Source organism: Teleopsis dalmanni, chromosome 1, assembly GCF_002237135.1.
Source record: "Teleopsis dalmanni isolate 2A chromosome 1, ASM223713v2, whole genome shotgun sequence".
Taxonomy (NCBI): Eukaryota; Metazoa; Arthropoda; class Insecta; order Diptera; family Diopsidae; genus Teleopsis; species Teleopsis dalmanni.
In genome coordinates this window covers 82,061,514-82,128,774 of record NC_051846.1, presented here as the reverse complement: position 1 = coordinate 82,128,774, position 67,261 = coordinate 82,061,514, and the positions used below count along the sequence as shown (strand labels likewise).

The 67,261-nt window shown below is 31.0% G+C and overlaps 8 protein-coding genes across 8 annotated transcripts; 6 read left to right on the top strand and 2 right to left on the bottom strand.

The window, feature by feature from the left end:
- Positions 1-3,289: 3,289 nt before the first annotated feature.
- Positions 3,290-4,203, top strand: LOC119672357 (pupal cuticle protein 36a-like). Its single transcript, XM_038083381.1, has 2 exons — positions 3,290-3,316; positions 3,370-4,203. Exons 1-2 carry the CDS (start codon positions 3,314-3,316, stop codon positions 4,072-4,074), a joined length of 708 nt encoding a protein of 235 aa, XP_037939309.1. The 5' UTR covers positions 3,290-3,313; the 3' UTR covers positions 4,075-4,203.
- Positions 4,204-23,336: 19,133 nt separating this feature from the next.
- LOC119668380 (SPRY domain-containing SOCS box protein 3) lies at positions 23,337-27,569 on the top strand. The gene is made up of 3 exons (XM_038077862.1): positions 23,337-24,122; positions 26,368-26,923; positions 26,986-27,569. The coding sequence occupies exons 1-3, from the start codon at positions 23,790-23,792 to the stop codon at positions 27,111-27,113; spliced, it is 1,017 nt and encodes a 338-aa protein (XP_037933790.1). The 5' UTR covers positions 23,337-23,789; the 3' UTR covers positions 27,114-27,569.
- A 3,179-nt stretch (positions 27,570-30,748) lies between these two features.
- On the bottom strand, positions 30,749-54,622 carry LOC119668377 (ATP-dependent helicase brm). The gene is made up of 7 exons (XM_038077858.1): positions 53,651-54,622; positions 53,508-53,590; positions 35,709-36,863; positions 34,781-35,641; positions 33,917-34,724; positions 33,060-33,848; positions 30,749-31,869 (listed from the first exon to the last, which is right to left on the bottom strand). The coding sequence occupies exons 1-7, from the start codon at positions 54,315-54,317 to the stop codon at positions 31,037-31,039; spliced, it is 5,196 nt and encodes a 1,731-aa protein (XP_037933786.1). The 5' UTR covers positions 54,318-54,622; the 3' UTR covers positions 30,749-31,036.
- On the top strand, positions 37,720-44,071 carry LOC119668379 (inositol monophosphatase 1-like). The gene is made up of 5 exons (XM_038077861.1): positions 37,720-37,735; positions 37,850-37,937; positions 41,183-41,722; positions 41,812-41,915; positions 43,641-44,071. Exons 3-5 carry the CDS (start codon positions 41,249-41,251, stop codon positions 43,909-43,911), a joined length of 849 nt encoding a protein of 282 aa, XP_037933789.1. The 5' UTR covers positions 37,720-37,735; positions 37,850-37,937; positions 41,183-41,248; the 3' UTR covers positions 43,912-44,071.
- Positions 51,763-53,506, top strand: LOC119668378 (inositol monophosphatase 2). Its single transcript, XM_038077860.1, has 3 exons — positions 51,763-52,356; positions 52,959-53,062; positions 53,138-53,506. Exons 1-3 carry the CDS (start codon positions 51,883-51,885, stop codon positions 53,406-53,408), a joined length of 849 nt encoding a protein of 282 aa, XP_037933788.1. The 5' UTR covers positions 51,763-51,882; the 3' UTR covers positions 53,409-53,506.
- A 335-nt stretch (positions 54,623-54,957) lies between the features above and the next one.
- LOC119668376 (ADP-ribosylation factor-like protein 1) lies at positions 54,958-55,994 on the top strand. The gene is made up of 4 exons (XM_038077857.1): positions 54,958-55,231; positions 55,306-55,522; positions 55,577-55,688; positions 55,743-55,994. Exons 1-4 carry the CDS (start codon positions 55,228-55,230, stop codon positions 55,950-55,952), a joined length of 543 nt encoding a protein of 180 aa, XP_037933785.1. The 5' UTR covers positions 54,958-55,227; the 3' UTR covers positions 55,953-55,994.
- A 368-nt stretch (positions 55,995-56,362) lies between these two features.
- On the bottom strand, positions 56,363-60,203 carry LOC119668375 (DNA polymerase delta catalytic subunit). The gene is made up of 6 exons (XM_038077856.1): positions 59,993-60,203; positions 58,915-59,941; positions 57,956-58,858; positions 57,409-57,862; positions 56,881-57,348; positions 56,363-56,788 (listed from the first exon to the last, which is right to left on the bottom strand). The coding sequence occupies exons 1-6, from the start codon at positions 60,076-60,078 to the stop codon at positions 56,418-56,420; spliced, it is 3,309 nt and encodes a 1,102-aa protein (XP_037933784.1). The 5' UTR covers positions 60,079-60,203; the 3' UTR covers positions 56,363-56,417.
- A 563-nt stretch (positions 60,204-60,766) lies between these two features.
- LOC119668374 (palmitoyltransferase Hip14) lies at positions 60,767-63,157 on the top strand. Its single transcript, XM_038077855.1, has 4 exons — positions 60,767-61,330; positions 61,390-62,064; positions 62,118-62,397; positions 62,460-63,157. Exons 1-4 carry the CDS (start codon positions 60,767-60,769, stop codon positions 62,849-62,851), a joined length of 1,911 nt encoding a protein of 636 aa, XP_037933783.1. The 3' UTR covers positions 62,852-63,157.
- Positions 63,158-67,261: the final 4,104 nt, after the last annotated feature.

The window sequence follows — 67,261 nt, the reverse complement described above, 5'->3', positions numbered from 1 at the left end:
ACAAAAGTCCATCGCTTTGGCAGAAAATTTAAGGTACACCTACCATCATGTTCGAAATGGAATAACGGAGGTCCACAGGTTGACCCAAGAAGTTTGGATTGGTACACAGATGGATCAAAAATGAATGGAGGCACTGGTGCTGGTGTATATAGACCCAACAGTAAAATTTCGGAGACAATGGTTACATGACAAAGTGTTTTTCAAGCCAAAATTCACGCAATCAATTCATGCATAAGATCCAATATCATCAAAAAATCAACTGGCTCAAGAATTTTTATTTACTCTGACAGCCAGGCTGCTCTTAAAGCTCTGTCTTCTTGGACTTTTAAATATAAACAATTTCTCGAGTATTACGAATTTTTACTGTTACTTGCAGCTCTGAATAAGGAAGATCTTTATTGGGTTCCGGATCACAGGGGAGTTTTGAGAAATGAACAAGCTGATGGGTTTGGCAGAACCGAGTCAATATTACTTTTACAAACCCTCAATCCCTTTGTGAGTTAAACTGAGCCAATACAAAACAAAAAACCAAGGAGAGAGAGAATCGTTTACGGCTGGTGTACTAGGATGATTTCCCAGGACGTAGACAAAGCAAAGCACTGATAAAACCGTACTCCTACAAAAACATTCTTAAATTTTTAGAATGTAATTTATTGTTGCTAACGGGTTTCATTACCGGTCATTATGGTGTGAAATATCACCTATATAAACTTCGATTATCTGCTAATTCGAAATTTAGATTATGCATATTCTTTGTGATTGTCCAGCTTTAACGGAATTTCTGTCACCAAAACAGATTAAGAGCTTTTCTCTAGGTTTAATTCTGGACTTCGTTCACAAATCTTTAAAGATCTTTGTGTAATTAAAAGTGAAATTTAGTAAAATAAAACTTTTTTAGTCGCAGTACCGGCTCTTCGGCAATTTCACGACAATAGTTAATAATAATATTTGGGCAAAAATTTAATTTGTAAAATGATTAAATGATGACTTCAACATTTTGTTTTCAAACTATAATAAACGCGGCGTAACTTCAATATAAACATATATTAGAAATACAAAATAAAATGGTGTGAATTGATGTAAATATTTTCTGTTTTGTTGGACTTAATCGTTAAAATTGACGAATTTTTAGGTATTAAATCCAACATAATTATAAGAGGATTTACAAATTTTTTAGATTGTTATCACTATCCTTATATTCCAGACCTTGTGATTCACCAACAAATTTCGTGCATTTTAATATTCTAAGGTACTTCTTACGTAACATTAGCCCATCCCCGCGGAAAAAGGGTTAGAATATTCCCAAGAGGCATGCTTGTCGAAGGAAGCGACCTAAATTCTGTCGCACCACCCGAGTATGAATGTTATTGAATAAAGTTTCATTTGCGAAGCCCAGTGTAGGTATAAGCCTAGTACCACGTAGGTATAAATCTGAGATATAAATCAAGACTAACTGCTTTAACTGTTTTGAATAATTGAAGTCAGCCCCTTCTATTGAAATAGGGGTGGCTTCAATAGTGGCTATGGTTAAAACATAAAATAACGTGAGTAAAATAACTGTATTCATTGCTTTCATTCGGTAGGAAGTTGCATTCTCCAACTCGAAGAATGACCCAAATAACAGTAAAGGTGCTAGGTAGGCCTTATATTCTTTAAGCATACAGCTTGAATTGGTACCGGCGGAATTCCTTGGAATTTCAATGAGTGCATTTATCGTCGTATTATACTAATATATATGTTAGAGCACCGAGTTATTTAACCTTAAGAATATAAATTCACAAAAAAAACTATAGACTCTATAAATAGTTTTCCGAAACTATAAATACGAGTTATCTCACAACTTTAAGTTAAAAGTACGACGAATTAAAAATACTGACTTTTTATTGTACAGACAAAAAGTGTAGTCTAAAACATAATATATAATGCTTTAAATATTGCTACCTACATTTTTCAAGTTTAATTTCCTATTATTGAAATGGTCATGTATTCTCCGAAGAAATATTAAGCGCGATGGAGTTTTTGGCTGTCAAAAATTAGGAGTCTGATTTTAAGATGAGCGTCATAATAATAATCACAAGCAATTGTATTGAATTAAAAATTCAATAAAAGCAAGCAAAACTTAATTTATTCTCGTTTTTGGTGATACAAATTAGCACTTTTTCTCATACGTAAGCTTAGAAAAAAAATATTTAGTGTTTGTTATTTTTACATAATATAGATACATTCAAAAGTATCTAGTGCTAAAATTGGATATTATATAAAAAACCTGATATATTCTTTTAATTTACAAGCTATTGAATGAACAAAGTTAGGTAAGCCTAATTTATAGTATGTTCCCATTGCCTTAGTTAAGGCAGTTTATTTGCTTAAAGTTGCTAATGAATTTTAATTGACCACACAGAGAGCTTTCTTGCTTGTTAACTTAGTTAAGAATAAATCAATGAAAATTAGACCAAAAATGCCCAATGTGACATTGCAGAATATGTTTCCTAAAAGGAAAATTATCAAAATTTGACATAATTGACACATGACATTTCTGTTAAAAGAACGAAACTAAATATTATTTGCTAACAATTGAAATGCTAACAAACAGAATCTCTCCTAAAAGTTGCACACAATTTTCTGACACATAAAAGCTCTTTCACATGCAATAATCAACTTATGCCAATGGAAAGCACCAAATCTTAATTAATTTGATTTACATAAATTGATTTAGCTGCAGTGGGAACATAGTATTAGATAAATTGGTAAAGAAAGAATTTTGAGTGCTGATAGGACCCAAATGTTTTAAGTAAAAACTTATTTTTTTAAGACTAAATACATCTGCGCAATAATATGAGGAGTCTGCATATTCATAAGGATGAAGTAAAGGTCCAAATATGCTTAAAAAATTCAAGAACTTGTATTTAGAAATTATCAATAATAGTATGCTAAATAATACTCTATTCATCTGAAGATATAGAAACTCGGCAAACAACTGAAATAAATTTATAAATGAGGATCCAGACAAAAAGCTTATCAAAAATTCCACTTCTACCATTTTTCACTTTCTTATTAAACACCCCTCGTACATATATTTTTTAGTTTATGCATAATTGTATTAAATATATTTAATTTCGATTTTATACACTTCACACTTTAAAGTGTACCTTAATTAAACTGATACATCCCCATTTTCTTTTAATAGTATTTTATTCAATTATTTAATATGCGAAATTTGTTAAAATAAATTTTAAAAAAATTTAAAATTATATAAAAACGGCATCCAAATAGTATTAAGAGTATATTTCTATTAGCAGTGCCGAAGAAGAAAATGGTTATAATTTCTTAATAAGAAATATTACAAAATTAAAAAATTTTACATTTCAGATCTTGCAGAAATTTTGTTTTGTCTTCTTACTCCATGCATTTGTGCATATAATTGAAGCAGCTCCATTTATTGGTGCCGGAATTGGAATCAGAGGTAGTCTTGGAGGGTGTGGACCAGGACTTGGACTTGGAGCATCTGCTGGAATCGGACTTGGGGGAATTGGGGGAGCAGCTGTAGCTGGGCTTGGAGGAACCGCTATGGCTGGGCTTGGTGGAAGCGCTGTAGCTGGACTTGGAGGTAGAGCTCTAGGGATTGGAGGAAGCGCTGTAGCTGGGCTTGGAGGTACTGCTTTAGGGCTTGGAGGAAGCGCTGTAGCTGGGCTTGGTGGTGCAGCTCTAGGAATTAGAGGTAGTGCTTCCATTGGATTACGGTCTCAAATTCCTGTTAGTAATTACCAGTCCGATTACAATCGACATTATGTACGCATACGCCAAGAAACTTTGAATGTGAGACACCAACAACCACCACCGTGTGGACCACCGCCCCCACCACCATGTGGGCCACCGCCCCCACCACCGTGTCCGCCACCACCACCACCGTGTCCACCACCACCACCACCACCACCCAGAACACATGTACAAACTGAAATACTAGAAACAAGATCACAAGTTCTCCCACCTATCAACGAAGGATGTAACCAAGGCCCCCCTGATGTGTTAGTTAATGTTCGACGAAGCAGTTTAGCAAGTAACTGTTCTAAATAAATATCAAATAATTTGCAGAGGATTTTCAAATTTTTTAAATTCGATTAAAAAAATTAATGAATTAATTAAAAGGAATTATTAACCATTTTCGAATAACGTTGAAACTGCATTAATTATGGCTTAAATATATTTCAATTAAATAAATATAATTTGAAAACTAATTCATGGTTCATGTGAAAACATCTAATTGAATAAGGTCCAAAATTTAATGACAAACGTGAATGGAGAGTTCATATATAGCTAGACATAGGCGCAAAAATATCAAAAAATATAAAATGCTTTCCTCGTTCAAAATTTTTTATTGCTTCTTTTTAAACATTAGTGCTATACCTTAACAATTAAACTTCATAAATTAAACTCTAAACTTTGCATCAAAAGTGTTTCACGTATTAAATATTTTTGACATTGTAACAAAAAGGATTAAACTTAAATGTGAAGATAATATGAAAAATTATTTTGCAGGAACAATGTTAAGTTTTATTTAACACCTCGTTACTTAAAAGTGCGTACTTCATGATATAATGTACTGCCTGACTCATTAACTATCATATAAATGATTACTAACCATTTTCAAATCAATGGCACCAGTTACTTATCCCACATACGAGCACTTTTGGAAGTGGTTCCATTCTCCACCTATGCTCAACCTAAAAGAACAAAGCCACATACATACATATGAACGAGAGAAATATATTATATTTAATGAGGTAGTCTTTAAGAACACTTTGGAAGAAATCTTATATTATTGAAGAGGTAAAATTTGCTTGCTACAAAATTGTTGTGATCTAACCGAATCGTTAGGTTCGAAAGTAGCAAGTTCTGGAATACTCAGCGGAAAATATAAAAATTCCCATTTCTCTACTATCGATACAGTTTTTATCTGGTACAGGAACGTACCAGTGGGTATTACCTTGAAAACTACTGTATTCGTGTCTGCTTTCATACTTGAAGCCAAACAATTGTTGTCTGCACATCTCTCTTGTAAGCGATTTAATATATTTTATCATTATGAATGACTGCCAATAATGAGCTGGACATTGGCAATTTCCTTTTAGTATTAATTTGCATTGCATCTAAAACTCAACATATTTTCTTTTTCCACTTCGAATTGTTGTAGTAAATCAATTACCATTCAATGTAAGAGTAACTTTTTCTCAATGTCCAAGTGAGTTTTCAAACATTCAAAATTGCTTTTCGACGTCTCGGGGTTTTAATTCCATATGGCTCATAATTTCTCCGCTTGTATCACGGCAAAAAATTTGGTAAGTTTTTTTCGTTTCATTATCACAATTCTTAATTAAGAAATGCCTAAAATTCATCATCTTCAAACTTTTTTGTCTAGCCAGGTCACTTTTTGTCTTTGATGTCCAAATGATCACTTTTTAAGTGATCTTTAAGTGATATTATAAATACTCCGTTTTCGATGTAGTGCCGGTGTAAGGACACACAAGCCGTCCATTAGAAAGTCAAGTTATAGACACATCATGCCTAAATATATATTCACCTAAATAAAAATGAATATAGTAAATATATATTTAGATATGATAGGTATTTGAAAATAGTTTACTATTTTTCGATTTTGTTAATATATTTAATTCTGGACTCAAGAAATCAATACCTCTCTAAATCATTTAAAGAAAATTCAGACATCCTTTACACTAATTTTTTACTTTTAGCATACTCATAACTATTCGAAGTCATTGACTTTAAAAAATGGCGTATTCAGGATTTAGTATTATCTTAATATTGTAATATTATGTTTATATATTATTATCTTTAGATTTCACTGTTAGAGATGGATATTTCCATTTAATTCTTCTAAATATACCATTTACTTTAAGAATTATTTTTTCGTTAATTTTTATCATTTACAGACAACATCCTCCTCTATCTGATTTTACTTTAACTAGGATGAATAAAAAAACTTAACACGTTATTAATTATTTCCTCTAAAATACATGATAATTTTTTCATTCATGAATTTCTTATGTCACTTTCAAACAATCCTTAGATTAAAATCAACATTGGGTAGGAATTCGAAACGTTTCTTCTTCGTCTTCTTTCTTAACATAATAGTGGTTCCTCAACAAATTTTTACCATCTGACTCGAACCGATGCTAAGTCTTTTCAATTACTCAAGCATAGCTTCATTAAATCTTCTTCAACAGCATCTAGCTACCTCTTTTTAGATCTGCCTCTTCTTCGGAATCCAATCACGTTTCTTACGAATGCTTATTTTGCTGATCGTTCTCTGTTCATATGTTGAACATGTCCTAGCCGTCTTAGTCATTGTGATTTTATGTATCGTATTACAATCTGCTTGTGGATTGAATTCTCTAATTCGTGCTTGTAGCAAATACGATATGTGTCATTATCTAGCCGTATTGGGCCAAAAGTCTATGGAGTTTTTGTTGTCTTGATAAGATTTTAGATTTAAAAAGTTTTATATGTGCGTAGTATATCTTATTTGCTGGTTGAATTCTATCTTGCAGCAAATTTATGTTCTCTAGAATTCAGTACCACTTCAAGGTATTTGAATTCTGTGACTGCTTCAAAGCTAATATTTGTCAATATTGAGCTAGTAACCAAACTCTGGATTTTAATCTCAGCATATATTTTGTTTTTTGATGAGCCCGATGTTCTCAAGTTTTCTGAACGACGATCTTAAAGCGCTGGGACTTGAGTGTATTCACCTTAGTACTGTGGCTTTTGCATATCACTTTCTTTTCATATTAAATTTAATTTATTTTACTAAATAATGTAAGGTTCGGGAAAGATATTTTAAATGGATATACTGGGTTGAAGCCTAATGCACTTTTCTCTTGTATTGATAGTACTTTGACTTTTTATAGAATTATTATCCTGTAATATATAAGAGTGTACTCCATTCCATTTTATGAATTATTCTCTTCAGAAGTAGTACTTGGTGTGTCATTCATGCATGTTCATTATTCTACATTAAATTTTAATTTATTACACTTCACACTATAAACTGTTGAAAACAAAAGAACTTATATAAAAAGCTATTTAACACTAATTTAAAAATTTATTTTGATCAAATTTATTTTGATGTAGTTCGCCGGCTGTGAAATGGTAAAGACTATTTTAATGTACAGTTAGAAAGATTTCAATTATAAAAAATTCTTTTTCAGAATGTAAGATTTATTTTAATTTTCTACATAATATCAATTTTGTTCAGAAGAGTTCCATCAATATCGTTTTATAATGACTCAGAATACAACAACCCATCAAAATTTAAGTGTTTAAATTCTACAAATGGGTTATCAAGTAGAGTTTCTAATGCACCAGAAAAACACAACAGATCACCCAAAACTATACCACCGGGAATGCCGTTATTTAATCACAAAATTTTGGAAGATGTGCTTCATTCCAACACTAAACTTTTATTGAAACAACATAAACTAATAAATGATTTGTATGCAACACTAAAATCTACTTTACCAGGCTATAAAAAACTCATTGATAGAAATAAACGTGAAAAATCTAGTATAAACGTACGAAAGTCCAGCATTCGTAAATCACGCTCCAGAAAAGTTGTTCGTAGAGCTACATATGTCCAAACCGGTATAAGCATGCTAGAACCAATAAATATTTCACAATACGGAGTTCGCATGCATAGAAAAAGTGATAAAAATCTTTGTAAAAGCATCCAAGAACCATTAAGTAATTTATCAGTACTGAGTGTCAATAAGTCACGATCCAAAAAATCCATTTACAAAAATAAAAAAAAACCTCGTTCATGTAGATCTAATTATATTAGCATACGTAAGAGTCTTTGTGGACCTTTACGCAGATGCGATCTTATGCGCTTACATAAGATTATTCATCGTCGTTTACGAACAAATAATCGTAGTCGTCGTGGAAGACCTTTACGTAAACGTTTACGTAAAAACAACCGTATTCGTCTAAGTAAGAATTGCCGTGGACGTTCAAGTAGATACGTTCAAAGACCACGTCAAAAAAATAGGAATTACAAAATTTACAAAAATCGTAATAATGGTGAGCGGTCACGTTTCCGTTTCTGCTACAGCTACCGTTGACATTCCCAGTGTTACTCACGTTCTCGGAGAAATGGGCGCCAAAAGTGATTTTTAAAATGGTTATACATTTTAGTCTTTTAACGTTTTTATATAAAGCATAATTATTAAGAATCATTGAATAATAAAAAGCTTATTACATTGTTCACACTGTATAAGATATATACATATATAACTATATATTAGTTTATTATGTATTTCTCTAATTTTTTCAAGCTATCATGTGTGTTTTTTCAATTGGCATTAATAAACTTTTACTTCGACGATATTTCAACAATATTCTATAGTCATCATGAGCTTTATGTTGGTTGGAACTTGTGAATTGAAACACATAACCAAATAAATAGTTAACATACATCCTCTCCTGTGCTGATTTCCGATACTTCCGATTTTTGATACTGTTTGTTTACATCGTGGCATGTTTGCGTATTGCTTAAATATATATCTTCAATTAATTTTAATTGTTCTAAAATATTTATACTTAATTATTATGATGGATCCGTGCCCATTACAATCAATTTAATTTTTTAAATTATGTTTGCCCATTACACCAATTTTTGTTTTTGTATATTTAAACTCTATACGAGCTCTATTTATGCTCGTATTTTATGCTCTATATATATATATGTGTTTTTTTACAACACGTATTCATACATCGGTCACAGAAATCTGGTCCAAAAGTTTGGAAATATACAACCTCGAATGGTTTAAAAAATAAGGATAGCTTGATTAATTTTATTCTATAAAGGATTTGTTGTATTTTGCAGGATTTCAAGGGCAAGTATTGATTCAAACTACAAAAATTTGTGAAAATAATCAAATTTTCGCAACCTATTTATTTCAGGTGGTTACCCGATGTGGCTATCTTTTACCTTGACTATGACCTTCAATCGGTTAAAAAATAAGTTGCATGCTTCACGACTGTGGTCAATGGCTTTTTTCAGCGCATCCATACGACATATTTTTTAGTTCTCACCTCACCATTGTGTAGATGAAAAGAAGTGTGGAACATGATTTTTTAACCATTCTTGCTTCACACGAGCTAAATGAGACAGTTCCGAATCTTGTTGGAAGGTCAATGATCTACAACCGAAATATTTACGTGTGCAAGGCTCTAAAGCAAGTTCTAAAACATTTTCACGATAGTGAATTGTATTGACTTTGACACCAAGCTCGATGAAAACAATTGGAGAGCATCCAGCGGCGATCACAACTACCCATGCAATTACTTAGGTATAATGAATAATTACTTCGGGTGGTCATTCGTACTGCCATTTGTAGAGTTTTCGGCAGTGCGTTCAGTTAAGTAAACACGATCATTTTGAGAGTTTGTGAACTGCTCAATGGGGAAATTTTTCTCATCAGAAAACACAATGTTTGGAAATTCGCTACGTTCGTGCAAGCGTAACAACACTTTTGCTCCTTCGAGTCTAAGTTTTTGTTGCTGTGGTGTAAGATCTTGTGCCATTTTGAACTTGTATGGCTTTACCTTCAGCTCATTTTGTAATATGCTTAGAATTCTTCGCTATTTTTGATATCTTCAGTACCTTGTTCAGTTGATTACCACTACGACTTGGATTTCGTTTAAGTCGAACGTTCATTTTAACGAACCATTTTAGGTGATATTGCTGTTTTTTCGTCCATTATAACAATTTATGGTACGATATACAAAATTTTATTTATTTTGAGGTGTTTGAACTCACAAAAAATATTTGGTTGTGAATTTTCAACAAAATATAGAGCAATCATAGATATAAATGTACATGAATGATGTACTTGTAGCAGTTTGAAATGGGAATAAATTCGATCTTAAACTGCATAACGCCATCATATTTTTGATTATCAAACCATGTGTCATAACATATTAAAATACATCCTAGTTACAGATCTATTAGTGTTATCAACACACTGTTCTCTGCTTCATAATTTATTGGACCTCTTTTTCTGTGAGTTCTCTTAGCTTGCTCTATTATAGTCAGAGGCGAGGCGTCGAATGGTTCAGAGTGTTCACTAAACACCTTAACAAAGCTTCCTTTTAGATTTTTTTTTATTAAGAAAATAATCTCGCTATTTTGCTACTTAACATTTTTTATAATAGCTTTTCCAAACATATTAACATAAACACAAAACGTATAATATAAACAAAACCACACATACATATGTTAGTTATACCCAACATTACTTAAAATTAATAAAGGAGAAAACACTTTCTTCTTAACATATACTAAGGTTCAGAATAAAAACTGAACCGCGCTGCTTACAAAGCATGCAAATTAAATAATACTCACATTGGGACTATGTTCAGTATTGAATAAATACAAAACATACAAACAAATATAAAAATAAAAGAGAAAACAAGCCCAGCAAAATATGTACGTAAAATAATCATAACTCTTAAATTAAAGCGTGAAGCGGTTCAATAAAAAAAGTGAACCTTCAATGTTATGCAAAGTAAATACAAAAGAGAAAAGAAATGACTGATCGAAAATCGCTTTACATTTGACGAAAGGTTCACTCGACCAAATTGAACCGCAAGTTCATACAAAGCGTGCAAATACAATCAAAGTCACGGTTGCCGTTTTATATGGGCAAATGGTTCAATAAAAAAATTGAACCGCTCATAGTAAATACAAAGTAAAAGAGTAAATGAACGCATGAGAGTTTCTTACTCTTATATAGGGGTTGGAAATAAACTAAAAACAAAGTCATTATTGCAATTTTAAACTAGCAAATGGTAAAAGTAAAGAAAAAAATTAAAGAAATTTAAAGTGAAAAATAATATTTAGAAATGAATTAATGTGTAATTAAAGATTTGATTCAAATATCTTTTTTTAAACGATCTTCTGAAAAAAAGGTGTTAATTCATAAAATGAATAGACCAACTCCAGATATGAAGAATTTGATACCTGTTGTAAAAATGTCGAAATCTGTGGTATGTCGCCGTTTTCCTACAGCTATTTACCATTAAAACCATTGGATCACAGGCTGCAAACATTTAAATAAATTGTTTTGTTGGTCTTGTACGCTATTTGCTTGTGGAAAGGACAAAACTCAGGAGTAGGGGGAATACGTTATAGTTGGAATTCTGTTTTGATCAAATTGTGAACACCTTGCCAAAAAGCTGACACCTCGCTACTGATTACAGTCTTATTTTTCTGTTTAGTTCTCGTTTTGTAGTTCTCGCTAAGCATTTCTTTTGTTCTATAGACATTACGCTAAAATTATTTTCGCTCAGGGACCGATTTAATTTTTTTTAAAGAATGTTGCGGTGAAACTAATATATATATTTCATTACTACTGAGTTATTATACTGGTTGTTCAGTTTAACTACCTCTAATGGTTGATCCACACTATTTTTGTTTCTTTTTTCTTGTCTTTGTCTACTGAGTTATCAAATATTTTCTTCTAGCTTAATACTTTATAATCTAAATTTTGTTATATTTTTCATTCGGACGGTATTGGTGTGCTTTCTAAAAGCTTTTTTCTAAGTGCTTTATCGCTTAGAGTTGCTTAAAAGTAACTACTTGTCTTATTTTCTTCAAAGAATTGCTTTCTTTTCAGTGTGATGTTATTTGACAAATTACTGTTTCGTACATATCTTACATCCTATTTTTTTATGTTTGGTTTATCACGATAAATAATGCCGATTTTTGTATTCGTTTAACATATTTGCTGAGTGGATTGATACCATTTCAGTTACATAGGATACTAGTAGTGAAGTTCTTGCAATTGTTGCATTATTTCAGAATAGATATACAGGCGGGCGTACTTCTTTGTTTACAATTTTATCTATTTTCTGATTTGTTTTTGAACTACATGATATATAGTAGGTATTTCCCCAAAAATTCGGTATCTCTATTTAATGTGTGGTCACCTCAAGACTCCAAAATTACATATACTAGCAAAGAGACACAAACATTTAAACCTACATCATCAACTTAATAATGATGTATATCAAACGAGATTTGAGAGATGCCACCTTTTTAGAGAAGAGGGAAAAAATATCCCCCTAAAACACTTTTTTCGCCATACTTTGCGCTGCATAGTATGGAATATCTTATTAACAGCTGGACATGGTTTTAAAATATATGCAGAAGCAGAAAAATTATTATCTACTCGTTGTAGCTTTCTCTTGGATCCTTCCCGTTGGTGCAGCAGATTTTTTAAACTCCTGTACACAGACAAAAATTTATTTAGTTACTGTATACCTACGTAATTCTCCTAGACATTCACACTTAGTGAGCAATTAGTTGTAGACGGCGTGTGCTGATCTGAGCTTGTTATAAGCTTGTGACGTTTGTGGATACATAAACCGATGCTTGGAAAGGTTCAAGTCGGCAGATTTCTAACCCTAGACCGGAAATGCTTTATATTTCGGTATAAACAATAAGTGGCTGCTGCTACTGTAATTTTTCAAAACCTATATGGGTCGTAGACATTTTAATTGTAGACTTTATTTTGTTTACTGCCTAACGGTGACAAATTGGATTCTTTTTTTTTAATTTGAAGACATCATCAATGTACGAACTAATTACATAATTTATTTATATAATAACTACTAAATATTATTAAATATCAACAATTTTTATATGTTCACCTTTTATTTTGTAGCTATAATAATATATTTTTTTATTAAAAAAATTATATTATATTGTGAAATCGATAACGAATATTTTTAACGGAAGATTATACATTATATACAACGGAAGATTATACATATCGACATATTACTGTTTTACAAGTTATTATATACTATCGCATCTGAAATAGAATGCAATTTAAAAAAAAATTTATGTATAAATTTATATTAAATTATAATTTTCTTTACACACTTCACGCCAGTCTAAATTACCAGAACTAAAGCGTTTAAGATATTTTATTTATTTTCTCCTTAGTTAAATTATTTAATTATATCAAAACTAATTTTTATACTACGAAAATGATATAAAAATATCGTAAAAGTAAATTATCTGAGGTTATTTGGCAGCCGAACCCAAGAAGTAAAAATGGTATAGATTTTTTTTTTGTTATTAAAGAATTTTTGTTCAATGCAATAATGTCATTAAAATTTTTTAAATTAGATTCTCTATAAAAGGATTATCATCTTTACTGTTCTTGTTATAACCGTTGTTAGTTCAATAGACCTATATGATGAACGGCCTTCAGATGACGCAATGTTCCAATACAGAAGAATACAAACACAGCTTGGTGAGAGACATCGCAAAGCTCAGGATCAAAAGAGATTTTTAAATAGATTATACTACCCTCCCCAAAATAACATACCCCATCCTGATGATCATGAAAATGATAACAATGTGGAATACTCGCCCCATTACGATCGCTGCAGACCAATTCACAGTTATGGATTGAGAAATCAACAATTGTTTGGAAATAGAGAAGACTTTGGAGCCCAAAATGAACTTGATAATAATATTTATAATAATGATCATGGTGAAATATTACCACATTTTAGAAATATTAGAAGAAACAGGCAATACCGAAGTTATCATAACAGCTTACGAAACCATAGAATGGAATATATTGATCACAGCGATCATTTTTCTGATATTGAAAACACTAGGACCAATGTGCGGTATAGAAGGTTTGATAGCAGTTTACGAAACTTTGACGATAGCTTACGAAACCATAGAACGGCATATATTAGTTACAAAAAGAGACTCTCTAATATTGAAAATATTGAAGAGAATGTGCCGTACAACAGATTTGATAATAGTTTACGCAACCATAGAATTCAAAATAACTTAGTGGCGCACTCAAGAAACACTGCACCAGAAGTTGAATACCAAACTTATCTTGGAAAAACTAAAATCAGACTGCATCACCGAAGACAGTTCGAATCACCAAATTATAGACATAATAAATTAAACAGAAATCGTATTAGCCTTTTGCAATATCTTCGAAACAGAAGAACGAAATTGCAATATAGATTTCGGAAAAGGTCACAAAACTGTGATGACATTTCCCAATCTTATCGGTTACCTTCTGAAAATAGTGGAATGCTGCACCAATCACTGAATAAGAGATTAATTCGCATCAGACATTCTCTAAGTACTTTGCAAAATCTTCGAAATAGAAAAAGGATACCCAAGAGCAGATTTAACATTCGCTTACTGAATTTTAAGAAATGCGGAGTAACATCAACCAAGTACGGATTAAGAATAATAAGATGTATAGTAGGATGCTATAGTGAAACCGAACAAAAGTCGACAATTATATCACCTTCACGATTTGAACGCTATTGGGTAATTGGTATCTATCGCAGAGATGCTATTCGCAGATCATCTATTCAAAATAGAGTAAAAAGAACTGTGTTGAATACTGTGCAAAAAGCAATAGTCTCCAAAACCATTTCTTCAACATGCAAAACACGATCAATTTCTAAAAGAATTATACCACGCCCAATACGCATTATACCTACCAGCAGACCAATATTAGTGAGGCAAATAGTTAGAAGAGCTGTAATTAAAACTGTTCAACCATTAATACGAATACCAATTAAGCGGCAATTACGCATCCAACCTACTCAAACTACGATACGAAAATACATCAGAAAACCTTTAACACCAGTTAAAATAATTATCAAAAGGCGTAGAATTGAGAGAATAAAACGTACCCAAGTTGTATTACGACATCAAAATGTACAAAATATTTGTACCACACCTGCAATTCCTGTAAGACGAATCATAAAACAGAAAATTAGAAGAACTCAACTCTTGAGAGTAAGACATTCCTCAATGCGTACATTACGCGTTCGACCAACTCGCGTCAATATACCTTCACATTATATGATACGTCCTACTCGTATCAGACCGATATCACTGCCTATAAGGCATACAAGAATAATACGTCCACGGGCTGTTTCAACATATTTTAGAAGGCATATTGTAAAAAAAATTATTAAAAGGGTTCATAGAGTTCAACGCGTTAAACAAGTGAAGTTGATATATTCCACAGTACGTCCAGTCGTTACCAGACCGGTTAAAATTTATAATGCTAGAAGAGCAATTTCAAGATGTATCCGTCCTACTCCGATAACATGGCATGAAATTGCTATTCCACCGCGATATATGATTACTCGTCCCAGGCCGATATGCGCTTCTCCAATAAGGATTATAAAACCTACTCAGCGTTTAAAATTGATAAAGCGAAGAATGACGGTACGAAGAGAGCGTACTTTACAAATAATTCGCCCTACTCCACGATTTAGACCAATAGTATTGCCGACGCGATCAATACGCAGAATACGTAATGTTGATTCTTTTCAAACACGTAATGTTCAAACAATAACATCACCCAGGCCAATATCTCAAGTGTTTGTTAGGCATGTGAACCCAATAAGACGTTGTCTTCCAACACGAATTATTAGAACTACTCTTCCGCAAAGACCAGTACTATTCACAGAACGAAGGAGACGAATAATGCCTGTGCCATGTTCGCGCCCAACACAAAAAATTAAAATCATTACACCTTTGAAGCAAATAGTACGTAAAGTGAGATATACTGTATCGCGCAGTAGAATTACTAGACCGGTTCCAGTTTGCACACCAAAACCTGTAATAATACGACCAATGAGATTACAAACATCGAAGCGAATTCGAATTTCTGTATCGCGGAATCGAATTACTAGACCGGTTCCATTTTGCATACCAAGACCTGTAGTTATACGACCAATGAGATTGCAAACATCGAAGCGAATTCGAATTTCTGTATCGCGCAATCGAATTACTAGACAGGTTCCAGTTTGTATAAACAAACCTGTAATAATACGACCAATGAGATTGCAAACATCGAAGCGAATTCGAATTTCTGTATCGCGCAATCGAATTACTAGACCGGTTCCAACTTGCATACCAAAACCTGTAATAATACGAACAAAGAAGTTAATTCGAAGAAGCTACGTTGGACCTACTGTACCTTCAATACCAATAGTAAGACCGGTGACACTGTCACGGCCAAGGTGTTTATTATCACGCCCAATAAACATACGAACACCGATCGTATTTCAAACGTGCAAAGCTCCAATAGTACCTTCGACTCCTCTGCCAAGACCCAGACCGGTGACGATGAGGTCAGTACGTGTTTCACAGCGACTAGTTCGAGTATGCAGCAAAAGATCTATTGCACCTCAGATTCCAATTTATTCTACAATTCGCCCAATATCGCGCAGACCAATATCTCAAGTGCTTGTTAGGCATGTGAACCCAATAAGACGTTGTCTTCCAACACGAATTATTAGAACTACTCTTCCGCAAAGGCCAGTACTATTCACAGAACGAAGGAGACGAATAATGCCTGTCCCATGTTCACCTCCAACACAAAAATTTAGAATCATTTCACCTTTGAAGCAAATAGTACGTAAAGTAAGATACACTGTATCGCGCAGTCGAATTACTAGATCGGTTCCAATTTGCTTACCAAGACCTGTAATAATACGACCAACGAAATTGCAAACATTGAAACGAACTCGAATTGCTGTATCGGACAATCGCATTGCTAGACCGGTTCCAATTTGCATTCCAAGACCTGTATTAATACGACCAATGAGATTGCAAACATCGAAGCGAATTCGCATTTCTGTATCGCGCAATCGAATTACTAGACCGGTTCCAGTTTACATACCAAGACCTGTAATTACACGACCAATTAGATTGCAAACATCGAAGCGAATTCGAATTTCTGTATCGCGCAATCGAATTGCTAGACCGGTTCCAGTTTACATACCAAGACCTGTAATAATACGACCAATGAGACTGCAAACATCGAAGCGAATTCGAATTGCTTTATCGCGCAATCGAATTACTAGATCGGTTCCAATTTCCACACCAAAACCTGTAATAATGCGACGAATGAGATTACAAACATCGAAACGAATTCGAATTGTTTCATCGCGCAATCAAATTACTAGACCGGTTCCAGTTTATATACCAAAACCTGTAATAATACGACCAATGAGATTACAAACATCGAAGCGAGTTCGAATTTCTGTATCGCGCAATCAAATTACTAGACCGGTTCCAATTTGCACACCAAAACCTGTAATAATACGACCAATGAGATTGCAAACATCGAAGCGAATTCGAATTTCTGTATCGCGCAATCGAATTACTAGACCGGTTCCAACTTGCATACCAAAACCTGTAGTAATACGACCAATGAGATTGCAAACATCGAAGCGAATTCGAATTTCTGCATCGCACAATCTAGTTGCTAGACCGGTTCCACTATTCATACCAATGCCTTTATTAACACTACCAACAATGCCTTCAATAATATTACCAACAATGCCTTCAATAATACTACCAACAATGCCTTCAATAACACTACCAAGTTTGGGTCCTATTCCTGCTCATATACATAGCAAAATGCCCCTAACAAAGTCTGTGAACTTTGAAAATCATATTGTAAAGAGACGTCGCATACGAATACGTATAATAAAATCTAAGGTAACAACTACCGCTAAGCCGTGTCTTCTTGTTCGATTATTGAAAACACAAAAGCCTTCATGTAATGATGATGACGAACATGAAGAACAAAAACCTACTTATGATAAAATTGTATTAAAACCTGAAGTAAGAACTGTGTATAAACCTGTATTTGTAAAGAAGTCAAAAAAGCGACAGGGACAAAAAAATAGTCTTAAGGTCAGACGAAAAAAAGTTTCTTCAATCGGATCGGCGGAAGAAGATGAAGAAGACTGCAATAGAAAACCACTCCGTAGGAGACGCCGAAAAGTCTTGTCTACAAACTCTGATGAAGAAAATGAAACAAATGGAAATACGAAAACAACTAAAAAGGGAGGGGAAGATTGTTCAGAAGTTGGTGACGAAGATGAGGACAAATCGGTGAGAAGAAAAAGAAGTAGGAGAAGAAAAAATAGAGGAATAAAAATTAAAATAAAGAAAACTGTTTCTGTTGGTTTTGACGGGGAAAATACCAGGCCCCCGAAAAAAAGTATGTCCAACTCTCATAACAGCGACGAAGAAGATGAAGAAAGAGGGCGAAGAAACTCAATACGAAACAAACCAGTTTTTTCTACAAAGATTCACGTAAATGGAAAAACAGTGCATATAAGTACAGGTTCATCTTCTTCGCACTGTAATGATCAACACGAAAAAGGATGGTACAATAAACCAGACACAACTAAAGTTACTATAAAAAAGAGTCTGTCCTCTTCAAAATCAACCCGAATAACGGTAAATCACGGAAGAGATAATGCTGGCTTTTCGCACTCTTCTAAAGAAGATCATTAAAATCAAAGCATAATAAACCGATTGCTTCCTCTGCAAACTCTGCTGATAAATGGTAAAGCGTAAAGAGTTTTATCAAATGAGCTGCAACTCAGTTTCAAACTTTGTTTATTCTAGATGATAATATTTTTACTATAAATATTTTTAGTTAAATTATAAATACGATATTTTTTGTAGTTTTAACATAAAAAAATTATTATTCAAAATTTTATTTACGTGTTTCAATAGCAAATAGTTTTTGGGGTGGATGGATATTTTGACAATCAAAGAATCAAAAGTTAAAAAACACTATTTAGAAAATTAATCTTTTCTGAAAGTGGATTTTTCACGCCCACTGGACGAGAATGAAAAGGTCCACTTTAATGTTTGTTACATTTACCTATAAAGTAATGCAGTTAAAAGGACTCTAGAAAGTTTAGTCAAAAATCGAACATGTTTAACAACTTGAGCTTAGTTAGACAATTTAAACTACAATTTATCACACCATATTCACAAAATCCCATAAACTATTTTATTCAATATTAGGGACTATTATTAACTATTGTTCACTTTACATCCTACAAAAAATTCCATATATGATAAATGATTTCTTAATATCCTTGGGTAGTAATGACTGGAATTAAATCTTATTAAAAAATATTACCTTCTATAATAAATTATTTTCAAATAGAAATAGTTGAATAGAAAAATTGTTAAATAGTTAAAATTTAAGCATTTAGACGGTATAACAACTTAATATGGTAGTACTGAAATATATGTTGCTATGGACCTAACAGCAACATGCTTTAACAAATAAAATCGGACCCTGGACGAAAATCACTTTGGCGTAATATCTGTAGAATAAAAAATATACTAAGCGAGAGCAAGTGGAGCTACAAAGGAAAATTTAATCTTAACAGTGCTAGTTAAGAGACCTCACAAAAAAAACATTCCAATAAATTACGAAGCAGTGAAGAGTATGTTGATGATAATAAAAATTGATCTATAATTAGCAAGGAGTAACCACAGCTATTGTATATATGTAACACAATGGTGACCTACCATATGACTCAATAGCAAACGTTGAAAGAGAAGCAATTAAATGTCTTAAAATAATTAAAGATACCAACATTATATTAGCCAGCTGATGAAATTTAGAATGAACTCAAAAATCATAAAGAAACGCAATTACCAGTTACTATAAATGTTTTAATTATAAGAATATTAGCCGGTATTTGTAAAATAAAAGATCAGTATAACATACTAACAAAAATTCAGGATTCGAGTTAAATTGAATACTATACTCACACTTCACAATTATCAGACCAAAGAATCTATAGTACAAAGAAGTACCACGCTCATACAAACGAAATACTCACTTTATTTTGCTGGTGGATTTATAATAAATCCACCCAACCTCATGCAACAATGTTCGATCGAGTCACAACTGGTATGATGTTCAGTTCAAACTCATTGCAACCCACTATTGTTTTTATACGCCTGTTATACGCCTGGGTTCAAGTCTCACACAAAAAAACAAAAAAAAAGCATCACTCTCTTTTGCATTCGAGCCGTAAGCGAACAAGGACACAAGGAGTTATAGTGGAACAAATAAACCACATATATTTAATCATTATTATTTATTCATAAATAATTATTAATTGAATTTAACTCATGTCATGAAAGAAAAGATAGCAACTTGTAACGACACGGATTCTCCCGTTTCGTTATAATGTATGCTGGGGTATCTTCAGTCCCTTCCAGGAGTCGCTACAATAAATTTGTATTTGCAAGAACAGGACTTCTCAAATTAAAGGTGTTATGTTTAATATATTGTTTATTTAAATTATTTATTATTCATTCAAAATAAAATTTATTCATGCCTATTTATTTAAAATTTCATAAAAATATCATATAAAACAAGAAAAGAAATTAATTAAGTTTGGATGATAAGGTAATTGTTTCTTGACTCGGATGACACGTTGACCATGGAGGTTGATAATTTGAAATTGATGGTGTGGCTCTTGAGAGAACGTTGACAATATTGATAATTTGGGATTGATGCTGTTCGTCTTTTATTCCTTTGATATGACTTTTGATTCTACCTGTGTGAAATAAAAGGGTTAGCAAAAATTATGTTTTTATTTATGGAATATTTATATAATAGTGTTCAAGTACGTTGACTTAAAACCGCCTTAGTACTTTTAAACAATTATATAGATATTTTTTTATGTATTATACACCTAGGCTTAAAACCACCACTGTGTCAGACAATTTTTAATATTTATTTATTTTATATGTTGACATATAATGCCACTGAGTGATCATACAAGACTCACTAAATTCTTTTTTTTTTTTTTTTTTTTTTGCAGTAGGTGGAAGCATCAAAAGCCACCGTGTGGGACTTTAACCCACTAAACCACCTCTAAGGAATGAAAGGAGAAGATTTCCACGGCAATGAGGAAACTTCATTCCAGTAGACGAAGGAGAGAGAAGAGAGTAAAGAGACCTAACACGTAGCAAGCTAAGTTCATCTAGATCAGAGATCATGGGCCTAAAATGAGGAAAATGAGGGGAGGGGTTATGGCAAAGGCGTGAGTGTACTAAAAGTAGACTCTGTGACCAGGATCACGAGAGCCACGGTTATATAAAGGGATGACGGAGGGATCTGAGTCCCACTCATCAAAATAATGAGAGATGAATTGAGGAGGTTTATGGCGTAAGGCCTGAATGAGGTCAGGAGGAAGAGAGGTAGGAGCAAGGATATCAGGAGGGAGGTTGTGGATCACTAAATTCTTAGAAAATTGCGCCGTGTTTTATACGCATCCTCTTGAACTTTTTGTGTAAAGTACACAAAGCTTTGAGTTGATCTTAGTTGAACTTAATGCAATTTAACACTTTTGCTCAAAAGCTTCCTTGTACATCTTTTTGCAGCGAATTGCATTCTGACGTTTGTAAATGTTTGTTTACATTTTTACTTTTTACATGTGCTTGTTTGTTTTTAAATTGAATAAAATTAATTAAAATAAGTAAAATTAATTAAAAATATCGGAGTTTTAATAATTAATTTAATAAAATTATTTATATAAACGACGTTCCCTTTTGTTTAAATTACTCCAAATGAAGTGCGTAAAGTAGTAGTGCAAAGGTATTTAAAATTGTTTTCCAATTTTCTAAATGATGATTATATTTAATTAATTCATTTATAGAAACATCCAACTATTGAAATATGCTGTAGACGAGTGCGCTGGGGAGTGATTCCAGGTAAGTATTGTAATGAACCTTTTTATCAGCCGAGGTTTTGCTCGCCGGATCCCAGAGTCGTTACAAGAATATTTCTTATAACCCTGAATCTTTCGAATAATAATTTTAAAGCCGGTTGATTGTTCTTTTAATTTCTTTATTTATTTTTTTCCGAAATTAATTTTTACAATATTTATAACTTATTTGCTAACAATATATATTATAATTGCAAATATTAAGAACTATTATAATTCCTGAAATAATAAAAATTTCTAACCAATGGTGGATTTGGAACCAACACTACCGACAAGGCTGCGTTGTTAAAGAGTCAGTGTTACCGACTGGGCTACACTGGTGGACTTGGAACCAACGCTACCGACAAGGCTGCGTTGCTAAGGAACAGTGTTACCGATAGGGCTACACTGGTGAACTAGGAAAAATGTTAATAAATATTTTTAGTTACCTGATTGTACACTTGCTCTGGTTCTGCCAAGTATTCTGCTTCGTGGCCTGTCATTTTCCATTTTTACAAAATTTAATATATTTAATATATATTAATATATATATAAATTATATATATTATAGTTTTTAATATGTATTAAAAATTTAATATATTTAATACATTAATTATTAATTTTTACTTAAATTTTTATGTATTTTATTTTATATTAAAAAAAAATGTATACACGAAAAATACAAACAAAATCTTAATTGACCGTCAAAAGATCTGCTCAATAGCAGATCTTTCATTTAATCTTTAAAAAGACCGAAAACAGCTTTCAGATCGTTGCCACAATTGCCTTGTTAGTAGAAACATGCCATTATTTTCACTTTATCTTTATCAAAAATTGTAAGTATAATATCTAGAATACTAGAATATTTCGATGAATAATTACCCGAATGAATACACATATTAAATAATTGTGCTCTGAAGATTCAATTACTTCGAATATTCTTGTGCCTTAAGAAAATCGTTTTAAAAAACCTAAAATACGATAGTGCAAACGTAGTACAATAGTTTATTACAATGCCTTTAAATTATCCTTTCTTATATCAAAATATTTCACTACTTAAGAATGATCTCGTCAAAGCTCAAAAAAGAAAGTTTCTTTTGCTACTATTATTAAACTAATCTAAAGTTTTTTTTAATACTTTTGAAGTAAAAAATAATACATTTCAAATAATTAACTCCTCTTTGAGAAAAATAGATTACACGCAATATGAAAATAATAATTAATTGTTTTATAAACTGTTTTGTTATGAATAAATTTCCTATCACTTCATCATTAGGAATGATTTTGACAAATCGATACTTATGTTAAAAACAAGTATGAATTTTTTTCACTTTCAATGTTCAATGTTTTTTCAATGTTAAATTCATGTTAATATGCTAAAGTTCTTTAGTGTTCCTGTAAAGCAGGATTAGAGCAGCAATTGCTGCTATCTTTTATATTTTCATATAAATATACTTATAAACAGCTGATTCAATAATTTGAATATAACAATTTAGAAATTCAAATTTAAAGCATTTGCGGCGTGTTAATATGATAAAGTTTTCATATATTGACATTTCATATAAAGGTTTAATTTCATTATCTTACAACACATTTAACAATTTTTTCACAATGAATAAAAACAATGAAAAAGACTTTGTTGTGTTTAATTTTTAAAACAATGTGATTAATTTCGTTTTGAAACAAAATAAAAAGATGGCAACTCTAGAACATAGCAATTTTGACATTACTGTGGTGAATAATTGCATACGAGAAAACACAAAATGAATACAAAACAAAGCAAAATGATTCCAAACATGACGAATTACTCTCGCGTAAACATGTTTACATAGAAATACTTCGAAATACTTCGTGTAAAGATAAGAGAATTGTAAACAAACTACGAAGAAACTCACCGAGCCTCATTAATAAATTCCGTATAGCGGGTCGCCAGGTTTTGCGGGAAACATTTGTATAAAGTCGCGTAGTCGTCTTCTTTCGAGCTGCATTGTTTTGAAATCTGTAAGTTTCCGTACAAGAGTTTCGACTTAAAGTTTTAGTTTAAATCAAAACTAAGAGTGAGAGGTAGCATTTGCTGGAAGTTGAGTTCGTGCATGAGCCAAATGCGTGTTACGTGATTCGTTGTATTTCTGCGCGCTTAAAATTTCTTTACGATGACAAATTGCATTGCTGAAATCATAGACGTAAAAAGTAGTCGCTGTCCAGCTTTCTGCGATTGCAATTTCCCAAACAGTTTCACTGTCACAAATCACTCAGGTTCTATCGCAGACTTGGTGCAGTGTCGATGTGGTGAGGATACCTCCAACACAATGCACTGGACATGGCAGGATGCGGAAACAGATATCTCTATAGTTGGTCCTGATATAACGTTTCATCCAAGTTACAGTCAAGGAACTGCAATAGTACGTGGTGATGTACCTTTGCAAAGCGGAATGGTGCATTTTTGGGAAATGCGCGTGCTAACCTTTCTTGCAGGAACAGATGTGGTAAAGAAATAATTTTTTATGATTATTAAATTGAATTGAATCAAATTATTTTTTATACAAATTCAATCATTTATTTAATATTAAACAGTAATCGTCAACGGATAAATGCTTTTCGCTTAATTGTGCTTGTACTCTAAGGCATTTTACCCACAAACAACAAATATTCTGGGTCATATGCGCTGCTCGGATAAATGCACCAAGATTGCGACACTTAAAAACGCATTTAACCATCATTACTTATTAAATGTAATAATGAAGACTGAAGACGATTATAATCGTCTAAATCGTTCTGAAAAGCGTGAATTTATTTTAACAATTATTTTATTTTTCTAATTTATTTTTCAAAACCGTTAAAGGACAATGATTTAAATGTCAAAAAGTACTTAAGTAATTTAATCTTCAATGCACACTATCTTATCGTGTTAGTTGAAATTAATTCAAAATATCAAGTAAACAATATTTTTATTGTCTTCTAATATTCGTTGCAAAATGCATTACACATCTTGTGTGTAACCAGGGTAAATATTTTCCGCTTTATTTTTGTCTCATTTTTAATTCCATGGGAATAAGTTACTGATAACATTTAGAGGTCAAAAATTCCTATTCAAGAGATAATAAACTCTTATAGTGTACGAGTACCTTATAATGTGTTGTAATTCAGCACTTAAATGAAATATATTATTTTTAATGATGTAATTTCAAGCATAAAGGTTCTATACTTACATTACTGTAAAACTATAAAAACTCATCGCGAGATACTGAAATTTTTCTTTAATAAACTGTATTTAGTGACCTAATTACAAAAATACTTGGTATGTGGTCTCGTAATCATCGACGAAATGCACAAAAACTAACCAACTCATCCTCTTATATACTTGAGGCTTACTACAGAATAATACTTTTGTGTAAAACTTTATAGTTCAAACTCTATAAATTTGTAATATTCCCTTATACATTCTCTACTCTACTAATTCTACTTAATTTATGCCCTTGCTTTCTGGCTTAGATGAACCTAGTTCACTAGGTATTAAGTCTAAATAATCTTATTTCTCTCCCCTGATTACTGGAATGAAGTTTTCACATTGCTGTGAAAATCTTCTACATTAATTCCTAAGAGGTGGTTTTTAGTTCAAGTCTCACATTGTGGCTTTCGATGCTTTCCAACTACTGCAAAATAAAAAAAAATACACTACTTGTTGATAATGCTAAAGCAATCGCCAACATCATAATTTCATATTATCATAAATCAAATTTGTTGTTGTTGTTCTTAACCTTAAAGGAACCCTAGCCGATATGTCCAAAAGTGACCGAAACTACGTCCAGGAGCGACTAATCATTTAACATAAATTTATAATATTCATAAACTAATATTCATAATATAAATAAACTTATTCCATATGATCGTAGATCTTAAGTTTTTGTGGGCATTCTAAAGCACAAAAGTCTAATTCTTGTTCCCAAGAATCACTGAAACTATGTCCATAAGCGACTAAAATTGTAGACGATTAAATGTGAATCATTACTCACAATATAAACAATTTCAATTGCCACCTTACTCGTACTCACACCCACTACTTTCTCTCTCACGATCATTCTCTCATACGCCATCCTACCCCACGTATTTGTCATGTAATCTATTCACTATCCTGTTTCACAAGTCTCTTTGGCTTACAACAACAAGAAGAAATCCCATCAGATCTAAAAGCAGTGAAACATGTTAAAATAATTAAAACAAATAAGAATTAAGACTGGAAAAATAAAATACCACAAGAGTTAATGAATATAAACGAGGGTAAAATTGTTACGGATATATAGCTTATCATTGTTGTTGTTGTTGTTGTTGTTGTTGTTGTTGTTGTAAAAGTAGTAACCCACGAAGTTCTATCTAACATATACAAATACATTGTATACAAATATAACAAATACATTTACATAAGTTAGGATGTGCGTAGGTGTTGGATATGGGAATAGCTAGCTCCCCGCTAATAAACTGCAATGCATATACTTTGGTTTTGTAGTTTATAATTAAAGATATTAACGACCATAAATTAAATCAAATATAACTATAAACTATAAAACATTCAATAAATAATTATGTAGTCCTATTCACTATATCGAGAAAATAACTACAGAATACTTTTTTGTTGTTGTCACTTCACACCTCTACTGAGGTCGCTGCTCAAGAATATGAAAATCACTTAGTGTCTCATAAATTTGTTTTAATAATTTCTAAAATTTCTTGCAGATGTTCGGTATTGGAACTGATAAATTCGATATGAATCAATTTAAGAGTCATTTCATTTCCGCACTTGGCATTGACACAAACACATGGGGTTTTTCCTATAATGGACGCATTCAACATAACGGTAAAGTGGAACCCTATGGTCGAAAGTTTTCACAAGGTGTAATTGTTGGCGTGTACTTAGATCGCACACACGGTTATTTGGAATTCTTTTTAAATCGTCGTTCTTTGGGAATTGCATACACCAATATTCCAATTAACCCAGATATTAAAATATATCCAATGGTTTGTTCGACAGCATTTAAAACTGTTGTGCGACTCATTAATGCAACATCTGTCCCAGAATGTTTACAATTACGTGCCTACCGAGCATTATCCAAGCAACCTAAAGCACTAGAGAAAATTCGACAAATGCCTGGCCTAATTCCAATAACAAGACTTTATTGGTTTCTTGCTCCTCCGATAAGATTTTCTCAACGATCCGCGGAAAATGAGTTAGATATCGCCGACGAAGCAGTTTTATCGAAGTCGAGATTAAATAGAAAGCAAAAATTTAAAGGTAAGCACACATATTAAAATTGATTTGTCAAATTCTGTGCAAAATATGTTTTTCTTTAACAGATGAAGAGATTGACGTTGATGATCTACATACTAATGCCCACAAAATCGCCATTCAACGACGTGCGAGCGATGATGCAAATTTGTTTTTAAGTGACTGCTTTGATGAACATTTCCATTACCTATTTTAATATTTTGATGAGCATTTGTTTTCGTATTCCATGCCAATGCTTTTTTTGTTATAAAAAGATTACGAAATGGACACATTGCAGTAACTGTGAACGCATGGTGGTGTGCCTTTATTAAGTACTAAAGACTGGTTATGTATTTAATATTTTAGTGATTAACTGTTGTGATTGAGAAATATGTACAGAACACATCTTGTCAATATAATTACACAATTTCAAATTCTCGAAAAGAAACAACTATTTTACCTAATCAAAGAAATATGATTTAATCTTTTTAATTTACTGATACCGTCGAGAGCAAAAAATTAAACCTCGAAGTAATAATATAAAATTTTCGTTAATTGTTAAATACAATTTGTAGATTACAAAAACAACACTTAACATATGTCATAATTCAACATTAATATTTATTGTTAAAATTAATCATTTTAAATATATTTTAAAACAATTTTTATTTTTATAAAATTATCGCTATTTTGGCCTAATTGTTAATTGGTTTTTTTTAAATTATTTTCTTCTTGTGTATATATGCGTGACGAGTATGGAAGTATATCAAATTTATATGTATAAAGATATTGCAATTCATTCAAAACATTCACATTAAAGTAGACTATTCAGCTACACCATGAATATATATTAGTATTAATAAAATTGCGACTATTTTATGCAACAATACAGTTAAGTTAAGCTTATGCAGTAAATCTGATTCTATCGTGATCTTTCCACGAAACCGAGATGGATTCAGGAACAACTGATACATATATTATCTAGTTCTTAAAATTTTCTTGTGTAGTTGATTACTCAATAATCGTGAACTAATGTAGACTATATCTTTGTACCAAAAAACAAACTAAAGATAAAAGGAGCACGATTATTTTATCCAATCCAATACTTCATAATCAAAATTCCATTTAAAAGCATAGTTTTACATTGTATATAGTCGTCTACACCATCGGAACAAAAACAATTAATTTTAACACATTATGAAGTGTAAATTATTGTAAAATAGAAAAAATCTCTTACAAGTTCCCGCATTTTATTATACATTTGGTATAATTGAACAGTTCAGTTAAATACAAATAAAGATTGCAACAAAAATGGCTAAAAAAAGTTGTAGAACTTATCATATGCCATATATCTAACTGACTTTATATTTTATGTTGAATAAACAAGCACTGTGTTCGTTAAAAGAAAATTTAATTCCCAAATTGGACAATTAAGACTTATATTGACAGCTGTTATAAAAATCTCTCAGGAAGAACGACGTCTACCCCGTGCAGCAAGAACTGTTCTAGCTCAATTAAGATCAGGATATAACCATGTGCTAAACAGTTACTTGTCACGCATAGACACATCTATTCCTAATGTGTGCCCAAACTGTAACTCTATCCTCCGTGATGTTGCCCATCTATTGTCTTGCCCCACTGCACAAAAAAAACCTCCATCCAATCGACCTTTACACGCACAGCTTGAAGTGGCCAAGTTTTTTTCGTCTGGACCCTGGTTGATTTCAATTTAATTCCTACCCATCCACAATCCATCACTTCTCCTTTATTCCCTCCCTACCTTTAACCATTACCCATCCACATTATAACTCATGTATTCGTCTTGTAAAACATTTCATGTTATCTGCTTTTAGTTCCCAACGGGACAACAACAACAACTTTTATAATAATCCGCACAAAAAAAGGACTGACCACCATAATATATAATTATTATATATAATATAATCAATACAAAAGCTTAACTGCATATATAAAAACTAAAATATATTTGGATCCAAAAATAAAATTGACTCCATATGTGGATGATTCAAAATAAGTACAACTATGAATACAGAAGTAGTGTAAACTTGAATACAGCAGTGTTTCCATGGTGTTGACTTTAACCATGAACCAAATTTTGATGATGCGTGAAGATATTCTCAAATTCCCAGTAACGAAGACTAAACTTAAAATAATTAGAATAATCTTTATGAATTTGTTTTTTTTTAATTTTTTTTTTATTTAATATTTTTTATTCCTTTTTGTCTATAGTAAAAAGCATTTAATAATTTTTTCACTATCTTATGGTTTATTAGTTGCCTATAGATAACTATCGACGTTACTTGAAATATCGGAATACTTATAAATTATTAATACAATATATACTCATTATATATAAAATCAATATTTTTGGTTATAAGCAATATTTTTTCATTGCTGCTTATTTAAACAAAAATTTTTTTATAGAAATCTCATGAACTCGCTAGACTCAATAGCTTGGATACAAATAAATATGTCATATATTTTTTACTTCCGGAAAATACTACTATAAGTGCCAATATTTTTATCAATTCGTTTCCTTATACCATTCCATCGCTAATATCTTCTTATAAAATTGTGAAGAAATCCACATTTTTCAGGTGTCCTGTAACTCGAATGGTCAATATAGGGAAAACTCTAGTTAAAGTTTTTACAGTTTCAGAATTTTGTTATTATAAATAAACTTAAACATTTGGTGAATATAAACCTTATTATTAGTAACACTGCAGTCAAGCAAAAGTAAGATCATCAGATGCGTGTCTAATACAAATGTACCTCCAAACTTGCCAATAACCTCTTTTATAATCAACAAATTTATCATCTGTCTCCTTTACTCAACACAGGTCAATCAGTACAAATAATTGTGGCAAACATTTTTCACCTAAACTTAGGTTACATTCAACATCCCTACCTATTTCCCCACCCTTACGTATCTTACACCATACCAGTTTTCCCATCCTACACCAATGTACAATATCTTATTCTCTTTGTATGTATATGTTATGAGTTTGGCTGTAATAATGTTGTTACGAGACTACAAAAAGTGGTTACACAGATTGGTTGGATGGACAGGACAGAATGATTGTCTGATAAATGTTCGTATCGTTGAAATATAGAAATAAGTTGATATAATAATTGAGGTATACAAATTGTAAATCTAGGTATACAAATCTTGACATCTTATACGAGCGATCCGAGAAATTAAGTGGTTTAAAATCGATTATTCAATTAAAAACTTCTCTCATTGATCAATCTTTTCAGCGTTTCCCACGTTTCTTTCTTATAATTCCATCTGTCAAAATTTTTATCACATGGTGAACTTTTTTCTTAGAGTTATTATACTGATGTCCAATACCTTATGTGTTGTGTGAAAGACTCATGTACTTATTATTAAAAATCATCTACAAAAAACAAAATATTATTTAGAGCAGGAATTCATTAAAAATTTTAATCGATACTAATATTTTATTTGAAACAAGAACAAGTATGCATATAATATTAAATTATTATATTGTTTATTTATAATTTTGAAAAAATGTATTAATGTATAAGGAACTGCAATTAGTTGCAATATTGCAGTATGTTTCGCATGTATTTTAGCATTTAAATCTTAAATCTTCGCTTAATAAAGTTAAGCAGCCAATTGTTTTAAGGAAATTCTATATATTTCTTATTATAATATTAAATAATTTTATTAAACAAAAGTTAATGGTTAAAATATATTATTCATATATATGTAAGTATATATTGACTCCACATATGAATTAGTGGAAAATATGCTAACAACTATTGCTAAAGTTAGGCTTAAATATGTATTTTAGATATTTATCTGTTAAGAGAGTACGCAATATATATGTGTATTATCTAATTATTATTGCAAAAACCTAAAAACATTAGAATGGGATACATCTATTGAAAATACTCTAAGGAAAACTACTCGAAATAATATAAAAAGAACCAAATCAAAACAATTTTCACCATTTTAAAATTACTAAGTAAAATTAATATAACTTAAATTTTTAACATTTTACACACAAAGTTTCTTGGACTTAAATATGAAATAGTTTAATCATTTCCAGGCGTCATATGGGTATTCAATGAGAATACCACCCCCAGTGGTAGCTAATCCATGTCATCATCATCATCGTCGGAAATTGTGTATTTCTTTTGCGAACGTTTTCGTCTGGTTTGCTTTTTTGTTGTAGATGAACTGCTACCACCACCGACTGTGGAAGGAGTTGGTGTGGCTGGTGCACTTGCAAGAGATTTATTTAGTTTGAGCTTCATTTTGACTGCAGCTGCTGAAGTAGTTGCAATTTCTTCATCCTCAGAACCATCATCAGCATCATCATCGTCATTGTCAGAATTATCAGAACCACCTTCAACACTGCCAGTACCAGCTGAAGCGGCAGTAGATGTTGTGATACGCTGACGTGCATTTGAAAATACTTTTTGTAACTCTATCGAATCCAAATAGATTAAGGAGGCTTCTTCATTATATATTTGTGCATTTAAGCATAGTTGCGCAAAATCTTTTTCAAGATCATTTATATCGCCGTATTTGCAATCTTCTATTCTTTGTAGAATCTTCTTAATATCAACTGGCCGTTTTATCACATCATAATAATCAGGCAAACGTTGCCGTGATGGTAATTTCATAAACGGTTCCGATAGAACCCGTCCATCATCATTCGTGTACTTTATTACAGCAGACATTATTTTATTCATTTGTTTCTTAAGACGTTTATCAATATTTTGACGTCGTCTTCTTTTAAGAATTACGGATTCTTCATCTGAATCGTCTTTGCGGTTTTTGCGTTTACGACGCTTACGTTTCGCTTCTTCTTCCTCCTCCTCCTCATCAAATTCAGCACCATCATCAATTGCTTTTAGCCATTCCTTCTCGGTAAGACTATCAGTATAATCAACTTCCTTCCGTTGTCGTGAGCCTCTACCTATAAATTTAAAAAATTAAATTGAATTTATGTAGAAAATCTTCTCTAAAAACTGATAAATATTCAAATATTTGAATTATTTACAATTAAACTATTAAACAATTAAAGGTTACCTACGTATATAAGTACGGCCCTTTACTTATTTATTATTATAAACAATAGAAAAGTACATGATTTGTGAATTGGTGGTTTAAAGATTTTATGTTCTTAGAAGAAAAATAGACAATAATAGCAGAGGAGTTGTAACAACATTAATTATAAATATTAGGTTAAGTGTAGTTATAGCAGAGAGATACGATCTTTTTAAGAATGAGTGTCTAGATCAGTGGAGTATACTATTATATTTCACTGATCTCTTTGAAAGATTGTATTGTATATGCCCTTGTATTGCCCTGCAGGTAAAACCCATGTGTCTTTAAATTGGTTTAAAGATGATGTTATATTAGAACTTTATACTCCAAGCTTATACCATAGAACATTGACTATTGAGAACTCAGTGCAGCCTGCTTAAATTTAAAGCAAAATAAAATTTGTGGAGATATTTTCATTCATAGGCACTATCCTATGAATGTGCCTATGACAAAGGCACTAACTTTTATTGTATACACTAACGTAAATAATATATAATTAAAGAAATATATTAAATGTGTGTTTCAATTGTGATCTTTAATTACCAGTATCCCGTATTTACGATTCACAATTACAATTTTGAACAATTATATATATTTAAAAGTGCTTCAAGAATAAAGATAATATAATAATTTTTCGCTAACTAAATCGCTAATTCTCATGACTTCAGGTATTTCAAGTCCAATAGATCTGTAGCTCCACTATAGCGGAAAGATTATTTCACTTCATCCAGTAGAAATTCTATCTTAATACATACCCACATTTACCTTTTCGTTCCTTCACATATTTTCTCTCCTCACAAACCATTCTACCTTGGAAACTACCTTATGAATAATTTATGTTTCAACACATAACCTGCTTAAAATAATCACATTATCAAAAAGCATAAATATACTTTTAGGATTGTCATGTATCCTTCAATTTTACGGAATAAATAACTTATATTTTTTCTTTTATACCGTACTACAGAAATTGTGACATATATTATGAGTTATAAATAAATAAATGATAGTTTTTTAAAACTTGCAAGTATTTAATAATACTTAACAATTGATTCTTACCTAAAATTGTATCTTCATCATATTGATGCCATCGCTCAACCTCATCATCATCTTTGGTTAACCAATCGGGTAACTCCGATTCATCAATTAAGCGCTCTCTTCCTGGATGAAGCTCTTCATCCTCCTTTTTACGATCAATATCCATTTTTTTAAATAATTCTACTTCTTCTTCACTACGTGCAATCATCATATTTATCATTTCATCATCGGGAACTTCATTTTCCTCCTCTTCTTCGCCATCATCCTGATGCAATATAGTTTGCAAAAATTGCTGTCTTTCACTACCTGTCGATTTTTGATCAAACATACCAGCTTGAATAACTTTTTCATCCATATTTAATTTATAACGCGCTGCAGCAAGGATACGTTCTTCTACTGAATTTACAGTCATAAGTCGAAGTACCCGCACTTCATTACGCTGACCTATACGATGGGCACGATCTTGTGCTTGCAGATCTTGATGCGGATTCCAATCTGAATCAAATATAACTACAGTATCTGCTGTTTGTAAATTCAAACCCAAACCACCAGCTCGAGTTGAAAGCAAGAATACAAAGTAATCTGAACCTTTTGCGTTAAATTTTCGTAATAATTCACCACGATCTTCTGCTTTCGTTGTGCCATCTAAACGTAAATAACCAAACTGCCGCCATCCTAAATAATCTTCTATAATAGTCATACATTGAGTCATTTGACAAAAGAGTAATACTCTATGATTTGAGGCTTTTAATTTTGGTAATATCCGATCAAGTAATTCGAATTTGCCGGAAACCCGATATAAGTCAGGACCTACACAAAAAAAAAAAAATACATTATGTAAAGAATGTAGCTACTTTATTAAATATAACTAGGTTTACCTGAAACTACGCCATGTCCGCCTGTATGATCACAAAACTTTTCTTCAATATGTTGAAACATAAATGGATGATTGCACAATTTTCGAAGCTGTACGATTGTGTTCATCAGGGCTTTAGCTCCTCCTTTACCCTGCTTACCCTTTTCAGAACCATCAGTTAACAAAACTCCCTTACTTTGCATATGCTTGTATAATACTCGCTGAAGTCCCGACATGTCACATTTTATGATATATTCAACTTTGTCGGGCAATTGATGTTCTACTTCTTTCTTAAGTCGACGCAATAAGAATGGACGCAATACTTTATGTAAACGTCTTATAATCAAAATTGTTTCTTCTTCATTCAATTCCACTTTTTCTCCCGTTGTGGCGAAAGGTGCATTGAACCATTGCTCAAAGGTAGAACAAGATTTAAATATTGACGGCAACAAAAAATTAAGTAGAGCCCATAATTCGGGCAATTTGTTTTGAAGAGGTGTACCTGTTAGTAATAGACGATATGGTGCGATGTAGTGTGTATTTAACACCTGTGTCAATTTGCAGTGATGATTTTTCATTCGATGACCTTCATCAATAATCATATATTTCCATTGTATCTTTGCTAACACAGCTTTATCCTTAATAACGTATTCATATGTTGTAAGTAAAACATTGAATTTAGTAGCACGCATTTGATTTTGTAACAAACGTCTTCCTTGAGGGCTACCTTTATAACTCACTACACCCACCGAAGGCGCCCATTTCTCAAACTCCAATACCCAATTTGGGAGTGTAGAAAGTGGTACAATAATTAAATAGGGACCCATAACCTATAATTTGCAATATTTAATAAGAATTTTAAGTAATCATTTAACTGAATCATTACCTTTTTTCTGTCCATTAAATAAGTTACTAGAGATATTGTTTGTATAGTTTTACCCAAACCCATTTCATCAGCTAATATTCCATTTAAATTATTATTATATAGTGAGACCAACCATTCAAGACCCTTGAGCTGATATTCTTTTAATTGTCCATTAACCATAATGCTTGATTGCTCAAAAACTTTTTCATGTATTGTGTGAGCAATGCTGTAATAAGTTTGTTCTTCAGTACGATATTCGTCATCTTCAACTTTTGCTTTTTTAATTAGATCCTTAGCATCTTCGTCGTTTTTGGGCTCTATAGCATCCTCAGTATCCTCTTTTTCTTTTTCTTCCTTCTCTTTTTCTTTTGTGTCAATTTCACGCATTTCATTATCGCCTTCGTCATCAGATTCAGCTTCTACCCAATCCCAACCAGGATGCTGCTCCAACCAACGATGCAAATGCTTTAGCATTGGTGCATCTTCATTAGAAAGTTTATTTCCTGTAGCTTGTTCAACGACAGTAACGCGCATATCTGCTGCAATGCAACTTTCATCGATATTGACATATTCACCACTCATTAGCAGTTCCTTCTTATATTGAGCCAAACGCTTGCACTCATCTTCTTTCTTTTTCTTCTGATCATCTTTATGTTGTTTAACCATCTGCGTTAAGTTGCTTATATATTCGTCGGTTTGTGAGAGCAAGAATGCTAAACGCTTATCCTTCTTTTGATCAATAAGCTTACGATAACCTTCTTCATCTTCTGCCATGAGACGTCGCATACGTTCCTTTTCTATACGTTCTTGTTCTTTCTTCTGTTCACGTTCTGCATTAGCATGGTGATTCATTATAGCTTTGTTCATACGTGCCAGTTGGGCCTACAAAGAAATTAAATAATTATTACAATTTATAAATAATAATTTTATTATTTTTAATGAAACCAACCTTATTGTTGCGATGATATTCTTTGAAGTCTTTGCCATGTTGTAAAACGGCTGCTAAGAATTCTTGATGTTTCTGTCTACGTTTACGTTCAGCTTCCAGCTTTTGTTGTTTCTCGAGTTTTTCTGTAGCACGTGCCTCACGGAGCCCCTGTCGTTTTGTCCGTTTATATGCTTTAATATTAACAGCTGTTTCCAAAGTAGTATCTCTTCTAGTGCATTGCACAACTTCGGTTCGTAACTGACGTTGAAAATTCAAAACGCGCAATGCTCTTAATTCAATTGCCGCTTGTAAACGTAGATCTTCAGACATAATTGCTGGTAGGCGCTGCAACTCTTGCATACGCAAAGAAATCCGTGCCGCTATACGATTTTCCCGTTCTTGCAACAAAGTTATGGGATCAAGTCCTATGGGTTTGGCAACAGTTGTAACACGATTGGGCTTGGGCATAGGTTGTTGTGGTGGCGGTGCTCCTTGTTTTGGTGTTTGCATACCTGGCGGCACTTGTGACGGCATACCAGGGCCTGGTGGCATACCGGGGCGAATACCTTGTGCCATTGTTGCCGGCATTGGTGAAGATATTGGTGGTTGCCCGCCGCCCATCATAGGCGCTGAGGGTTTACCTCCGTTAGGTATTTGATGCTGTTCTTGTGGTGGCGGTGGAGCGCCAGGCGGTAACTGTGGTGGTTGCGAATGTGGAGGCTGCATTTTGATAGTACCTTGTTGAGTATAGGGACTGGCAGGAGGAGTCGAACATTGTGGCGGTGTACCTGCATTACTTGGTGGCAATGGTTGCGAACCACTTGGACCAGGTTGTTGACCAGGCGGTACTCCTGGATGTTGTTGTGGTACTGGCGGTACTGGTTGTTGTTGTTGCTGGGATGCTTGTTGAAGCACTTGTTGCATTTGCATTGAAATGGGTTTGTTGCGTGCAAGTAAACGATACGCAGTTATTTGTGTCCTAAGCATATTAACCTGATTTCCAGTCAAATGCTGATGTTTTGAAGTAGCACGAATGGCTAACAATTGTGAGTATCGTGGATCTTCTTGTAGTCCCTTTTCTTCCATTGTATCAATGGCACGCTGAATTGCATTAAGATTCTCTTGTCCGGGACGTTCTGGACCTGGTGGGGGACCTTGTCCAGGAGCAGGGGGGCCCTAATAAAGATAAGTAATTAAATTAATTATTTTACAACTTATTAGTTTTACTATATAGTTAAATATAGTTGCACTTAGTAACAGCATTTTTTGTAATCGGCCCAACTTAACCTATTTTAATTACTCTAACGTTAACAGATAAAATAGAACAAACTTGCATATTTTAAATAAGATGATGTACAATAAGGAAGTACAAATATTTTTATTTATGGCCCAAACGACACAGATTGACTAGCAATCTATGTGCATACCAAAGCCAAAACTTAAATCTAGCAAAAAAACTTATTTAAAAAATGAAAATTTGCAACTATTGTAGTAAATATAATTGTCTGATAAAAATATTGTAACCAATAGTGGCAGAACATGTCGTGATAAGATGTTTCAAAGAAATTTATGCATGAACTTAAATTAAGATCACTAAGGCACTGGCGGGATCAAAATAGAAATATAAACATTTTATAAAAGTTCAAATTTTTGAAAAATATAATTTATTTATTTGTACTAAAAATATCTCTCTAATGTTGACATTGAACGAACCAAATATTTTGTCATTAATTTGTTTAACAATTCGAAGAAAAAAAACAGCAGAGGAAAAATTTTATATATGTATATATTCTTTTAGTATATAATATATAATATTATCTGTTGATATAAATCATAAGATAAGATACTTCTTAGTTCTTATATTTTTTTTCTAAACAGATGGCAAAGCTGTTTGTTTGGAGATATGACAGATGATACACACAGATGCTTAATAATTTGACAATTGTTCGTTTGTTTTCCTCCTTTGGTGCATTTTTTGTATAAATTTATTTATATAATATATATATTTAATTAATGTGGACCGAACGGTAGTTTAATAACAGAAAGAGGTTGTGAAAGTTATTTCTTAAAGTTCTATTTTTAATTAAATTTCAAAAATTATTTGCCATTTAAGAAAATTACTTTAACTTTTAAAAGGTAATAAAAAATAGTATTAATTATAGATTCGAGGTGGTTGCTTAATTTAGTTAAAAAAAGTAGCTGTTCTTTCTTTCTGACTATAATAAGCAGATTATTTTTAAAGTAATTGAGGTAAGTTACTCCTACCTGCAAATATATTTGTATATATGTATGTATTCTATTAAAAAAGTTCAGAATATTACAAAGATGGGAATCCAGAGAGAAAAGAGTCAAGCCACATCAATTTTTTATATCAAATCAGTTTGTAATATCACTCGGTCCAAAAAATTAAAACAACTATTTATCATAATATAAAATTAAAGATAATTTGTTATATTAAATTTTATTAGTATATAATGTATGTATATATGAAATAAGCAAAAATATAAATAAATAATACAGATGATTTACGAAGTAGACCGAATATTATGTTATATATAAATAATCTATAAGTTTTTTTTAAAATTAACAAATAAAATTAGTGTTTTTATTTCAATATTTTTTTTAATTATTTAAAGTAATATAAAACAAAAAACAAAATAAATTAAGCCCAACAAAAAAAAAAACAAATGAATATAAATATTTAAGGTCGATACCAATATTTTTATGTTTATACAATCTATGTATAGTATAGAAAATATAATATTTTTTTAATATTATATATGAAATAAACAAAAATATAATATAAAAAAATTTCAAAAATAAAAAACTAATAATACATAAATAATATATATATAAATAATATTTATTAACAATATATATAAATAAATAATAATTATATATAATATATAAATATAACTTATTGAAATCATAAGAAGCTGAAAGAGCTTTAAAAATAAATTACATAATATAATAAAATATAATATATATAATAATATAAAATATAATAAAATATATATAATAATAATATAATATAACAATAACACAATAAATATAAATAATATAATATAATAATAATATAATAATATAATATAATATAATATACAATAATAATATAATATAATATAATATAATATAATAATAATATAATATAATAATATAATATAATAATATAATATAATAATATAATATAATAATAATAGATTGAAATAGATTGAAATAGATTGAATAATAGATTGAAATTATGTTAAAATATATTTTTGAATTTCAAAAAATTGTGCAAAATAATAAAAAAGATCGTGTATAATATAATATATAAAACGATATAAAATAAAATAAAAAATATTATAAAATAACTGAAGAACAACCAATAAGTGTTGAATTAATTTCTTGATATATATTTCTTGATCTATTTGAAAAAGTCTTATCTAATTAGTGATGTGATGCAGTTATGTTGGTAACGTGTGACACATGACAAAATGACATAATTTTATTCTAATATTTTATTTTCCATCTTTATCATTCATCAAAAAAACTGATTAATAAAACATTTTATTTTAATAATTATTTTGTTTAAATACGAAATGCACATAAATGTACACTTTTTTAAAGAAATTATGTAATAAAATATAACATTTAAAAAAAATTAACTTAAGATTTACTGAATCTTATATAACATTCATACAAAGGTTGGAGTTTTTCAGTTTATAAACGTTATATAGCTTTCATTAAATAACAGTACGTTTACACTATTTCAATTAACACATTATCACAATTAACTCCATAAATGTGTTCCATCCAAAATTCATAAAAAAATGATAATTAAATCAAAACATGGCAATTATTCAATAATTGCCTTTTATTGGACGACTGCTGCTTCGAAACCTTTCAATGTGGCAACCATGTCTCCAAGTTCTGCTAAACACAAACTAAAAACATAACACCAAATCCCATTTAAAAATAAAATTTCAAACAATTAATTTTCTGAAATATATAATAATAAAAAACTGATCAACTTTCTGGAATTGTTATCAATTTAATATTATTCAATTCCTAACATGGAATTTTTATGAAATTGGCTATTCCTCTCTGTCGTTTCTTTGGTTTAGTGTTCGATAATTTAATTGCCATAATAATGTTCACACTAATTCTAATTGCGCAAAAATCTAAATTTAGGATCGATACTTGTAAAGTGTGACAGTATTGTTTAGTTGAGTGTCAGGAACTGAAAAACTTAAGTTTTAAGAAATAATTTGAAAATCTGAAATTATTTAAATGATAAAAATGTATAAAAGCTACATCAAAAATTTAACTAATTGATTAGTTTTTTGGTACTCAATAGTATAAATACATATATTTAAATTCATAATTTATTATATTTAATTGATAAATAAACGTACATAAACATTCAAGACTAAGTCACTTTTATTAAACTTCTCAGTTTATAAGGCTATATCCAAAACTGAACCAATCTAATTCAATAAGAACACATCATTCAACTGAAATGCTTTTGTGGAGAATGAAAAATAGTGAGTTCTGATTGTTTGATTTATTGACAACTATAGGATATAGTCATCGGATTTTCTTTACTAAAATACTTTGAAACTAATAAGACTGTATGACCTGTAATGTCTCTTCAGTGCAATATAAATTTCTCGGCAAACTAAATATACTTTGTACGTCTGCCAACAAATGACAATAGTTCTTAATAGTTCAATAAGAAATTCCTTAAAAAAATCTGCTAGTTTTCACCAATAAAACTATCGGAACAAATCTATTATGTTGAGGTTGATTTTTTTTATATAAACAAAGGTACAGACAAATTAGCTGTTTAAGCCCGTTTTCAATGTCAAAAGCTACTAAATATCAATGCTATTATTTTTTAAATATTTCTAAAAATTAAACCCTTAGCCAGCCATTTACGGTGATAACACTTATATTTTGTTTTTATAACCTGTGCCGTTCTGCTACCCTTACACCAAGTCGCAGAATGCTCTTAGAATTATAACATTAACATCTATCAATAATTAGAACGCCTATATAATTAAAACAACTATGAATACTTAGAACGCCTATGTAAGGAGTAACAATCTAATATATTTATTTCGCTGATAAGTATCACCACTTATGATGAAAACCTAATCCGGAACAAGTCAAATATATTTATATACTTATTTTAATATGGGACCGAAAAAAGTCAAATCTGTATTTATATATTATATATATGGTATATAAACAAAAAATAAAAACAATTTTATAATATTCATAAAATATTGATAAATGAAAAAAGTCTCAGTTAAAAACGCCACTGTTTTAACTGAATTGTTTAAGGTTTTATAAATAATTACAACAAACTTTTATGATGCGACTGACAATCCAAACTGTGAACGCTGAGCTTTTGGGAATTCAAAATGTAAACTCGTTTTTCAGTTTGCTGTTAACTGATTGGAGTATAAAACAAACTGTAGCTGAAGAAACAATATTTAACTATTTTACAGAAATTGGTGATTCAGCAATTAACGTTAAAGTATTTTTGACGACGGTTTAATATTGAACTTGGAAAAATGGTTACTAAAGAGGTGATTGATAAGTACTTTGATTTTATTTACCCATTGGCTGTTCGTGCTGGAGAGATCTTGCTTGAAGGTTACTGTAAGACTGCTATACCTGTTGAAATTAAGACGGACTTCTATGATGTTGTCACAGAATATGACAACAAAATCGAAGAATATTTAATGGAGCAAATATTGGCGACTTACCCAGATCACAAATTCATAGGTGAAGAAGACACAGCTAAGAACGATAATATAACTAAGGATCTTACCGACGCGCCAACTTGGATAATAGATCCAATAGACGGTACAGCCAATTTTATTAAGCAAATACCACATGTAAGCGTGTCAATTGGTTTGTCAATCAATAAAGAAATTGTTTTGGGAATTGCGAATAATCCGGTACAGGCAAAGATGTACACAGTGAAATTGGGACAAGGTGCGTTTTGCAATGGAATTCCAATTAAAGTCAGCCAATGTGAAAAGGTAAAATGAATATTTTATCTATTATATTTCAAAACAATTCATGATTACTTGCATTTTTTTTATTACATACGGAATGCTCCATTTCGTAGATGAATGATGCTAATGTTGGATATGAAGTATCTTTATTGCATGCACCAAGCATTCGAGATAAGCACATAAAACGCATATACCACATTGGAATACATGCAAGACGGTAAGAAAACAAAGTTTATGGTTTATTTAGTTGAACTAAACTCTATTTGATAAACAGTAACTCACATCTTATCTGTCTGCTATTTAATCACATATACATATTATAGCTTTCGTGTGTCTTTTATTATTCAAATCATAAAAGTGGGTCATTTTACATTTAACTTTTTACGAATTCAGACTGACTACATTTTTTTTAATTTTAATTACAATTCACACTTTTTTAATTATATAAAACAATATACAATATATTGTATTTAGAATTTGATAAAGGAAAATTTTAGATTCGTCATACGAAAAGTTTTTACAATTCTGCTACTTTAGTAATGTGTAAATAACTGTAAGGATGTGATGTTATCTAAAGTTAAGGCTACCACTGCATACATAAACGGGACTCTCCCATTCGTAAGCTTCCTATTCAATGATATATGTGCTATAATTTAACAAAGTATTACATAGGTGGGGGCGATTCAAAATTTGTTGAAATCTATAGATATTCGCATCAACTTGATATATAGTTGATATAGTGAAACAGTTTTACTTTTACGTATGTATACTTTTCCATATCCTAGAAATTTTTATTGTTTTTTATTCAGTCGAAACATAAAAACAAAAAAGTGAAAAGTAAGGAAGAGTCAGATGATCTAATTTAAAATGGTTTTACTATTGATTAGATTACATTGAAGTAGCAGCAAAGTTCACTTAATAATAATGTCTAATATAATGTCCCGTTGTGATACCACGGAGTCTCCTACTGTTCTGCAACAGAATTTTTGAAATTTATTCACTTAAAGGCAATATACAACTCAACGATATGCAGGTAACTGTATGCAATTTGCCCACGCTCCAATAAAATCCTGCTCTTCCATTGAGATGCCGCATAGAGATATCAGTTTTGTAATAGGTTTACTTACAGGTCACTGCATTTTAGGCAACCTCCAATTTGCTTTATTTCTGTGCAGCAAATGCGTGGTGCTGCCTTACCACTTTAGAGACTTTTTTTTTTGAGAATCTTGGTTAACTACAAGATCTCCCCTTGAATAGCATTATATGCTTTGTCCAAAGTTATGAGTGGTCCTAGCCCCTGAATTTTTAATTATATGGTAACACAATGGGCCTATAGCACTTGGGATCACCGGTATAACCAAACCTAACCTAAAGGCAATATATAATTGAGTACTTTATGTGTATAGCGAAATTTAATTCCATCAATTGATAAAAAACGAACAAAAATATTTTCTAACAGATATTGAATCTCGAATCATTAAAAATCTTACTTTTAGTAAGAATGAAGTAAAGAAATGTTTTCTACCCAAATCTCTTAAATTAACATATATTCTTTTATATTCTGACTTTGTTTTAAGAAGTAGAATTCATATTCCTATTTTTTAGAGAGGTTTTGAAAAGTAGTGAACTACAACAACAAATATTTCTACTTTTTTTTAATTTAATTGAAACTAACTTCCTGCCAAACCTGTTAAGTTGTCACGTTACCCATTTTTGCACAACTCAATCATATTCAATATATAATTCCATATATGCCCAACCATTAGTTAGACGTAATCTTATATGAAACCATAGAATAAAGGAACACAGTAAGGTTTGTGTCTTTTTCAAATGAATTAAAAAAACCCATTTTCTATCGATCTCTGGTGCGAGCCCTAATAGTCAAAAATATAATTAATATTTTTTTATCAGAATTTAATCTAGAAAATAATCCATTTTATAGAGTATTGTCATATTCTTGTGTTGTTGACTCACTTTGCATGGTGGCTGCTGGTAATTTAGATGCATTTCATATTGAGGATATGTATCCATGGGATTGTGCTGCAGGTTATCTACTTATCTGCGAAGCTGGAGGTGTTGTTACACATCCCTATGGAGGTAAATTCGATATTGAGAAACCTGACTTAATATGTGCTGGTACGGAAAATTTACGCATAGAAATGGAGCAACTAATACGTAAAGCAGATAAAGAAAAATCTGTTGGAGGCAATTAAAATTAATGCAAATAATACTAAATTTTGATAACGCAATCTCAACAATTAAAAATTCTTTATCTTACAAATGAATCTGTACTTATTTCTTAAAGAACATATAATTAAAATACAAATATATATATGATACGTAACTGAATTTAATATAAGTGATTAATTAAAATTAATACAATGAACTTTGAGATGTTATTTTGAGCATTAATAAAATTAAAAGTAATATGCATTCTCACAGATAATATTTTTTTGAAATATAAAATATTTTCAGGTTTGCTAAATAAAATTCCCAGAACAATAATAATGACGTACGACAAAAATTTAATAATTAAGCAATTGTAATAAACTGGATATTTATGTCCGCAATAAAAGTATTTTACATTAAATACTGTAAGAGAAACTACATTTGATTAAACATGTAGTTTTTGCTAAGTTAATTGTTGTCATTAATTATTGTTTATAAAGTCATCAATAGTTTCTTAAATATAATTAAAACATGGAATTTCAATAGAAAAATTACTGGGTGTAAGGAAAAATTATATTTATTTTAAGCAAAAATATTCATAATTGCTAACTGAATGAGATTTATTTTAATATATAATTATTAATATTAGTTAAGGTTGTACGCATTGATCTGTTGAAACCCAAAACAAAAGTATTTCTTTCCTAATATAAAATATAATTACTTTAACAATGTTAATTCGATAAATATAAAATTCACGTAATTATTTTCAATTTTGTTAGACAGGCGGCGGAAAGAAGAGATATAAGATAACAATCGAATCTCTGGTGAGAAAAAACTTAAACTTTTCATGCGTGAAAACATAACTAAATATTTATAAAGAGATTTTTCGAACAGTAGTGAACTACAACAACAAAAATTTATTTTTTATATTAGTTTAATTAATTGAATTTTTGGCTGACCATACAGCTGTTTCGAGTATTGCCAAATACCTATCATCAGTGGTCTTGGAAATAATTCTTGTATTTAATTATTCGTAAATAATTATTTTTGAGACTGCAAGTACCAGGAATCAAACCCGGGTCCTGCTAAATCTGAAGCTCAAATAAATATTTATATGAAATTTACCGAATTATTTTTATTGAATTTGATGGTACTTACTTAAACAAAATTTCACCCAAAAAGAAACGAATATTTTATTGAAAATGACTAATATTGGGTAAATTTTTTTTCTAAAATTAACAAAACTAACAAAATATATGTTAATAATTTATAATAATTTATAGCTTAAGCTTACGTTAAATAGGAATTAACTTCTCTCCAAACAAGTAATTGTCAAGCCCTGATTCTCAAATATTTTAGTATAATAATTTTATATTCATATCACAAAATCACAAATTTTATTTGTGAGAATTTGAATTTTTGGAACGATATTTACACTCTCATTAAGTTTAAGCGTATCTAAAACAAGTTGCCTCATAACCAAAACCAAAATTTGCGACTTGCAAAGAATACCTAACTTTTTATACTTTATTTCTTAAATACTTTACCGGTTTATCAAATAATTATTTTATTAGTGTATGTTATTTAAAAATACGCGAAAAATGCAATTTAAAACATTTAATTATTTAAACCAAAAAAAACAATAATAAGTGTATTCTTTTGACATGAATTGTCCAATAGAACAACTTTTGGTGGTTAACAATAACGTGGCATCACTGTGTAAACCAGTAAACATATGACAAGTAAAAAAAATTCAAACAAATTTGCTGTTAAATATTATAAAGAAGTTTTTTATATAAATATACATATATTTATGTATATTTATGTATATTTATTTACAGTTTTATTTTACTTGCAATTATCTTATAACTTTTTGCTTTTATTTTAACGGGTGTGCTTTGTTTTTATTTATGTATTGCACTTTTTAATGAACCCAAAAATTAAAAATTCCTTAATAAATAATTAACTTCTTCACAATTACTAAACTGTCAGTCATTTTCACAAATTTTATTAAAAAAAATTACTAAATCATAATTTTTTGTAAGTATCCAAACATCAATCATAGTTTTTTTGTAAGTATCCAAACATCAAAACTTTGGATCGTATGATATTTGTTACTTTTACAATGTGTATATCAATCTCATGATTAATATCCACAAAGACTTCGGAGCGGCTTTCAATCCAAACCGGTCTTCGGGGCAATATTGTTATTGCCGTTACAGACATAACATATACTAACAGCACTCTATCTATTGATGGATTGAAATAATTCCCAAGGAATTCCAATTCTACTACGTAATGAATAAACCTATACTATATCTAATTAAAGCGCATATCTATTGAGTAATACAGCTATATAATAATACCTATGTTAATGATCTAGTACAAATTGTGTTGGAGAAGAGACAATTTTCTTTCATGAAAAGGTTAAAAATTTAAATTAAAACAGAGCTTAGCTAAATATATTAATAATCATTATATTGATTTTCGATTATTATAGGCTCGGCATAATAAAATTTAAATTAAAATAAATTAAAATAGATATGTTTGGATACTTACTTACAAAAAAACTATGATTGATATTTAAATTCACTCATTAACAATCGCAACAGTTGTAAATAATAAACAGCTAGATTGTCTTCCAAAATTAATTTACAATAGATCAGTTTCAAGATTTGGCACCATTGTAGTGCGAGGTGCTTATTCGTTAAGTGCTGCCAGGAAAGAAGGCTTATTTTAACGTATTTCGTTTTTGCTTTGCATGTTAATTTTTAAGTGATATGTGTTTATTAGAGCATTTATGTCATAAGAATACCCCTAATATAAGATAAAAAAATTATTATATTAATACTTTAGCTCTATTCAACCTAGTTTTTTATAAAAGCCGTCTTTTATTTATAAAGCATATGCATATGTGTAACACAACAGGTGGCAACGCCAGAACAATATCAATAACATATTGTATATCTGGCAAGCTGTGAAAGTTTCAACTTCTTCAGATGTTTAGTTAGCTTTTTGCAAATATTTGAAATAGTGTAGCTTGGTAATTTTTTATGAAATGGAAAAAATTGCATATCGTGTAGAAATAAAATTCCTCCATGTAAAATCAATGAAAAATGATGCAATCAAATTGATAAATAAAATATTGGAAAACTTAATTTTAAACCTGGTCATACAATCCGGTATATTTATTTAAAAAACTTTTTTTATTAAAATTCTACCGCAAATTTGTTTGAATTTTTATTACTTGTGATATGTTTACTGGTTTAGATAGTGATGCCAAGTTATACTTACGCTACAAAAGTTGTTCATGTCAAAAGAATACATCTATAATACACCTATTATTTTTTTTTTGTAGAAATATTTTAAATTGCATTCGTCATTCAAAACAGTATTTGGAAACAATGGATGAAACATGGATCCATTTCTACACACCTAAGGGTAAACAATAACCCAGAGGATGGGTACAGCCTAGGGGTAGTATTCCGAAATAACCAAGTACTCAACAATGTGCTGGAAAAGTGTTGACTCCGGTATTTTGGAATTTAAGTGGAATAATTTTCATATACCTTTTGGAAAAAGGAAAGACAATAACATCAGACTACTATTGCATATTATTGTATCGTTTGAATGAAGAAATCAAGAAAAAACGACCACATTTGTGGATAAAGAAAATTTTAAGTAAACATAGTTGAGTTGTTGTCAATCTTCATAGTTAGATCTTCATAGTTAAAATTATGTTAATCATTTTTAACATTGAAAACTTTTATGCAGAGGTCTTCAACCGAAATTTTTAATCATAACAATAAAAATTCTCCTTCTGTTTTTCTGCCAAAGCGAGCAAATGACGGTTCAGTGTTGTATTTTATTTGTTTTTATTTTATTTGCAATACTCTTATAAAAAACAAACAACAAATTTGCAACAATAATTTGTGTTGCTTACTATTGGAGTTGATTTTTATTATTGGATACAAATGAGCTTAGTAGTGCCGTGCTTGCATGCGTAAGTGAAGTTTACTTGATAATTGATAAAAATTTAATTAAATAGGGTAATTCATATGCATTGTTTGCTATTTTCGCTATATATTGACATATAGATGTGTTATCTCTTGTAATTTTTGTTGTAATAAATAATGAATTTTATGCACACATAATAAAAGTATATTTTGAAATTAGCTGTTTATTAGTTCATTTAGTTCAAAATTAAAAAAAAAAATGTCGCATTTTAAATTAATTTTTTAACGATTGAAAGTTTCAAATAGTAAAAAAAAAAAAAGCAAATGAAGCAAAAAAAAAACCAAATTGAATAGCTAATCAGATCGTTTTTAATAATAAAATTAATACAATCAATAAAAATTCAATAAATAGTAGAAGTATTTAGACCTGCTCGGTAACTAGGTAAAGAAATAAAACTTTATGTGCATTTGTTTTTGTTAAATTACAATATTACCGAGTTATCAAAATAGCAGCTGATTTTTTTTAATCTCAAGTATTGTACCAAAAACAATTATGGTGTACTGATGGGTCCAAAATGGAAGATGGCAATGCAGAAGCAAGAATTATGGGAAAAATAATAATTATGGGAATAATGGTAAAAACCGGTTCCACTTTTCAGGCAGATGTACATGCCTTAGAACTATGTGCGAGAGAATGTCTACGCAGAAGCACCCAAGATACCAAAGTATGCATTCTTTCGAACAGTCAAGCAGCTCTAAAATCTTTAGCAAACTCTTCCTTCCAATCCAAGTTGGTCTAAGAATGCTTTCAACTTTTCAATACCATAGCATCGAGAAAATATGTGACCGGGACATGAATGGTATGAAGGCAAGGAAATAACAGACTCCCTAGCAAAGAAGGCTGCATCTACTCCTTTTATTCGTACAGATCGCTTCTGCGGGATAACAAATAGCTTCACAAATAACTTATTATTTAAACGTGAGAAACAAAATCTACTTGTACACTGAAGATCCCAAACAGACATGCGGCTGTCAAGAAGATTCACTGATCGTGAACACACAAAAGTTGACGCTATCCTTATCCTTAGCAGAAAATCTACACTGAACTTCTAACTGGACATTGTAGACTTAATTATCACATGAAGATTATAGGTGCGGTAGAAAGTGATTTCTGTCGATTTGAACAAAACATCAGAACATATGCTATGCAACTGCCTAGCGGTAGACTCGACTACTATGGAAGCGGGATCTGAGGCCCAAATCAAATAGGTAAAATTAAGCCTACAGAAATTACGAGATTAATATATAGTCTAGAATTGTTTTAGATTTTTTTGAGTCGGGGTGCATTCATAGCCTATAATTTAATAATAATAATAATTGTACAAAAGCTAAATTTAATTTGAACTTTGAAGTGTGTTTGGAAATAATATTATAAGAAATAAAGAAAATTGATAAAAAATTAAATAAAATAAGAAGTTTAATTTTAATTTTAAATGTCTTTCTTTCACTTTTTCTCGCATTTATTAACAACATAACAAATAAAAAATTTCAGATGCCTTGGTTTCTTAAATTTTACATATTTACCGAGAAAGAATTAATAGGGACGTTTAGACGTTTGTCATTTCATCACTTTACCGAATACCAAATTACCGAACAGAAACAAAATCTAATAACTAAATGTATTGATTTTACTTGTTTCTTAAGTAAATATAAATTATTATTATTATTATTAATATATTTTTTATGTATAAATATTTCTTTTTAATATTTTTTTTTATAAAAAAATATATATAACAACGATATGGGATAACTCCAAGAAGACATCAGACGTATGAAAAATAGACTACTTGCTAAACAATTATCTAATTATCTGTTACAATGCGCTAATTACGCTGGTATAAAGGGAATGTTTAATAATAATACTTTTCTTTGAATCACAACAAAAAATTTAATAAAATTAAGATAAAACCTTTTTTTTTGTAGATAAGTTCGAAAATAAAAAATGTAAACAGTAATAGAACATTAAGTCGGCTTCAGCTTATCTTACGTGAGTCAGCAATTTTTACCCAAAAAAAGTTCAAGTATTAACACTAACTCTTAGAGCTTGGAGAAAAGCATTTATGAAATTTTAATCCATTTCTATTGTTGAATTGATTAAATAGAATTGATTTTGAATGAGAAATCACAAAATTCTTTCAATGTTATAAATTTATTTTTATTTCTATTTAAATTTTATATTAATTACTAGACTTATTTTTTCTTTGCTTTTGTTACAACTTCCATCTATAAGTACTATGTTAGAATTTAAGATTTGAATGTGTTAATTTTATTATAATATTTAATTCTCATAGAGATAAACCCTAAAATGAGTTAAATGCTAGTCTAAACACATAACAATATATTTTGGAAACAACCAAAGCATTTAACTAAAATTGTAAAGGGTAATTGCTTAAATTTTCTGATAAAGGTGCATCCACACCAAAGCGAACGCTTGCTAACGAACGAACTTTTGCAGGTACGATTACCTGCGAATGCACCTTAACGCACTATAACTACAGTCAAACTTCTCTATAGCGAACTTCCCTATAATGAATTCCTCTCTATAACGAAGTTTTATTGAAGACACAGAGATTTTTTATATTTTTTCATATATTTGAACCTCTCTATAGCGAACCTCTCTCTTGCGAATTCCTCTATAACAAAGTACGAAGGTACGTAAGCAAACCTCTCTATAGCGAACCTCTTTATTGCGAATTCCTCTCTATAACAAGGTACGAAGGTACGTATGTTAAACAAATTTTTACATACAAAAAAACCTCTCTATAACAAATTTATTCAGATGCAAGTTAAACACTCTTGACTCTTTCAACATGTTGAAGAAAAAGTTAAAATGTCCAAATAAACAAAAATAATAGATTTTTTTCGAGTTGAATAAAATATATTATAAAAATATAAATTCTATATAATAATAAATTAAATAGTAATTAATAAAAATAGTTTTTTTTAAATACAAACCAATATATGTTTATTGTTTTAAATATGAAGGTTTATTTATTTAGTTAATTATGAAGGTTTATTTAAATAAACATACATTTTTTTTAAAATAAATACATAATTATAGTACTTAATTACTAGTAGAATGGAAAAAAAAAAAAGACCAACAAAGGAATATTTGTTTAACCTCTCTATAACGAGGTTTTTTTCAGGCACCAACGACTTTGTTATAGAGAGGTTTGACTGTAGTTACATCGTTACCCATTTACCTCAAATACGTGAATACCGTTAGTGTTGAAACAAATATATTAATTAGGTAAAGTTTTCCTGCAGATAATTATAAATGACTGGCCTAGTAACAATGTTAATCAGGGTCATTTTTGCAAATAATTTAATATTTTTAAAAAATACTAAAAACAACCAAGAAATAATTTTTACTTTACGAAATCTTAAAAAAATTATTATGAAGAGGTTTTTCGAACAGTAATGAACTACAACAACAAAAATTAATTTTATATTATTTTAATTAATTGAATTTTTATTAATTATAATTTGATATACGAGTGCCAATCTTTAAATAGAAAAACACTGGTACACTGTGATCTTTTCGATATATTGTGCTAGCTAGCAATTTCGTCTATAAAGTATTATTATAATAAATATTCTTAATTGAATTTTTTTGTTTTTTAATAGTTTAAAAGTTTAATAAAAAAATTTAATAAAAAAACACTAATAGAGCAAAATGCAAAAGTTTAAATTTTATCGAGCTTTTTACTTGGCGGTAATAAAAAAAATAGTTTCTAATTGTGCTCTTTGAAGACTAAAAGCTGTACGCGAAAGCTTTTGATTTAAGTGAATAAGAAAGCTTTTGTTAACCAATTTGACATTTCAATAATATTTAACTTGTGACTTGTGTCTCTTAATTTGCAAAAGTGCTCAGTTTTTTATGAAGTCAGTAAATAGCAACGTTGATGAAAGTGTGTGTTTTATGAGTTCAGTTGTCAGATAAAATTGCCAACGGTAGGTCGTTTTCTTTCTTTGCAACGGACTGAGCACACACAAAACATGTCACTCGACAACCAGAAACTGAAATTGTACTACAACACAGCTTTGAATTTGGTTATGAAATGTGGTCCATTGATGAGGGAGGGTTACGAGAAGGCTGCAGATAATTTCAAAGTAAAATCAGATTTCTATGACTTAGTCACTGTTTACGACAAACAAATCGAAGATATTTTAATCGAAGGTTTACAAAAAGAATTTCCAGAATCTAAATTCATTGGAGAAGAAGAGTCAGCAATTAGTAAGCGTGAAGCCGAACTCACTGATGACCCCACTTGGATTATCGATCCCATCGATGGCACCTCAAATTTTATACACAAAATCCCACATTGCTGTATATCGGTTGGCCTTGCCATCAATAAGGAACTGGTCGTTGGCGTTGTTTACAATCCCATAGCAAATGAATTGTACTCAGCTTACAAGGGACATGGCGCATACTTAAATGGACAAAAAATACATGTCACCAATTGCGCAAATGTGAGCATTACATAGAAATTAATTTATTATTTTTTTTTAAAGCAGTAAGATTATATAATATTTTAACAAAAATAGTAAGAAAGTGCCAAAAATATCGTAGATAAGAAAATTATGATTATTATTTCGAAAATTTGGTTGCAAGTGAAGATATATGACAAGCGTAATATAATTTTGTGGACGGCACTACACCAAGGTACCTACTCTGAACTTTTCATAGGGTTTGCTAAGTGCAAATAAACTCTACTAATTGACGAAATATTGCATTACCGAAACTCGCTAAGTAACAAACAGATTTCATTACATGTGAGTTAATATGGGATAATTAAATTATTAAGTTTACAATAAAATAAAACCGCAGTAAAACAATAAAATACAACACAAACAGAACAATACGAAAACGGGCAAGTTTGGATGCATTTCTTTACATGCTATCTTAAATATTACGGGTTTTATAATATAATTTATTATATTAGAATTTAATTTTTTTTCCCCTGCTTTTGTTTAATTTACTGCATTTTATGATCATATATAATTGAATATTTTTGAAAAGAGAACAGCATATAGTTACATCTACATATATAAAATTTTATATATTAACTCAGATAAGGAGTGCTGTTGTAGGATATGAAATCTCGCTCATACATGCCGAACGTGTACGTGATAAGAATGTGAAACGTTTAACCAAATTGGCGTCGAATAGCACAAGGTAAAGTTGAACATTTAAAAGAAGAAGAAAAAAAAGAAGAGTAATATTTTGAATATTCTGCATATTAATTTACAGCACACGGAGTATGGGTAGCGCTGCACTAACACTATGCTATGTAGCTAAAGGCAACTTTGATTGCTATCATGTGGAAGATTTAAAATCTTGGGATATAGCTGGTGGTGCAGTCATTTTACGCGAAGCTGGCGGTGTATTACTTCATACTAAAGGCGGTGAATTTAATATTATGAAACCAGATTTGGTATGTGCCGCTACAATGGACCTAGCAAAGGATGTAATGAGACTAATTGAAGAAGCTAACCAAATTACTGAGTACACTATCAATTGAAAACACTAATAACATAAAAAATGCAAATATTTATCATTAGCTAAAAGTTAGTTATGTTAAACTAAATAGAGAAATATTAAATAAAGAGTTATAACTTACATTTGGCGGCATGCCGTGCGTTTGATAACCCATGGGTGGCATATTTGGGCCTTGTGGTGGCATTTGCATGCCCATGTGAGGTGCTAAAATAGTATAAATCCCACATAAGCGTTTATGTATTTTTATTTTAATATTAAACTTACGCATTGCTTGATGATGTGGTGGCATATGATGATTTTGTGGGGGACCTGGTGGTCCTGTAGGTGGTGGACCTTGACCTGGAGGTCCATTCATATGTGGAGGTCCACCTTGCTGCGTTTGCTGTTGCGGCCCCGCACCAGGCGGACCATGTTGTGGTACACCATGTGGTGGTGGATGTGATATTTGTGGTCCAGCATTAGGAGCTCCACCAGGTGGTGGTGGTCCATGCTGATTGGGTGGTACCTGGCCATGAGGTGGTGGTGGACCATGTGGTGGCACACCATGTTGATTAGGCGGTAAAGGTCCGTGCTGTTGCAATTGCGGTGCACCATGTGGAGGTCCATGTTGTGGCACATGTTGCATAGGATGTCCATAAGGTGCACCTGGATGTCCGGGAGGAGGCGGACCATGATGACCGGGTGGTGGTGGACCATGCTGATTTGGAGGTGGAGGTCCTTGCATATGGCTTTGTTGTGGAGGAACATGTGGTCCAGTAGGTGCTCCCGGTGGACCTTGTTGCCCTGGCTGTCCTGGTGGAACTTGACTTTGAGGTTGATGAGGGTATGGACTATGTGAAGGCGACGGCGCCGGGCTTTGAGAAGGTGGACCCATCGGGCTTGGAGCTTGAGGTGGCGGCATTGGACTGTTTGCTGGCGAAGGCGATGCCATATTATTTTCTTATTTATATAATATTACTTTAATGCACTATGTTGTCACTAACAATGATACACCAAAGCACACAATCCAACCAGTAATTTTTTTTTTGATATAAACCACTTGTATAATATACACTCCGTATTTAATAGTAAAAAATAATGTTCTCCATATTTTTCTAACGAACTTTTTGTATTCAATATTCACAGTTTTGTTGTTATATTTCTATAAAATACTGCATTCATATCTTTTGCAAAATGTAGACGACGCGACGGAAAATGTTAATGGCCGAAATAAAAAGTGAAAACCGTGCTACCAGATCTTTATTATCGTCATTAACAATAACCAAGATTTCAAGTAAATGTATTGTATTTATTACAAATGATAACAATAGATTATTGATATTTTTATTTTAACATTTACCACAAAATTATTTGAGTATAAATGTAATTAATTTTATGATTAAACCATATCCGAAATATGTAGTGCTTGTTTATTTCATATTTTTTTTGGTGGCAGCATTATGATTTGCCGGTATTGAATCGGTACAAAAATTAACATTTTTAACATAGATATGTGTTAATAATATAAATATGTATAGTTTTAACAAAAAAATGAATTCGCGTAACAGAAATAATAAATATATTAAAAATTATGTGTGCAACATATAACTTAAAATAAACTTGACTCCTTGAACACAAAAATTATCGACACGTCTCTCGTTCAACGTCATTTTTGACGTTTTGTCAACCGATTCGTTTAATTGTCAAAAATAGAGAAGACACTTGCAATTATTCTTCTTAAGTTGTAAAATTAACATCAAAATTATAAATATTCGTGTGTACGAAGATTGTATATAAGTTACTTGGAAATTACTGGTGTTCATTTGTTTAAGTTATCTCCTAAAAATTAAAAATAAAAAAATATGGGTACGATTTTGGTGTTGATGTTTAATTTGCGTGAGTCAACAAATATATTGAACCTGATTGTTTTTAAATTTCAGGTGGTGTATTAAGTTATTTTCGAGGTTTACTGGGTTCCAGGGAAATGCGAATTCTAATACTAGGTTTAGATGGCGCCGGCAAAACAACAATACTATATAGACTACAAGTTGGCGAAGTTGTCACAACAATACCAACAATTGGCTTCAACGTAGAACAGGTTACATATAAAAATTTAAAATTTCAAGTATGGGACTTGGGTGGACAAACAAGCATCAGGTAAGTGATAAAAAAGTAATGGATTTATATAGAAATAACTATTTATTCCTTAAGACCTTATTGGCGATGTTACTATAGTAATACAGATGCTATAATATATGTGGTTGATTCTGCAGATCGTGATCGGATAGGCATTTCCAAAGATGAGTTACTATATATGCTAAGAGTAAGATTTTAACAAAAAAAAACTGTACATTTGTTAAATATTTCTTATTTAAAGGAAGAAGAACTTGCCGGCGCCATACTAGTCGTCTTAGCCAATAAACAAGATATGGAAGGATGTATGACAGTTGCTGAAGTACACCATGCGTTGGGTTTGGAAAACCTTAAAAATCGGACTTTTCAAATATTTAAAACATCAGCGACAAAAGGGGAAGGTTTAGATCAAGCTATGGACTGGCTCTCAAATGCATTACAAAGTCGTAAATAGTCCAACATTGCATCCAAATATAAATTACGTTTATTCAATGTATTTTCAATTATTTTAAAATAAGAAAAAACTAAGCTAAATTATTGCAGAGAATTAATAGCATGCGTGAGTTGTAATACTTTTCTCTTATAACTACCACAGTCATGTAAAAAGATTTTTTCCTTACAACAAATATGTGTAATATACCTACAGACAAGGCAAGGATTTAGTTAAGCATTTTTATAAATCTATATATATATATATTTATTTATATATATATACATACATATATTTTTCTTCACGTATGGAACTCCTGTTTTAATGTTGCGCAACTTAAAATAGAATAGAAGAAACTTTGTAAGAATAAAACTTTGTAATATCGTAAATTAAGTGATACTTAATAAATTAAAATAATCAAGACATTGTTTATTAATGTATAATGTAGAATTTATTTATCTTTAACGATTAAAAACAATTTTGTGTAGTTTACCATTCCGGTAAACCATACCTTCTTACACGTTTTTCTTGCGTATCTAATTCCATGCGTACTTTTTGTCTCATATAAAAAATTGGGCAATCTCTGTTGCTGCATATAACTTCTTCATGCAATGATCCTTGACAACGCTGGCATTCTGTCCAAAGTCTTGAAAAAGTCTCTTCCAGTGATTGTTTAGCAATAACTTCTTTTTGATAAAGTTGACTCATTTTAGGTTCACAATGAGGACACAATGCTGCATTTTCATAACCTTTCGGCATCAAAGCTTTACATCCCAGACAAGATGTCTTTTTGGTCATAAATCCGGCTAAACCACCAACCTTCGAAGTTACTACAGTACGTGTGCGAGTATGCTCACCCTCTAGAAAGTAAAAAATTAAAAAAGTGTAATCATTTAGCATAAAAAGTTTTTAAGTACTTAACAACTAATTACTACACATTAAGTATACTTACTTAGTAAGACGGATTCTGCTTTATCGCCTAAAATGGGCTCAAAAATTCTTAATAGAGGTTTAGATAACTGCTGTTCTAAGTAATAATTTGAATCAATAGGGACACAATTTTCAAGTACAAACAGTGGGTCCTCTGCTTTTTGGTATGCTGGAGTATTCTTTGTTGCAGCGCAAATAACGTAAGGCACTCGATCACCTAATTTTGGTGCAGTCCCAGCATCACGTTTGGCCATTTTTTTAGCCAGTTCAACATGTGCTTGCTTGGCGGCATAATCTTCACTTGTCTTCGTTAACTCTTTTGTTATAACCAACTGCGATATATCTATACGGTTGCACAACAGATCGGAAATAACTTGTTTAGCATATTCAACTGCGCCGTCTGGATTACGTTCAATAAGCAGTTTTTGTAGACATGTATTCATTAAGTTTGCAACCAGAGGAGAATTATCCCTGCGCACAGTTTCAATTCCTGTAATTAAATTATTTTATATAAATATTTAATTTTATGATTATTATTTTAAATGTATACCTTTGCAATCCATTTTGTCATACTTGTCCACACGTGTGAAATATAAGCCAGCATAGCGTTTCTTATTAATTAATAAATAAGGGAAGTAGACCTTTTCAAACTCCAATTTAATTGGTCGAACAAATTTTGAACTAACTAATGCCGCAGCTTCGCGACCTAATTCCATACTTCGTTCTAAAGTCTTAACTCCAAAATTTACCATAACGGAATCTGTATCTCCATATATAACTACAGCATCGTTTTCATAGCCATTTTCACGAGTGTAGTGTGATTCAACTTCATTTTTTGTCATCTCTATCATAGTTCTTCCATAAGCAGTAACACTTCCTGATATTTCCAAACATGGTAGTTTGCCAACTTGAGCCCCTGTAAACCCATAAACAGAATTTGCTGATATTTTTAATGCCAATTGTCGACCATCGAGCACTTTTTGTTTAAAGGGATCTGTTTCCACCTAAATGATATAAAATATTAAAATATTAATATTTTATTTAAAATAATAAAAATATTATATTATATGCGAGTATTTCAATTTTGTACAACTCACTTTCAAATCATTTTTTGCTTTTTTTCTAGCCGCCAATAGCGATTCCAATATTTCTGGTAGCAACCCGCGTCGTACCTCAGCTTTTACAAAAGCATTATTGGCGGGAGTGCGCTCAAACTGGTCGGAGTCTAAATTCAATTTCTCCACAAAACCTGGACGCAGTAATGTTGTGTAACATAAATTATGTGCCATCATTATACTCGGGTACAGAGAGGCAAAATCTAAAGTTGAAATTGGATCTGCATAATAGCCCCTTTTTGGTTCAATAACCGTCGCTCCTTCATATTGCTCATCAGAACCTTGTGACGTATACGAAGGCATAATAAAGTTTTTAGTTTTAGCTTTTCGAAGCAATTGACTTAACACTTTGATTTGTTGGCCACGGGTGAGTAACGATTCCAATGTTACACCCGTTACTCTAGCCATTTCCATATAATTTACAATAGACATTAGTTTTTCGAGCAAACGCAAGGGTAAATAAGCGTCTTTCAAGCAATACATACCCAGACGGCGACGAGTCTGATCGTCCCCATTTTGCAAATCGGTGATAATACTGTGATGTACATCTTCTTTTTGTTGCTGCAGAAAGTGATAACTGACTGCATTGAGCGTATAGGAACGCAGTTTATAATCTCGCAAAAGCACAAATAATAAATCAAAAGGCACACGCCCTTCAAAATTCACGTATTTATTTTCTCTTTTGCCCATCTGCTTAGATTGCAATACTTGTTCCTTTATAACAGAACGTATATTTTTAATCCGCCCAAGGTATTCAAAATTTCTAACATTTAGATGAGCTGCTCGATTAATCAAATATGGTATATCGAAATTATTAATATTATAGCCAGTGAGTATATCTGGATCTACTTCACGTACAAAATTTGACCAAGCATCAAGTAAATCCTGCGAAGGATGAGAAACAATAAAGCTTTCTATTAGTAAATTAACAAAAAAATTACCGTTTCTTTGTCAAAACATAAAACCTGTGATCCAACTATAGGTGCACATGTTTTTAGCGTGAAAACATTTCTTATAAAAGGCTCTGGATCACCTTGTCTAATAACCATATTCGCAATTTGAATTACTGGATCCATTTTGGCTTCTGGAAAAATACCTTTACGTCCAGCACATTCAATATCAAAAGATAAGATACGAAACGGTGCTACTTTGGACCACTCGCCCTCAGGTTCATGCGAAATAAATTTATCAAAAGCAACATCAACTTCTAATTGGCAACGAGATTCAGGCAATGGTTTTGAATTACGATGGCGAAAACGCCAACTTCCAGCTGGCAATTCTATCCAATTGCAGCCAACTACTCCAGTTTCAACCATAAACCGTATGTCAAAATCTATATTATTTTCAAAAGCACCACAATCTTGAAAATCGAACTTATCATAAATAATTTCCTTCTTTAGTAGACGAGAGGAAGCCGCCACGAATTTTTGCATTGATACAGTGATTTTTATAAAGCGCTGCATTTCATCGCCTTGATAACCATATATGTTCATGCGTTCCACCAACTGTACTTGCAACACCGCTTCCTGTACATTTTCCTTGTTGCTGCGCATATCAGCCAGCACTTTTTTATTTAATGCAGTTCGAAATTCGTGACAGTCAGCTTGTTCAAACTGGCGTGGAGCTGATATATAAAAGTATGGGCAAAAGCCATGAACATGGCAACACACAGAATTTCCTTCCATAGTGATTCCATACATGCGTATAATCGGAACTGGACCAATTTGGGATCCCGGCATACCTGGTAACGGAGCACCAGTATAGTTTTCTATATCAATCTGTTGAAAAGTCAGCGAATCGGTCTCTGGGTCTAGTTCTGGAGGATCAACACGAGACCATTTTATTGAAGTTTGCTGATTTTCTGGCCCTTCACCAAAAAGTTGAGTTTGGTCAAAATCTTCGGAATCAAATGCTGCTAACTCTGCTTCGAATTCATTTCCAACATCGTCGTCATCATCATTATAATTACTACAAGTGAAATTTTTTTATTAATTAAAACTTACAATAGGAGCCACTTACCGTTGCTTCTTATTTGGAAATCCATTGTTTTTCCCACTCTGCGGCTTAGAGTTGTCAAACTTCCTTTTTCCGCCCGTTCCACTCATAGCCTAAAATACAATATTTGATTTAACTAAATTTCGTTTAATAAATAAAAATCAGCATTCAACCGCGATGCTTGCAAAACAGTCAAAATAGCGCGAATTTTTTGAATTGTCAATTAAAACCGCACATTCACAATAGATCGAAATTACAAATGTCAAAAAAGAAAAAAATGTTTGGTCGATTTATTAAAAGTCTTTTTTTTCTTTGCAGCTTTTCTTACGTTGAACCTAAATATTTAAAATCATTTTACATTTTGTACATTTTATTAAATATGAAATCATATAAGACATTTTGAGAAGTGGAGCACTTTGCGCCAAGAGAAGTCCACCTGACAGAAAGAACAACTCTGACCTGAGAAATGAATGACAAAGTTATAAAACCACCCCCATCGAAGAATTGTCACAAATGTCATCGAGACAAGAAAATTTTTCATTGCGTGATAAGCGTAGAATTTAAATCGTAAAAGAAAGGATTAAACGATTAGCATTCATTGCAGATATGTAAAAATTAATGCATCGAAAAAAGCTCTGTTCAAGTTAGTTCCAAAGAGTGTGTTTTCGACTACGTTGAAGTAGGAAATTTAGAAACGTAATTGCTATGTGTTAAGTGTGTATAGAACAGTGTCCCATCGCAAGCACCAAAGGAATTATCTAGCTATTAAATTTAAAATTATTTATCATTTAAAACAATATGTACCAAAGTGCTTGTAATGCTGCTACGACGGGGTCTTGCAATGCAGGGGTGGAAACAGATCGCGATGGTAATCAACAAGCTGCATTAATATCTCAGGAACCACCAACAGCCCCAATTGAACCAGACTATAGTGGTTTCGACATTGTAAAAGCTACTCAGTATGGTGCAATCGCAAGAGTAAGGGAATTGGTTGAGGCTGGTTGGGATGTAAACCAGCCTGATAGCGAAACAGTTACACTTCTACATTGGGCAGCCATAAATAATAGACGTGATATTATTCGCTATTTTTTAGAAAAGGGAGCAGCTGTAGATGCGATTGGAGGAGAATTAAGTGCCACACCATTGCATTGGGCAACAAGACAAGGACATCTGGGTGCTGTAGTATTATTAATGTCAGCTGGTGCTGATCCCAGAATACGTGATGCAGAAGGCTGCTCTTGTATACATATTGCGGCACAATTTGCTCATACAGCCTTAGTTGCGTATTTCATTGCCAAAGGTGTAGATCCTAATTTACAAGATCGCGGTGGTATGACTGCGTTAATGTGGGCTGCTTGGAAGGTTTGTAATTTAAATTCAGTATTCCGTATAATATAGAGTAAAATGTATTACTTCTCCAGGTTTGTGCTTTAGATCCTGTAAGATTATTATTAACACTCGGAGCAAACCCAGCAATGGTTGATTATACTCATGGCAACACTGCATTACATTGGGCAATATTAGCACGGAACGCGACTGCTATTTCAACACTTGTGCTAAAATCGAAAGCTTCATTGGAAGTGCCGAATCTACGCGGAGAAACACCTTCTTCCATGCTTGAGACACAAACCGGTGCTATTTGGATAGGTGCTAAAGTAATGGACAGGGTGAAAGAATCGTCTCTTTCATCACAGCAGAAAAGGTCATTAGTGCAACGTTTACGGCATGACAAACGACTGCGCTGGTGGGCTATGGTTGCTAGCCCATTTACTGGGTTTTATTTAATTGGAATTGTTTTCACGCTCAACATACAATATATTATAAAATTTTTTTTCCTTGGTTGCTTGTATTCGATATTTCATTCACTTGGCAAGGCCTTATTTGATGAACATCTCATGGCCTTACTACCACTCAGTGTTTACTTAGCGACGAAAATATGGTTTTATATCACATGGGTTATGTTTATTGTTGACGCGGTATCTTTCGCTGAAACAGTTTGCTTCCTCATTTGCTCAATTGCTTTATGGATATGTTTTCTTAAATCATGGAAAGGAGACCCCGGCATTATAAAACCAACTCAGGAACAAAGATTTAAGGTTTGATATCAATACTAAAAACGTTTTGTATGCTACTTTTTAATTTATTTTAGACTATAGTTGAACTATCTGAACGTGGAGGTATTGGTTTTGAACCATCCTCCTTTTGTTCCGGCTGTCTTGTGCGTCGCCCTATTAGATCAAAACACTGTAGTGTATGTGACAGGTGTGTGGCTCGATTTGATCATCATTGTCCGTGGGTGGGCAATTGTATTGGGCTTAAAAACCATGCTTACTTTATGGGATTTTTATGGATGTTACTCATTATGTGCGCATGGATGTTATATGGTGGTACCAGTTTCTACTTAAATGAATGCAACGTGCGTTTTGATGGTTAGTTACTTTAATTCTTATACAATTGTGTGTCGTGTACTATATCTATTGTTCAATTTTAGACTTTTTAGAGGGACTACGACGAATAAGTAACTGCAATGCATGGGTTGGTTGGGTAATGGGAAATGCAATGTTACACATGTCTTGGGTTGTTTTGCTAACTGTATGCCAAACATACCAAATGATATGTTTAGGCATGACCACAAATGAACGAATGAATCGTGGAAGGTATAGACATTTTCAAGCCAAAGGTGGCAAAAGCCCTTTTACACGTGGGGTATTTAATAATTTGGTGGACTTCTTAGAATGTACATGTTTCGGTTTAGTTAAGCCTAAGCGAGTGGATTGGATGAACTTTTATGAAATGGATATTGAACTAAACAAGAAAATAGAACAACAACCACTGTTGCGCAGTGGTGAAAGTTTAGACGCACCAAATTATCAGTATGTGTAGGATAAGTCGAATCGGGATGCGGTGACGAGAAAAGCACCAATTGTTAATTTATAGGTGGCTTAGAATTTAACCAAATTAATATGCAAAGAGCTAAAGTTATAGATTAAGTTTCTTCAATTAAGTTATATATATTTTTTTAAAATGTATATAGATGTGATATTTTCAAACGCAAACAGTTAGTTGCATTGAAATATTTTTAGTAGTTATTTTCTGCATATACAAAATAGATTTAATATTAATATGTGCTTAATGAGTTAGTTTATCTGCTTATTAAATTATGAACAAAACAATAACAAAATATGTTAAGTTGTTAATGTTATAAAAACCCTAATCAGCAAAATCTTATATATTTTTAAAGTGAAAAGTAATAATTTCAACTTATTTTTTTCATGTTTCTATGGTGTTTATTAATTTTTATATTATTTAATATATATACTATTTATGTTCAAAATAGATTTATATGTTTTGTATTGTTTTAGTTTAAGTAATTTGAAAATAAGCTTAATTTTTTTTTTATGTAAGTGTAAGAATAAAAAACATTCTTATAAAATTATTTATGATGGAAATGTCCTAGTGACGATGTTTCATACTTCTACTTGTTTTATAAATAGAAATTTCATTCTATTTTCCTGCTTTAATTATACTTAATTTTTAGTTTAAGTTTGTTGATTTATTGTTTTATTTAAAAGTATTAAATGTTTTTTTTTCACTTTATGCTGCCTTAATAATCTTAGTATACTTTGTATTGTTGAATGCTTCCTAACCTCAATCAAGCCACCGTATTAGTGCTATTTAAATGTTATTGTAAGAAATTGTCATCGCATACCGATTCATACACAGGAAAGATACTTAAATATATTTTTATTACGATTAACTTTATATATAAGCCAAATATTTCCTTGCAATATCTTGATGTCTTTGAACAAACCTTCTAATTACGATATAAATCAAACTATACATAAAATATCAAACAAATGATACCATTTGTTTTTTTTAATTATAAATTGAAAATATAAAAATGTCTGTAAACTGTTCAATTTATGTAAATTATTATAATATAAAAATATATTTGTAGTTTAAAACTTGTATATACAACATACTTGGTAAATAATATAGAAGCGCTTTTTTATTTAATTTTTGATTATGACGCACAATGAGTTTTTTATTTATTTAAAATAAATTAAAATTAAAATTAATGTTATTACACACATTTAACTTAGGAAATGTGCCAGGAGGCTTATATATATATTTTTTTTAATTAAATAAATAATATATTCCAAAACCATACGATGTAAAAAATTTAATGTTTAGCTCACAATGTCTCGTCTAGCTTAAACGGATAGTTGTAGGTAATATGATAGAACGCCTCCGCTGTATCACCAAAACGATATATAGACATATAGTTGTAATTTAGTTATTTGCTATAATTTATTTTATTTTAAACATTTTGAATATTTGCATATTAATTTCAGGCTAACAAAGTTTATTTAGTTTGGCATATATATGTTTATATATATATATATGTATACCCGCTTTATAATATTTTTAATTTCAGTTAGATATCGTTGCTATAACAAATTAACCGGTAGTTATCGAATCTTATTTACATATAAGACAAATTTTTATTTAAGAACCTTACTAACAGTTAGCCTAGTCAGTACTAAACATTTTACAGAAATGTAAAAAATAAAAAACATAAATTATAAGCAATTCAGTAAAAATTACTTGTATTATATATTTATCACTTTTTTAAGAGATATACACAAATGCTACTTGATTATAAATATAAATAAATAACGTTACTTACTTGCATTTAAAACTTATTTAGAATTTTTTAAATATTTGAGAAAAAATGTTATCTGTACGATCTTATCAAAGATATATCTTTTTAAAATATATTATTATTAAGCTTTCATCGAAAATGGACTTTTGATGCTTTTTTACAAATTTCAATTACATTTGTTAAACTTTTTTTATATCACTTAAGAATTAAATTAATATTTAAATAAAGATTTGTTGTGTATGTTATAAATTAAAATTAAGATCAAATTCATATTCTAATTAAAATGGAAGCATATATGTTATTAAATGACTACATAGCCGATGAGATGTTCAAGTAGTTGCTAAATAAAAATATGGATATGTTACGTGTAATTTGCATAGTAAAGAATATGAAAATAATTTGTAAATGTTATTAAGTGCAAAAAGTTTCCAGAATCATTTATGTCCATAAATAAAAATAATATTCTATTCCTGAAAAATCGTATATATTGTTATTATAACTCATATATATGTATATATATATATATATATTGAATCCTTTAACTCCTAGGATCAGCATAGGGCCGCAATAAAGATCTTCCACTCGATACGATTATTGGCTTGTAGTTAGTAACTCTCCCCAGCTTTTCCGCATGTGTGACATTTCCATATCAATTTGTCTTCTCCAAGTGTGTGCAGATCTCCCCCTTCTTCTGCTACCCATCGGGTTCTACTCAATCGCCATTCTTGTAGTGTCACCAGTCGGTCTACGCAAAGTGTGACCGACCCAGTCCCATTTGCGTTATTTGATTTCGGTTCTTTTAGGTGTTTGTTGATTAAAGACTATAAACGTTCATTTGAAATTGTACTTTAACAATTTTGTGTAATGACTGATTTACGAAAACTTTTAAGTTCGTATACTAATTATGCCATTCAAACATAATATTACTATACCATCGTATAACAAAGCTACAATTCAGATATAGTCCAACAAAGCAAAGGGAACTTAAACAGATTAAGCGAACGGCACAAGTTTTTCTAATTTTTTACTCAAGATATCGAAATGTAAACTGAAAGCAAAAAGCCGGTGATTCGACGACCCAAAAAGTTCTGCAAAATGATTTTGCAGAACCGGTGGCCAGAACTCTCAATCATGAGTAATGTATTTAAACTTAAATATCATATTGCAAATGGAAAACTGTAACAATATGTAAGACTAGTAAGATACCATAGCCTAGGTATAAAATATAATAATAGAAAATCTTCACAATATTTACTCTCAGAGTTGCAACTAAAGAGAAGAAAGTAAAACTAGTTTTTATAATATATACTATATTATATACTATATTATATAGTATAAATGTCTAAGAGAGAGCGCAGAAATTAACAAACTTCAGAAAGTGCATAAACCATATCTAAGCAGGATATTCACACAAAACAATTAGTAATGCGGATATAGCAACAAAACAGTGTTTAAACAGAAATTGAAGCCATGAATTTAAATAAACCAAGTTATTTAGATGATCCATTTTTAATATATTCGACTTTTTTTATGTTGTGGTGGAGAATTTAATTAAACTCTGTCTAGATTTCAGTCCATTCGATATTATATCGACCGCATCTAAAAAAAACTAATTTAAAAAAGGCTTTTGTATGTTATGTGAATAAATAATGAAATAAATAAAATTTTATAATTATAGAGTGATTATAGATTATAATTATAGAGGCATTTATCAGTAAAACTTAATAAATTCCCATTGGTATTAAATAATGCTTATTTCACAAGCAAAAGAAAGTTGTGTTAATATATCTTTGAATTTGTATTTGATCTGAAAACTGTTTCTGACCCGAACGGGTTTATAACCAGAACGTCTCGGTTTGTAGTGTAATTGCATAGAACTACGAAACGAACCATCCTGAAGCAGATAAAAGTGATATTAGGTATTTAAAGAAAATATATTATTGGTAAGTTTAATTTACATTTTTTTAAATATTAAGTATAAAAAATATTTGCTTTTAATTATGTTTTTAAGTATAGAATATTTATTTTATAATTGAAAAAATGAACTGAGTTCATGTGCTTATAGTTTATGTGGTTATAAATATATTCTCAAAACGAAACAATTAGAAAAGTGATAACGCATTATTGCTTAGTCAACAGCTAATTATCTTAATACAATATATGAAAAACATAGAGGTAATCAGCATATATTAAATAGTAGAAACAATTTCAAATTCTCACAGCTTTGGTATAACTGTTGACATGTTATCTGATGAACATCGATGTTATATACATATATATCAAATAATTTAAAAATATTTTTTCTGAATTAGTACTGATAAAACTCTGGGTCTTTAAAAATGCTTTAACTTGCTTTAAAATATTATTCAGAATGTTTAATTAAAACTATGGAAAACCATATTTTGTTAGATGTCATGTTCATATAGTAATGGAAATAATCGAAGCTTTCATATAACTAGATTTCCATTCAATAGATAAGTTCTCTCATATATAGGCTGCAAGTTACAGCACCAAAAATAACTAAATTATTTACCAAAAATTACACAATTTTACAAAAAACACACTAAGATCAAATGAAACTCCAAAAAAAAATTGAAAAAACAAATGCACCATTGAAGAATAAAAGT

What these genes read in the sequence shown, in the direction of transcription:
- LOC119668380 (XM_038077862.1), top strand. Translation starts at nt 23,790, where the DNA reads ATGACAAATTGCATTGCTGAAATCATAGACGTAAAAAGTAGTCGCTGT. An exon ending in TTCTTGCAGGAACAGATGTG is followed by an intron (nt 24,123 to 26,367) that starts GTAAAGAAATAA and finishes AATTTCTTGCAG; the next exon opens with ATGTTCGGTATTGGAACTGA. An exon ending in TAGAAAGCAAAAATTTAAAG is followed by an intron (nt 26,924 to 26,985) that starts GTAAGCACACAT and finishes TTTCTTTAACAG; the next exon opens with ATGAAGAGATTGACGTTGAT.
- LOC119668379 (XM_038077861.1), top strand. Translation starts at nt 41,249, where the DNA reads ATGGTTACTAAAGAGGTGATTGATAAGTACTTTGATTTTATTTACCCA. An exon ending in AAGTCAGCCAATGTGAAAAG is followed by an intron (nt 41,723 to 41,811) that starts GTAAAATGAATA and finishes TCCATTTCGTAG; the next exon opens with ATGAATGATGCTAATGTTGG. An exon ending in ATTGGAATACATGCAAGACG is followed by an intron (nt 41,916 to 43,640) that starts GTAAGAAAACAA and finishes TCCATTTTATAG; the next exon opens with AGTATTGTCATATTCTTGTG.
- LOC119668378 (XM_038077860.1), top strand. Translation starts at nt 51,883, where the DNA reads ATGTCACTCGACAACCAGAAACTGAAATTGTACTACAACACAGCTTTG. An exon ending in ATGTCACCAATTGCGCAAAT is followed by an intron (nt 52,357 to 52,958) that starts GTGAGCATTACA and finishes ATATTAACTCAG; the next exon opens with ATAAGGAGTGCTGTTGTAGG. An exon ending in TTGGCGTCGAATAGCACAAG is followed by an intron (nt 53,063 to 53,137) that starts GTAAAGTTGAAC and finishes ATTAATTTACAG; the next exon opens with CACACGGAGTATGGGTAGCG.
- LOC119668377 (XM_038077858.1), bottom strand. Translation starts at nt 54,317, where the DNA reads ATGGCATCGCCTTCGCCAGCAAACAGTCCAATGCCGCCACCTCAAGCT. An exon ending in CGCACGGCATGCCGCCAAAT is followed by an intron (nt 36,864 to 53,507) that starts GTAAGTTATAAC and finishes TATCTTTATTAG; the next exon opens with GGCCCCCCTGCTCCTGGACA. An exon ending in ATTTAATGGACAGAAAAAAG is followed by an intron (nt 34,725 to 34,780) that starts GTAATGATTCAG and finishes TGCAAATTATAG; the next exon opens with GTTATGGGTCCCTATTTAAT.
- LOC119668376 (XM_038077857.1), top strand. An exon ending in GGTGGACAAACAAGCATCAG is followed by an intron (nt 55,523 to 55,576) that starts GTAAGTGATAAA and finishes TTATTCCTTAAG; the next exon opens with ACCTTATTGGCGATGTTACT. An exon ending in AGTTACTATATATGCTAAGA is followed by an intron (nt 55,689 to 55,742) that starts GTAAGATTTTAA and finishes TCTTATTTAAAG; the next exon opens with GAAGAAGAACTTGCCGGCGC.
- LOC119668375 (XM_038077856.1), bottom strand. Translation starts at nt 60,078, where the DNA reads ATGAGTGGAACGGGCGGAAAAAGGAAGTTTGACAACTCTAAGCCGCAG. An exon ending in TATGTTTTGACAAAGAAACG is followed by an intron (nt 58,859 to 58,914) that starts GTAATTTTTTTG and finishes CATCCTTCGCAG; the next exon opens with GATTTACTTGATGCTTGGTC. An exon ending in TGACAAAATGGATTGCAAAG is followed by an intron (nt 57,349 to 57,408) that starts GTATACATTTAA and finishes ATTTAATTACAG; the next exon opens with GAATTGAAACTGTGCGCAGG.
- LOC119668374 (XM_038077855.1), top strand. Translation starts at nt 60,767, where the DNA reads ATGTACCAAAGTGCTTGTAATGCTGCTACGACGGGGTCTTGCAATGCA. An exon ending in CTCAGGAACAAAGATTTAAG is followed by an intron (nt 62,065 to 62,117) that starts GTTTGATATCAA and finishes AATTTATTTTAG; the next exon opens with ACTATAGTTGAACTATCTGA. An exon ending in ATGCAACGTGCGTTTTGATG is followed by an intron (nt 62,398 to 62,459) that starts GTTAGTTACTTT and finishes GTTCAATTTTAG; the next exon opens with ACTTTTTAGAGGGACTACGA.